Source organism: Mustela nivalis (genome assembly GCF_964662115.1).
Source record: "Mustela nivalis genome assembly, chromosome: 2".
Lineage (NCBI taxonomy): Eukaryota > Metazoa > Chordata > Mammalia > Carnivora > Mustelidae > Mustela > Mustela nivalis.
This window is the reverse complement of record NC_139021.1, coordinates 29,598-85,934: the sequence shown is the minus strand read 5'-3', so window position 1 is coordinate 85,934 and position 56,337 is coordinate 29,598. Positions and strand designations below refer to the sequence as shown.

The window sequence follows — 56,337 nt, the reverse complement described above, 5'->3', positions numbered from 1 at the left end:
ATAAACATGCAAGAAAAAAAGATCAGAGAAACTACCCTGGAAATGCAGGGAGGGCTTTGGGTGCAGTGCCCTAGGCAGACCTTTCTGCTGGAGAACTGGACAGCATCATGGATGTTTCAGTGTGGCAGGGAATCACCATCCCCAGGAAAAGGATTCTTACCACAGCTAGGGGTCTCAATCTCTCTCTCTCTCTCTCTTTTTTAAAAAATATTTTAATTTATTTTTTATTTGAGAGAGAGAGATCACAAGCAGGCAGAGAGGCAGGCAGAGAGAGAGGAGGAAGCAGGCTCCCCGCTGGGCAGATAGCCCGACACGGGACTCAATCCCAGGACCCTGGGATCATGACCTGAGCCGAAGACAGAGGCTTTAACCCACTGAGCCACCCAGGCGCCCCTAGCTAGGGGTCTCTTAAGGCCCCTTTTGTTCTAGGTTTCTGGAAAAATGGGATTGTGACTAATACAGAGAACTTCCTGATCTCATTCCACAGTCAGAATGACAACCTTGAAGCCCAGGTAGGTGAGAAGAGGAAGTGGACTCAGGAGGAGCAAATGGGATAAATGAGCATCTGAAAGGGTGAGAATGGGAACTCCATGAGGCTCTCTGTTGTTTCCTGGGTCTTGGGGCTACTACAGCCAGGTTCTCTCTGGTTTGGCCCATCATGGATGCCCATAATGAGGACCAGCCAGCCTGCTGTGTTGGTGAGGAAGTCAGGGCAGGTGGTCTCTGAGCAGCTTGCATGACCTCCTGTTGTTTTATCCTCTTTCAGCTGCTGGGACCCAGGTAAGTTGTCAGTCCTTGGAGCCTGGTGCTGTGGCCTGAAACCTGATTCCTAACCTCTTTGCAAGGGCATGGGCTGGGTGTAAGGGGTGAGAAATGAGTGACTTGAGATGTTTCCATGGTTAGTGTTTGCAACATGCAGTGACCACTGTTCTACTTGGACTTCTTAGGATACAGAAGCAGATAGCTCAGTCCCCACCCTCAAGCAGGCCCCATCGCTTTGAGGGGAAAACAGTTGCTTCCATATAGGCATTCCATATAGGCTTGGGGACCCAGGCCCTGCAGCTATTTGTCAAATTCTTCTGAGATAAGAGCTCTAGGTATTTTTCTTTGGCCACAGGATGGAAAGGACACCTTACTTCTGTTCCATAACAAGCTACTGTATTTCATTTTTCCTCAGAGCATTCACCAGCCCAAATGACTTCTCTGCTTATCATCTCTCTGTGCTAGGATATATGCTCCATGAGGCCAGGAATTTCGTTTTTATTTACTTCTCTGTTCCTAGCATCTAGAACCATTCCCAGAATACATTTGTTGATTAAATGAATCCGTGAATCAACTGTACTAGATCTCTTTAAGAAAGGAGAGAGTGCTGGGGCGCCTGGGTGGCTCAGTGGGTTAAAGCCTCTGCCTTCGGCTCAGGTCATGATCCCAGGGTCCTGGGATCGAGCCCCACATCGGGCTCTCTTCTCAGCAGGGAGCCTGCTTCCTTCTCTCTCTCTGTCTGCCTCTCTGCCTACTTGTGATCTGTCTGTCAAATAAATAAATAATCTTTAAAAAAACCCCAAACTTCCGTTTAAAAAAAAAAAAAAAGAAAGGAGAGAGTGCTATTTGGGAAAACATTATGTCACATTATACAGGTTATTAAATGTTGGGGTTCTGGGGCCGGTAGTCACAGTGTAGTTTTTAAATTTTTTATTTATTTTATTATGTTTTTAATTTTTTATTTATTTTAATTAGTGCCCATGGCCTTGGCCAATGTCTGTGAGACTGAACTCACAAATGCAGGGTCGTTGTCTGACCTGATCATGAGAGGCAATCCAAACCTAGGAATTATTTCTTTTAGTAGTTTTTTGGCTACCATTTCATGTTTGATGGAAAAAGCCTTTACCCAGCCTGAGAAGGTATCCACAAAAATTAACATATACTTGTGTCTAATGGGTTCTGTTATTATTTCTACAGAATATTAGGCAAGATCATTTAAATGAGCTATTGTGTAACTTTTCTGAAGTTTACCTCAAGTTGTCTAGCTTAGGTAAACAAACATTTAAAGACAACAAAATCTAGAACTTAATATCCACAAAGGTGGGTTACTGAAACATAATTAAAAAATATAACCATCATTTTCAGAGATGGTCAAATCAGGACTAATTTATTTGAAAAACAAGTCCAGTTTTAACAAACTTGAACTAATTATTTACATAAGCTTAGCAAGAACAGTGAATGATTATACAGATCTTTTAGAATCTGCTTTGCTGGAACTTTTTATAAAGATTCTCTAGGTTGGACTTTTTAGTAGCCTCTCCAGGCCAGAAGCCAAGGCACATACTTGCCATCAGACGTGCCTGCAATACCTGTTGATTTGGGCGAATTTCTCTTCCTGAGTTCCCCAATATATCCTGAGGTACCAGCACCTGCCAGGAAGTGACATTCTTTACTTACCTGGTGAGGCTGTTAGGAGCTCTGTAAACAAGGTATCAGGCCAACAGTTTCAACGGGCTTTATGGCTCTAGGTTTTATAAAGTCAACCTTAGTTCCTAATTCTGGTTTAGTTTGAATGCAGTTTTTATTTCTGGAAATTCTTACCCATTTCAGTTTTAGGATTTTTAACATATCAAGTACCTGTATTTGTCCTGAAAGTTTTCTATATGAATTTTCTTTAAGATAAAATTCATTTTCTTTTTTTTTTAAAAGATTTTATTTATTTATTTGACAGAGAGAAATCACAAGTAGATGGAGAGTCAGGCAGAGAGAGAGAGAGGGAAGCAGGCTCCCCGCTGAGCAGAGAGCCCGATGCGGGACTCGATCCCAGGACTCTGAGATCATGACCTGAGCTGAAGGCAGCGGCTTAACCCACTGAGCCACCCAGGCGCCCGATAAAATTCATTTTCTTTAAGATAAAATTCATTTTAAAAGAGAATTAATTAAATATCAAGTGATGATCCTATCAAAACATTAAAACTTTAGGAAGTGTATAGAACCTCTAGAGTAGTTACAGCCGTTAGGGCCAATTTAATGTTAAAGCCTGTTTAACTATTAGGGCCTGCTTAGCCATAGTGGTGTTTACATCCACGGACTTCATTCCAGGAATAAACGCCCTCATGGTTCCTGGTATGGTTCCAGGTATCGATTCCAGGAGTAAACGCCTTCCCAATAGAAGCCACGTACCTTGGGTCTGCGGTTATGCCCTATAAAACCAGCCTGTGAGTTTGGGAGGGGGTTGCTCTCTTTGGAGGCAGCCCTGGCCGGTCAGTCTGACTTCTAATGCTTGGCATAGAATAAAGCTTCACATAACTTTGTCTTTGTCTCAGTCTCATTCCTTTGATAACGGATCCCGACAACAGCATTTACCCAATTGTAACCCAAGGTTTATAATTGATTTAGCAGTACTTTCTGAGTAACTTAGCATACCAAGGAAAAGCCTTATGAGTCAAAGAGATCTCATTTACAATTTAAATCTTGTCGACAATTGCCAAGATCTTAGAAAGTTTTAAAGTTCATGCCTAAATATAATTACAGATGTTTAAGATCACATAAAACAAAACATAGAAACTGTTTTTTCTGGGCAGGCAAAGAGAAAACCATTTACATTTTTTAAAAACAGCGATCAATTAATTTAAGAAAACTCTGCCCTTTTTTCAACTGAGAGAAAGGAGGCTTTTTATACCAGTGTCTTTTTAGTTTACCTAATAGTTAACATTTACTTAAGCGGATCACCAATATAGATTTGCCATGACATAGGGCTTTAGTCTTTTTTCCTTAAATTCTATGCCTCATTTGAACAGAAACATTTTACAGGAAAAGATTTATTAGTCTTTTTCCCCTCTTGTGAATAAATCCACCAAAACTGATCTAATATGGTCAAATTTTTAAACATATTTTATTGTTTTCTTTTAAACGTATAAACCAAGGCAAATAAAAGTCACTTCCCCCAAGCCTTTTATGACTTACTACATACCCTCAAGTTTAGCTTTTACTATCTCCTTTTATGTTTTGGTGCAACCAGACATTTTTACTTTAAGACAAAACTACTCACTCTCTTAGGCCCTCTTTTTTTTGTGAGTACAGTTAATCTTAATCTGTCCTGACCATACCTAAAATTTCTTTTCTGAAGATTTCCCTTCACAAACCTTTTACAACTTTCTTTTGCATTCAGGTTTTGTCCCAAGCCATTTTCTTCCAAACAACAACCTTATTTAGGAAAAAATTACCTTTTATCTTTTACCTTCAATAAAATACATTTTCATTCTTTAAATCTTTTTTATATATCTTCTACTTTCCTACATACAGGGTTGTTTTTCTTACTTCCATCAGCCTTAGTTACAGTTAGCAGAATTTTGTACTCTTAGAAACATCTCAGTCTTTAGTGATGGCTAAATATAAACCAATTGTGAACTGTTACAACAATTTTTTAGATGGCAAATCTATGAATCAGTTAAGCACAAAACATGTTTACCAACAGAGTTAAATATTTTTAGTTTCTTTGCAGTAGGAAATCAAAGGCACAAGCCTACATCAAGTACTCAGTGCTTTAGCATTTTATCCAATTTGGTTATGACCTCGATGTTCAAAAAATTTAATTTCATTTGTCATCCAACCAAAACTTTAAACTTTCAGGTTACCAAAGACTTTGAAAGCTACTTTAACAATTACCCATTAAACTTTGAGACAGACAATTAACTATCAGTTCAGTCATCTCTTTGCTAACAGATTTTAACAAATAACGTGAGTTTATTTGACCTTCAGTAAACTTTGATTGAAGTTTCATGTTTAATGCTATAACTTAAAAGACATGTCTATCTTGATTAAACTAACAAACATAGCTTAGATCAAATACTGAGTTACGTTCTATCTGGACCCCCTCCATTTTGAATGTTTACCTGAGATACGGATGGGAAGATCTGGAGTGTGGGGGGGTGTTAGGTCCAGGGGGTGCTCTTCTTGTTCCTTTACAGTGAAGAGAGAAGGAGCCGTGGTGCAGGAAGCACCGAGCATGGTCTAGAGGCCAGTTATGCAGGCTGCACCCAAGTTGGTGCAGAAACAAAAGGGGGAGACAGAAGAACAAAGTGCTGCCAGAAGGCAGAGAAAGAGCTCCCAGTTTTAGAGAGTTTTCCTGGGTAAACCTTGTCACCTGACTGGGTGGTTTTACCTTGAAAATCCTTGAAATGCTGGAGAACAAGACTTAGGGGTGTCACAGGTCCTTTACTCCCTGCTTGTCCCATTTCTTCAAACACAACAAACAACAGACAACAAAAGACATGACAAAGACAACCACAGACCCAGAAGCCCTTCCTTGACCAGATATCAAGTCTAAGGGTGTGCAAGATATTATCCCAAATCAAAAACACAATCTGCCGCTGGTGGGGATTTTCTCAGTCTCCTGACCACCTAGGGGGACTTGAACCCCCTGGCCATTTGTCAGTGGAGGGGTGGGGCATCCCCACATCTACTCCAGCCCTGGGGAGCAATACTGTGCCCAGTTTCTCCCTGGTGGGCCAAATCCCTGGAGCTCCGCAAACATACAGACAGAACAGGATCTCTTAGAATGTGATCTCGAGATCTTACCTCCTGAGGCTTTCCCCAGAAATTCTGATGATGGCTCAGTTCTCATCGTTTGATCCCGGACAAGCCCCCAAAATGTTGAGGCCCATTATCAAAGGAATGAGACTGAGACAAAGTGAAAGTTATGCAAAGCTTTATTTCATGCCAAGCATCAGAATTCAGGCTGACCTGCCAGGGCTGCCTCTGAAGAGAGCAATGACTCCCAATTTTACAGGCTTAAGAATTGACTGACCAGTCAGGGTCACCTCTAAAGAGAGCGACCACTCCCAGCCTCACAGACTAACTTTTATAGAGCAAAGGCCATATGGTTAAGCCTGGCCACATACAGGTGGCCAATGAGATTGTAACATACACAGAAAGTTGCATAGTCATGTTAGGCCACACGCAGGTGACTAATTGAATTACAGTTTACCCTATAGTAGCTGTTTGAACTAGCCTATCACTCTGGTAAGAATTGGCGCCTAAGTTTGGCCCCCAAAAGGCAAGGTTTACATTCTTTGGTGGTTAGCGAGATAATATGTGTGCTTTTTACTGATTGGATGTCTTCATCTGGCCTGACTTGTCCTTGTATTCTGGGTTCTGTTATCAGGAACTGGCTGACTATATTTTACTGGTTTCCTGGACTTGCTTCTTAGTAAGGTTTTCTAGGGGGAGGGTTGGTTTAACTTTACTGCACAAACAACAAAATGGCTGTTTAGCTGAGATGGAGTCACTCTGGCTAAGTAGGCCCTTACATTCCACATAAATCTCTGAGCAGTAGGAGTTCTATTATGCCCTCTTTTACATTGAAAACCAGACCAGTGAGAAGAAACCCAGATTGTAACTCAATCCATCCCTCTCCAAAGGCAATGTGCTCTTTCTGTTCTTGTTACCCTAACCAGAATGGGTCTGCAGTGTGCCCACTGCGTCCTGAGTAGCACACTGGTCATTCTGCATACTTGGTTCTAACTAATCCCCAAATAGCCCCACATGGATTGGTATTTCTTTTCCCAGTTTGAATATATGCAAACTCACTTAGAGAAGTTAGTCTGCCCAGAGTAATGTACCTACAGGTAGGGAGGTGGGGTCATCTCTGGGCCTCTTTAGTCCAAGGATTCCTATCATAGCACCCTGAGAACTCATATGGGGATTCTGTCAAGAATTCTTGACAGAAGAATTCTTGATGGGGTGGATTCTGGGTCCCAGTGATCTAACTGTGATGGTACTGAGTTAAAAATACATTTGCCACTTGACTCCATAAGCTCCTACTCTGGTAAACAACAGCAATATCTTGAACCAATGTCAATTCAGAGTCAGAACCCAGTAACCCCTACCCTAGGCTAATCAGCCTCAGACTACCGGGACAAGCCTATACTCCAACTAAGTCAGGGTCACAGATCCATTACCAAGAGAATGGCAAACATGAGATCTGTGGGGTGTCCCAATAAACAACGGAAAATGGAGTTGTTATAGGACTTCAGGGAAGGGTGGATTTGGGGTGAAATCCATGTGGAGCAGTGCTTGGATGGGTGGGCAGCAAAGCTGGGCTGTGAGTGGTGGGTCAGCCTTAGGTCTGGACTGTGAAGTCGACCTGGGTTCCTATTTCCTTGAAAACCACAAAATTTAGGTGTGGAACAGTGTTTAAAACACCTTATCTGGTTCTAGTTGTAAATCGATGTTGCATCTCTGTATCAAGGTGACTTATATCTGCCAGGAAAGAGCGCCTATTTCATTTTTGATAATTTATAACACATTTCTGTTAGTCTGTGATGTTGGGGAGCGAAGTTTCTCAGTAAGAAAACAGAATACATCTTTCGGAAGGTATTTTCTCCTCTAACCTTTGAAGCTGGTTTTATCCGTGATTCCGGCCCAGTGAATAGTTTAATAGATTTTTTCCCTGTGCTGGTTTAAGCTAATTTCACTTTCTCTTCTCTGTAAGTGTGGGTATTTCCCGTTTTTCAACGTGGTTACCCCATAATTGGCCATATTCCCTTTGGGGAAGGAAACAAGATCCAGTATAAAATTGGGGGAGAGCTTCAGGGTCTTTCTTTCCTCAAGGGAATCTAGCCTTTTCTCCTTTCATGAGGCTCGGGTCTTTTCACCAAATTTGTGGTGTGTGTGTGTGTTTGTGTGTGTGTGTGTTTGTTTTTTTTACATACAGACTTTAGTAGGCTATTTCAGTCTCAGAGACACCATTATTCAGTTAAGTGCTGTGATTACTGCTCTGGCCCTGGGCCTGCTAAGGTGACACACTTCCATGTCTTTGTAAGGGTCATGAGCTACTGTCTGGTATCCATCCAACCCCAGTGAGTTGTGGAACCCATTTACATGACAGCCCTCCCACTGCCATTCCTAGTCTATAGGAAGTAGCCCTGCAGTATCTCCCAGGGATGTTGGTGCACCCTTGCCAATGCATTTCTCAAGCTTGGGTGACCCTCTTGGGGTGAGGGAAAGTAGCCTGGTGTAGATGAACAGGGCATACGTCAGCACTGCCAGTCACTACAGAATGAATCTCTCTTGCATAAAGCTTTTTTCCACCTACTGAAGAAACCGAAATGTCCTTCTCTTCTCAATTGTAGCTAATTTACTTGGTATAAAAAGCTGGGGGTCCCAAGTGGACGACCGCTCTGTGCTAACCCACAAGTGTAGCAAAGAGAGGGTCTGCACCATCAGGGGACAGTGTGGCTCCCAACCAGTATTAATGTCATCCCCAAGCTAAAGAAGAAATTGGGTAACAGAGAAACTTATGACTGGAATCGAGAACATTAAGAACTATGTAAATAAAATGGAATATAATTTGGATGAAGCACTTAATTGAAAACTAAAACAGTGAAAAACTCATCACGGGAATTAGAATGATGTTTTAGCCATACAAGCTGAAATAGAGGATTAGGATAAATGTTGGGATTCTTAGTTAAGTAAACACCTCCACTGTATGTAAAGATGAAATTAAAAAGAAAAAAACCCAGGACACCTGGGTGACTCAGTTGGTTAAGTGACTGCTTTCGTTTGGCTCAGGTCATGATCCCAGAGTCCTGGGATCGAGTCCTGCATTGGGCACCCAGATCCACAGGGAGTCTGCTTCTCCCTCTGACCTTCTCCCCTCTCATGCTCTCACTCTCTCAAATAAATAAATATATCTTAAAAAAAGAAACCCAAATATTTTTCCTGATTTGGCATTCTAAGATCACATGCGGTCCTGAGGAGGACACTGCCACAGTTTCCTAGTCCTTCTGTCTCTTAAAAGGATACCAGAGATCCTTGGAGCAAACACAGTTTAATTTTCTTTTCTTGTGTCTTAAAGGTCCCTTTTCTAGGGGCGCCTGGGGCGCTCAGTGGGTTAAGGCCTCTGCCTTCAGCTCAGGTCGTGTTCCCAGAGTCCTGGGATCAAGCCCCACATCAGGCTATCTGCTCAGCGGGGAGCCTGCTTACTCCTCTTTCTCTGCCTGCCTCTCTGCTACTTGTGATCTCTGTCAAATAAATAAAATAAAAAAAAACATTTTTTTTAAATAAAGGTCCCTTTTCTAGAAGTTGTAATGTCCCTGAGAGGCCTGAAGAACCAGGAAAGGAGGAGCTTCTGACAAAACTAAAACTAAAGTTTTGGTCACCTCAGGAAAAGATGGACATTCCCTTTCATGTGGGACATGCTGTTGAGTGATGATTGGCGAAGTCATAAGGCAGAGGCTCCTACCTTTGGACTGTTTTCTCATTTTCCTCCCCTGATAAAACACCCCAAAAACCCCACATGCCAAACCATGTTTAAGTAAAGTGTACTATTTTCCATTTGGAATCAGTCAGCTGGGCCAGCCTTGGGTTGCAGGCTCCCTCCTAGCACTGCCTTCAGTCTTGCATGCAGTAGGACTCAGGAGGTAGAGAACCTGGGTGGTAGAGCCGCACAGAGCCAGCACTGTCACCGAGCAGCTTCTCTGTGTCCCAGCCCCACTGTGAAACAGGGTAAGTAAAAGTACCTACTTCACTGAAATTCTGTGAAGCTTAAATGAGAAAACCCATGCAAAGCCTCAATCACAATACCTGGTATGTGCTAAGGTACAAAAGGAAGAAAAAAAAGTCAAGATTTCTGTTTGGCCAATAACCCTTATTATTAAATTCACTCCAGTTTTTATATTATTTAAGTCAAAGCTATCTGTGGTGAAATGTGCTTAGGAGGGTTATCACTAAGATGCAGATTTCCTAATCAGCTTTTCAACATTCTAAGCCCAGACCACTACTACTATATGGACAACCTGGAAAGTAAGGCCTGAAATAGAGGGCATGTCAACATAAGGAGAAAAGATCAGTCAAATTCTAAGAAAGTACCTTTGATAAACAGGAAAACTGGAATAACTTTATTAGAGAAAAGGACACTATAAAGGAATAAAATGGCCAATTATTAAGTAATTCATTGCTCTTACCTTTTCTTCTTTCTTACCCTGATTCTTATATACAAAGCATCACTCCATTATAGCTTATCCCAAATATTAATCAGCCAATCCCTTTGAGATGTTTGTACATGTGGCATTCAGCTTGTTCATCAGAATTAAGCTACTTTCAGCTGCCAGATTTTTAGCTTCTAGAACTGTCTCTCACAGACTGCTGTTGCCGAATTTCTCGTATGTACAACCTATTTCAGCTCATTTTGATGCTAGTTCTTCCATCAAAATGTAGGAGAAAGTGCTAAAGACGTTTCTGGAGAATGTGGTTCTGAGGATCCTGAAGTGAGCCACCCATCAGGGTGAATCGGGGCAGAAGAACCACAGGCAAGGATGGCAACTCTGAAAACTGGATTTAGGAAGACAGTACTCCCAGGATATACTTCATCTCGAACATCAAGAACTAAAGGACACTGAGACACTGGTGACCAACATCATTCCAGGGGACAAAAGGTACCTCGCAGACAACCTACACAATTATCTATCTACTAAAAGCTGCTCAGTGGCTCTGCCTTACCTCAAGTCCTGCCCTCTGGCAGCAGAAGGACCTGCCACTCCTCACCAGGGTCTATTCAGCGCCAGGCTGCCCAGTGAAAGGGAATAGCTGTGACCACTCCCCTTCTCTCCTCAAAAAAATGATATGGAATATACCAAACTTGGTTTTGAGAACAAAACCTGTAAGTCATATCCCATGCTCTGGTGTGTCTACTTTATGCTTATTTTCCTCCCATTTCACAGCAGTTTGACTTTCCAAATTACCTTGTAGGAAAACCCATTTTCCATGTGTCATTTGATTTCCTAGCAGGATCTCAAAGTCTGAATCTACACACATGCCTCACCTCCTTAACAAATTTTGTTCATGCTCCTAGTTTCTTCCTGTTTGGATTACCTGATGCTGAAAAGGGGTAACACTTTTGAAGTTAAAGGGACATCCCTCACAATAACCCAAAAACTTTTTGAAGAGGTCCAAACCAACAAGGAAATCCCAACCTGGTTCTTCCCAGATTTAAAGTGTAATGGTGGGGCGCCTGGGTGGCTCAGTGGGTTAAAGCCTCTGCCTTCAGCTCAGGTCATGACCCCAGGGTCCTGGGATTGAGCCCCATTATCGGGCTCTCTGCTCAGCAGGGAACCTGCTTCCTCCTCTCTCTCTGCCTGCCTCTCTGCCTACTTGTGATCTCTGTCAAATAAATAAAATATTAAAAAAAAAAAAACAAAACCAAAGTGTAATGGTTCCAGTTACTCTCCTTGAACTTGAAATAGATGAAGAGGAGGAAGGAAAAGCAAGTGACCACATAAAATACCTCACTGCACCCTAACGTCTGGAGCTATGAAAACACAATCTTAAGTAAGTGTACGCAGACGGGGCTCATTTCAAGTACTCAGGCACAGGGCACCCTCTGTGGGAGGAAAGGCATCTGACCTTGGAATTTCTACCACATAATCCGGCAGCCTGTCTTCAGTTAGCACTGCACTGGGACATTGTTAAATCACTCAAGAGATGAATCTCTAAAACAGAAGCTTTCGCATCAGTATACTGCTCCTGACGTACAACAGTGAAAACTTTATTGAATAAAGCAGTTATTCTCCACTGTGAACTTTGTGGTGCTGAATGAAAGCTGCCTGTGCACTAAAGAGATCCACACATTTAATACACTCATAGGCCTGCTCTCCAGTGTGAATTTTCTCATGACTAGTAAGAGTTATTCTCTGACTAAAAGTTTTCCCACATTCATTACACACGTAAGAGTGCTCTCCACTGTGAACTCTCTGATGTCGAATAAGGTGAGAGCTTTGTCGGAAGGACTTTCCACATTCAGTGCATTTGTAAGGTTTCTCTCCTGTGTGAATTCTCTTGTGCTGGATAAGGGATAAGCGTGCACTGAAGGCTTTCTCACATTCATTGCACATGTAGGGCTTCTCTCCAGTGTGAATCCTCTGATGATGAATAAACTGTGACTGCTGACTGAAGGCCTTCCCACACTTCTCACATTCATAAGGCTTCTCCCCAGTATGAATTCTGTGATGCTGCACGAGAGAGGAGCGGACGTTGAAGGCCTTTCCACAGTCACTGCACTTGTAGGGATTCTCTCCAGTGTGAATCCTTCGATGGCGGACAAGGTGTGCACTCTGGCTGAAGGCTTTCCCACAATCACCACACTCATAGGGTTTCTCTCCATTGTGTGTTCTCTCATGCTTAATTAGGGTGGATATCTGCCCAAAGGTTTTCCCACACTTGTTACATTCGTAGGGTTTCTCCCCGGTGTGGCTCCTCTCGTGCTGAATGAGGTGTGAGCCCTGGCTAAAGGCTTTCCCACATTTGTGACACTCATAGGGCTTCTCACCATTATGGACTCTCTGATGTTGAACAAGGGAAGAGAGCACACTGAAGGCTTTATCACACTCATTACATTCATAGGGCTTCTCACCATTGTGTGTCCTTTGATGATGAATAAGATTAAAACTCTGACTGAAAGCTTTTCCACACTCATTACACTCATAGGGTTTCTCTCCAGTGTGAATTCGCTGATGCTGAATAAGATGTCCCTTTTGACTGAAGGTTTTCCCACACTCACTGCATCCATAAGGTTTTTCTCCAGTGTGAATTCTCTGATGCTGGATGAGGGACAGGCGAGCACTGAATGATTTTCCACACTCATTGCAGACATAAGGCTTCTCTCCAGTATGAATTCTCTTGTGCTGAATGACTTGGGACCGCTGACTGAAGGATTTTCCACATTCGTTACACTTATAAGGTTTCTCTCCAGTGTGAATTCTCTGATGAACAGTAAGGGTTCGGTTCAAGCTAAAGGATTTCCCACATTCAATGCATTCATAGGGTTTTTCTCCTGTGTGAGTTCTCTGATGCTGAATGAGAGATAATCGTGCACTGAAGGCTTTGCCACATTCAGTACAGTTATAAGGTTTCTCTCCAGAATGAGTTCGTTCATGCTGAAGGAGGTGAGAGTGTCTACTGAAAGCCTTCCCACATTCCTTACACTTGTACGGTTTCTCTCCACTATGAATTCTCTGATGATGAATCAGGTTAGAGCTATGTCTAAAGGCTTTTCCACATTGATGACACTCATGAGGTTTCTGCCCAGTATGAATTTTAAGATGTTGACTGTAAGATGAATGTACACTGAAAGCTTTCCCACATTCACTGCACTCATAAGGTCTTTCTCCAATGTGAGTGTTATGGTGCTGAATGAAATAGGAATGATCCCTAGAAGATTTGCCACACTCAGCACAGGTATGGCGCTTCTCTCTACAGTGAACTCTCTGATGTTGGCTTAGGACAGAGCAGTGGTGAGAATTTTTTCCACACCCATCACACTCACAGGGCTTCTCTCCAGTATGACTTCCCTGATGCTGAGAAAGAGTTCTACTCAGGCTGAAAGGTTTTCCATACTCATTATACTCAAAGGATTCTTCTGGATTGTTAACCCTCTGATTCTCACTAAGAACTGAACTCTGCCTGGGCATTTTCACACACACATCTGTTTGACAGGCTCTTTCTTCTGGGGAGAAACACTGGCGATTAGTGAGGTCCTGGCTTTGCTGATAGTCATCCATACATGGCACATTCTGGTGGAGATTCTTCCCTCTAGATGCTCTATGAAATCCAAACGGGTTTGGATCTGCAGTGCAGTTTACCTCCACAGAACTGGATTTCTGGCCTTCCCTTCTAATTGGGGTTTTCATATGTGTCAATGTCACTGGCCCAGAACTGTTCTTCTGGGAGAAGGATTTCTTAAACCCTTCCTCTGCAGATTTTCTCCAGCAGTTCTTTAATTTTCCCTCAGTTTTACTCATCTCTTCAAAATCAGGTTCCTTGGAAATATTCTTTACAGATTCTTCTGATTTTGCTCTCTGGGACCCCACTGCTTTGGAAATTTTCTGTCTTGGAGTCAATCCCCTCTTTCCTGTCCAAGACTCAAAACCTGAAAGAACAGGACAAATGAGTTGCTCATATTTTACCGTGGGAGAAAGAATTAGGGAATAAATAGAAATAGTAACACAAAACAACTATCTCCTAGGAGCATACTGCATTTCCTGAATGCAGATCCAAAAAACCATCTCACTGGGATTGAGAAGAGGAAAGAGGGGAAGAGAAGTATGTTATCAAAGCAAGGAAGGCTGGTGTGGGACGGAAGGAAGGAAAGAGAGAAGTCCAAGGTCAAAGGCTTACATCTGGGCTAACTAGGGACAGATGGAGCAGGAACAGTGAGGGATGACCTGAGGAAAAGAGCTTTTAGAAAGGCGACTAGAGTGTTAAGAAGACGACTGCTCATGTCACTGTTCCTACTTTGCAAACAAGGTGTCTTCTTCTAGCCTACTTATAATACCTATTCAAATATCTGTTTAAAAACAAATGAACGAGGGGTGCCTGGGTGGCTCAGTTGGTGAAGTGTCTGATTCTTGATTTTGACTCATGTCATGATCTTGGGGTCATGAGATCAAGCCCTGTGTTGGGCTCTAGGCTCAGCACAGAGTCTGCCTTTTTCCCTCGGCCCCTCCCCCTGAAATAAATGAATACATCCTTTTTTTTCTTTTAAAAGATTTTTTATTTATTAATATGACAGAGAAAGATGCACAGAGAGAGGAAACACAAGCAGGGGGTGTGGGAGAGGAAGAAGCAGGCTTCCTGCTGAGCAGAGAGCCCAATGCAGGGCTCAGTCCCAGGACCCCGGGATCATGACCTGAGCTGAAGGCAGAGGCTTAATGACTGAGCCCCCCAGATGCCCCTAAATGAGTATCTTTAAAAAAATAAATGAATGAGGGACACCTGGGTGGCTCAGTTGGTTGGGTGGCGGCCTTCAGCTCGGGTCATAATCCCAGCGACCTGGGATCGAGTCCCACATCGGGCTCCTTGCTCGGCAGGGAGCCTGCTTCCCCCTCTGTCTCTTCCTGCCTCTCTGCCTGTGCTCGCTCTCTCTCTCTCTCTCTCTCTCTCTGACAAATAAATAAATAAAATCTTAAAAAAAAAGAATGATAAATGGCTTATAATGAACAAAAGGTATACAGATTAATGGATATTGAGAAAAAAGTTATGGACAATTAGGCTTCACAGAAGCAAATCAGGGTAAACAGAGAAAACAGATACGAAGAGGTAAGCTACTCATCCAAACAGCAGGTGCAGCACGAGCAGAGCAGCTAATAACCCACAGCACACATTCCCAGTGAGTAAATTACCTGAATATTTACAAAAACTGTGATACAGATGAATTCTGAAATCCAATTAAAGGAAATTTACTAAAAACAAAACAAAAAAACCCAAACAAAACCACTGAATCAAGTGAACACAAGGACTGTTGAAAGGATAAGCAGGTCAGAACAGTGAGGGGAGCCCTGCTGTGAGATGCCACGGGAGCACCGTGGAGCCTCTCTTCTGTCGACTGCTTATGATTAAAGCTGTAACAGGCTGTGACTCTCAGACCATTCAGCCGACAAGGAAACGGAGCTGAAAATGTTGAATAGATGGATGTAAAATTGGGCTATGTCATTTGAACAGACTTCAGTGACCAACTCACAGTACTTCCAAGGGATTTAGTTTATTATTTTTTACTATTTTTGATAAAGGCACAAAAGCAATACTAGTGGTGAAGGGATGGTTTTTTGCAACAAATGTTGCTGGAACTGGACATCATTTTTAAAAATTTAACTGGATTCCATAACTCATACCAGACACAAAAACCAACTCAATATGAATCACAGACCCAAATACCTAAAATTTCTAAGTTATAAAATTTTCTTCTATAAGAAGAAAACCTCTTGAATTAAGCCGTTTTCTCAGATGTGACCCCGAAGGCACAACCCACAAAAGAGCGAAATGACAAGATGCTGTTCATCAGAATTTAGTAAAATGTCTCCTCTTCCAAGACACGGGAAGAGAGTAGAGATGAAGCCCCCAGAGAAAACCTATGCACAGCATCTATCTGATAAAGGGCTTGTGTCTGGAAGAGCTCTATATCCAGAAAGCAACTCTGTAAAACTTCAGACAAGAACAAAAACTGAGTTAAAAAATAAGCAAAGATATGAACAGACACTTTGCCACTGAAAATACACAGAAGGAAAACAAGACACTCTGAATCTTTAACTATCAGAGAAATTAAAAGTGAAACCACAATGTGACACCAGTACACATTCATCAGAGCAGCTAAAATTTAAAAAGGGACTGAGCACACCAAGTGATCAGCATGCAGGGGAAATGGAACTCGCATCCATTGCTGGGGGAATGTCAAATGGTACAACCAGTTTGGAAAACATTCTGGCAGTTTCCTAGAAGTTAAGTATACACCAGCACGTAATCTGGCCATGCTATTACTAGGTATTTATCCAAGAGAAAAGGAACGTATGGTCCTACAAGGATATGTACGCAAATGTTCACAGCAGCTTTATCTGTACTAAGCCCAAATTAGAAACAACCCAAATGCCTGTTAAGGACTTGATAAATTGTGGCATAGCCATACAAAGAAAATAATAACCAAAATAAATAAATGAGTTATTGATACAAACACAGATGAATATCAAAAGAATTACGTGGAGTCAAAAGATGCCAGACAAAAAAAAGGGTACATGTTCTATGATTCCAATTACATAAAACTCTAGGAAATGTAATTCATATTGGCAGCAAGCAGACTAGTAACTGCTTCATGACAGGGATGGGAAGGGGTAAGAGGGAGGAATTGCCGAGACAGCAGAAAACGTTGGGGGGTAATGGGCATGTTTGCTATCTTGACTATAGTGAAGGTTTCACACATACAGTACAGAGCACGGAAATGTTACCAAACTGCACATCTTAGATATGCATAGCATATTATACACTTAATATACCTTAATAAAACTGTTTCTAAGAGGGGAAAAAGAACACATGGGGTGTGGAGCCAGTATGCCAGAGTCTAACTGAGCTCTGTTCCTGACCAGTTGTGTGATCTCTGGCCAGCAACCACATCTCTCTGTGCCTCAGTTTCTTGGGTACCAACTTTGTGAGGATACTGGAGGACTGCTAAGTTCGTTGTGTCAGCAAAGCACTGGGCATGCCCTGAGCACAGACTCCCGGCATCGTTAGTGGCTGTGGTAGCTGAAGATGGTGCTCCGCTTACTAGTTACATGCCCATACCCTTTGCTGCACAGGAAGAAACCCTAGCTCATGTTTTTCTCCAAGGCCCCGAATCAGCCTGGGAACTCTGAGCAATAGCAGGAGTAAGTCTGGGCAGAGGGCATGTCTCTGGATGGCCTTCGTAAGCAGCCAAGGCAGAGCTGGCCAGCAAGGCCTGAGAACGACTGGGTGACACAGAAGCAATTGAGGCAGTCAGCTGCCAGAGACACACCTGAGCTCTTTTCTGGGATTGAAAGAACATTTTGTAGGATTAGGGAAACATGAACTCATTTATGGGTATAGATCAGAAAGAAAAGAGAGGTGGGAACGGAGCAGAGGGAGAGCAAAGCTCTGGCGTGACAAAAGATGTGGTCCAGAGCTCACAGAGAAGCTCAGCAGGGGCAGGAGAGCACAGCGGCATTCCTGGAGACTCACTTTCACTCCCATGACTCCAGATCCAGCCTTCCTCAATTCTCGGTGAGTATGGGGCCCATGGCTCTTCCCCCTTCTCCAGCCTGGAGATGACATCAGGTTTGGAACCTTGAAGTCCTGCTCCAGAGAAAGGAAGCAAGGCTGACAATTCACCCAAGTCCAGGGTAAGGTGGCCCCATAGGCAGCACCTGTGTCCTGTTCATGACCTCCCTTGCCACTTGTCTATAAAAGGAAAGAGATGCAGGCCTCTTCCCCTGCTGAAGAAAAGTAAACGCAGCTCTTCTGGGGGCCAAGGATAAGGGGCCTGAACACATCATGCTAGAAGACCCTAATAGTAGAGTCTTGGTGTTGACTTCCATGAGGACTAAAGGGAAGCAGCACGTTTGGTGTAAGGGAGGGCTTGAAAACCAAACGGATTCAAATCCTAGATCTGCCCCTGACTACCTGTGTGAACTTAAAGTTATGATATGAGGCACCTGGGTGGCTCAGTGGGTTAAGTATCTGCCTTCAACTCAGGTCATGATACCGGGGTTCTGGATTAAGCCCTGCATTGGGCTCTCTGCTCAGTGTAGAGTCTGTTTCTCCCTCTGTGCCTACCGTCTCTCTCTCAAATACACAAATAAACCCTCTTTTTTTTTTTTAATAAACCCTCTTTAAAAAAAAATTTCCTTTTAAAAGATTTTATTTATTTATTTGACAGAGAGAGATCACAAGTAGGCAGAGAGGCAGGCAGAGAGAGAGGAGGAAGCAGGCTCCCTGCCGAGCAGAGAACCTGATGTGGGGCTTGATCCCAGGACCCTGAGATCATAAATAAATCTCTTTAAAAAAAAAGTTATGATATGTTAGCCTCAGAGTGCACTAGAAACCATTTAACCCAACACCAACCATGAAGATGCATTATGATTGACTCTGGATGTGAAAATACTTAGGGTTTAATGAATGATATTCTCCTTCCATATTTCCTACAAGGAAACTGGGGGAGTCTGTGGTACAGACTCTGTGCAGACCAGGCTTACCTGAAACCATGATCAGAAATGCCTTGTGTTTGGGCCTGGAGGAAAGATGTCTCTGAGCCTTGAGTCTAACCCTAGTGCTGTTCATGAGCACGGAACCCAGAGCTGAACTTCAGAAGGAGCCTTACCCAGTGAGATCAAGTTTCTGTAGGTCTCCAGCATCACATCACTGTAGAGGCCCCTCTGAGCAGGGCCCAGACAGCCCCACTCCTCCCGGGAAAGGAACACAGCCACTTCCTCAAAAGAAACCAAAACCTGGAACGATAATATCTTGTTGCAACTCCAGGGTCAGGCCCAGGGTGGCTCATGATCGGCAAAACCCCTTTGAATGCATGAACCAGACTGTTGTCCTCACAAGACTGGGCTCTTTGAGACCAGCACCATTTTGACTTATCTCTGTCTGCCCAACCCCTGCCCTCTACTATGCCTAGTGCAGGGACTGGGAAGATAGTGTGCAGCACATTTAAGGGCCTGGAACTCAGGGGCTGAGAACACTGGTGAAGACAGCTCCTCACTGAGAGAACCATGGAGAGACTTTAGCCAAGAAAGGGCTCAGGTATCTCAAGAGGACCACTCACCTGAGGCCCAGGAGGAAGGAGATCTTTGACGGCCATCGCTGCATCTCTTAGCTTGTCCCAAGGAGGTGGGCAAAACTGCAGGGAGAGGGAAGGCTGGAATGGAGTGTGACCAGTCTGCTTTTCACCGCAGCACTGAGACTTCGGTGCCTAGATCTCAAGAGGTCTATGTCAGCAGAGACCAAGTCTGCGGCTGCCAGAAAGCCCTGGGAAGGGCAGAGGAACTAAACACCCAGTGGTCTCTGAGACGATATTCCCTTCTCCACCACAAGGCTTCCCCAGCAGCCCCTGGGACAACAGCATCCTCAGGCCACTATATGATGGCCCCAGCAATGCACCTGGCCAGGGCAGACAATAGGCTGCATCTCAGGACCACCTTGAGGGTCTTGGAAAGTGGGCAAACAGCTGAGAACAAGCAGACCAGGCACCTACCTAAGGCGGTGTGCAAGCAAATAGGGCCGCTGACAAACAAAAGCCTGTGTCAGGTGACGACAAGGGATAGAAAGAATGAACGGCATGAGGGCAGCAGCTGGTGGTAGGAGATGGCCAGGGAAGGCAACTTTGGTAAAGCAACACCAAAGCAGAGGTCTGGACGGAGTGAGGGCAGGCACCGTGTGGACCTTAGGGCAGATCAATTCCAGGAAGGGGAATGCACAAGGGCAACGGGTGTGAGGCGATGGCCCACTTGATGTGTTCAAGGAAGGGCAAGGAGACCAGAGGGGCTGAAGTGGATGAGGGGAGGGCAAGAGAGAGGAGGGAGGGGTGCCTCACAGGCTACAGGACATGGGCTTTTACTCTGAATGAGCAGGGAAGTATCCCGAAGATCTGGGCAGTGCTCTGACCTGCCGGGCGGCCTCTCCGGCTGCTGCTCGGAGAAGAGACTGCGGTGGAGCTGGGGAGTGTGAGGATGTCAACAGAACACCGGCCGCAAGGCTCCAGCAGCAATCCACTAGAGCCGGCAGTCTCTTGGACCAGAGTGGTGGGCGCCGGCGGCAAGGGACCAGACCCTAGGTGCGCTTCAGAGGCGTCGTCACCAGCATCTGCTGACGAATCAGGTCTGGGATGAGAAACCAAGGTTGGCCCCGCTACTGCGATGACACGGCATCCACTCTGAGGGATCAAACCTCCATGTAAGGGTAAAACCTAAAAGCCGTTTTGGTACATGTTGAATTTCAATGTACAAGGGAAGAATCAGAGCTTTTGGAGTTACAGGTCCAAAGCTCAAGAGAAAGGCTGGCGCGGGCCGGTGTACCGGGAGCTGGCGGCGCGCGCCATCGGGAGGAGCCTCGGCCACAGAGCCGACTCCCACCTCCAAGGCCCGCGCCCGGCCGAGGAAGCGCGTACCGCGAGCGCGCCTGCACGCGGACCCGGAGGCCGGTAGCACCGCGGCTGCAGGCGCGGGCTCCCCCCATCCCGGACACACCACCCGCGGGTGCAAACTCGGGGACGCGGCCTGCGTCTCCGCACGGACTTAAAGTGAGACTCAGCCCGAGGGGCTTTTCCAGAACTTAATGAAGAAAACGCACAGGGCGCTCCGCGCGGTGTCGGCGAACCGTGAGGGCCCGCAGTCACCACCCCTGCGGCACTGCTTCCCGAGCACCCGCCGCGCGGCACCTCCCGCCGGTCCCCAGCCGCCTCGGCCCCTTCCCCGCCGCGCTCACAACCGCAGCCTCGGCCCCCCTCGCCTCTGCCGCGTGCACCGCACGGGCCTGACTCCGACGCGGCCCCTGAGCACAACCAGCTTCGCCCCTCGCTGAGGCCCTCCCCGTCCGCGCCGCCGCCCCGCCTCGGCGGCCTGGGGAGCCCGGACCCCCGGCCGCGAGCTCTGCGCGGGGGCGTCCGCCGCTCCCCTGCTGGCCTCTCACCGCACACTCCACGCCGCCTCCGCGCCCCCCCCGCACCGGCGCCGACTCACGCCGGGCGGTTCCGCGGCTGGGGCGGAGGTGCGGCTCGCAGACTGCCGACCGCCGGAGCCCGCGCGGCCGGACGGGAAGCGCCCGCACTGCACTTCCGCCGCGCTCCAGCTCGCCACCAATCGGATGCCCGCTTCCGGCGGCCGCTCTAGCCGCTTCCGGCGGCCGCTCTAGCCGCCCGGAAGAGTCTATGCTCCCGGCCAGTTCCGGGTCGTGGTCCCGACCGCTGTGAGGAACGGCCGGAGTTCCTCAGGGAGGCGGCACCGGCGCTCAGTCGGAGACGCCAAAGAAAGAAGGGGTGAATGGAGGCGAGACAAAGCCTTCTGTCGTAACGAAAAGATCCGTGTTTGACAGAGTAAGAGTAGCAGGAGTGCGTCGGGTCACCGGAGCGCTCGCACGGGTAACGCGGGCGGCGGCGGCGGGGTGAGGCGCGGGCGTCGGAGCCGGCGGGACTCGGTCGCGGGCCCCTGTGGCGCCGGTGAGGCGGGGCGGCGCCGCTTGGCCGCGGGCTCCGGTCGGCGGTGCGCGTCGCGGCACGAGGGGGTTTTCAGAGTGTGAGGAAGACGCGAGGTAGCGAGCGCCGGGGGCAAAGCGAACGCTCTGTGGAACCGGAGAAGGCGGAGGCGGGGACGGTCTTCTCTCCGCGCCCGTTCGTTCGAGTTCGTTCGCCGCGGGGCTGGAACGCAGCGCGCCGACTCCGGAGCCGGCCGGGCGCCCGCCGAAAGCCTTCTTGTTGGAGACGCAGACGCAGGGACTAAAGAACCGTCGCGAGGCGGCGGCTGCCGGTCGGCGCTCTCCTCAGCCCGCGCGGAGCCTGGGACGCGGCTGCGCAGGTGGAAAACGACGGAGCCGCGGGGACGGGAAGCGCGCCCGGCGGAGAGACGTAGCCGGGGCCCCGGGCTCTGTGGCCGAGGCCCGTGGTCGGGAGAACGTCGAAGGACACGTCGAGAACTTCTAAAGTAGAGGTTAAAAGCCGGTTTTCCCGAATCGGCGGGTGTCCACAGACCTGAGAGTGGGTAAGGGACGGCGGCGGACGCAGAGCAGCGGGGCGGGCCTGCAGAGCCGCGAGTCCGGTCGGCGCGGGTTCTACCAAGTGACCCTGCGGTGAAGCTGCGGTGAAGCTGCGCGAGTCGAGTCCAGACGAGGAGACGTAGGTGAGCGGAACCGAGGGCAGAGCCCGAAGCGGCGCCTGAGCTGCGGCCCGCCGGTCTGTGGCGCCGGCGAAGAGGCTGTTCAGGGAGAAAAGGTCTTTTCCACGCGCCGGAGCGATGGGACGCCCACGACAAAGGACACGTTCAGACGCGGGTGGTAGCCCCAGCCGAAACCCGCGCGGAGCGGACCTTAGAGCCGGTGTTCGGGTTGTGTTCGGTGCACCTGGGAAGACGCAGAGTTGGAGTTCGAGTGACCGGAAATAAACGTCAGAGGGGCTGGCCGAGAAACGGTCGCCATGGAGGCGGGAGCCGGAGCTCGTCCCCAGGCGGCTCCTGGAGGTTCCCTGTTCTGCCGCAGCGAGGGTCGTCTGTCGTGGAGCTCGGGTGACTTTGGCTGCAGGGCCGTGTTAGATCCGGCCCCGGTGGAACGTCGCTGCTTCTAGGTCCTGTCATGACACGGCAGGGAGCTGCGCGTGTGCACTGATCCACTGTGTACTCACGTGTCCGTATTTCTGTACACATCTGCCTGTCTGTATTAAGCTAAACCTGACATTTCCAGATCTAAGCCAGTGCAGCATGGATCATTCTAGTCTTTGTCCCTCGCTTGTCCGTGATCTCCCAGGTCAACAGTAAGAAATCTGGCTCTTCTCTTCTGTCACCCATGTATTTAATTGTTCAATTCCAGGATCTTTGTGCAGTGGACTCTCACTTTCTATGGATCCCATTCTGTTTTTCTGGATTTCTGTCTTGTCTTACTATAGTACTTCCTCCTACAAAAGAATCAGTGATTTCAGAAAAGGCTTACTGTGCTTGAGAATACATTTATTGCACCATCACTTTTTTTTTTTTTTTTTTTTTTTTTTTTTAAATACGAGCTTGAGCTCATGACCCTGAGATCAAGACCTGAGCTGAGAACAAGAGTCTCATGCTGGGGCGCCTGGGTGGCTCAGTAGGTTAAAGCCTCTGCCTTCGGCTCAGGTCATGATCCCAGGGTCCTGGGATCAAGCCCTGCATCGGGCTCTCTGCTCGGCAGGGAGCCTGCTTTCTCCTCTCCCTCTGCCTGTCTCTCCGCCTACTTGTGATCTCTGTCCAAAAAAAAAAGTCAGATGCTTAACCAACTGAACCACCCAGGTGTCCCCTCCATCACTTTTTTTGAAGTAGACTTTTTAGGGGTGCCTGGGTGGCTTTGTGGGTTAAGTGACTGCCTTCAGTCTAGGTCATGATCCCGGGGTCCTGGGATTGAGCCCTGCATAAGACTCCCTGCTCAGTGTCGTTCTGTTTCTCCCTCTCTCTTCCTCTCCCTGCTTGTTTTCTCTCTCTCTCTCTCTCTCTCTCTCTCTGCCCTCAAATAAATAAAACAAACCCCTCCCTGCTGTTTCATTTTAAGTTTACATCAAAATTAAGCAAAAGGTAGGGGGATTTCCCATGCATCCCCTGCTCCTACACATGAACAGCCTCCTCTATTATCAAATTCCCACACTTGTCAAATATTTTCATGTATTTATTTATTTATTATTTTTATAATTTTAAAAAGATTTTATTTATTTGACAGAGATGACAAGTAGGCAGAGAGGCAGACAGAGAGAAGGTGGGGGGGAAGCAGGCTCCCCACTGAGCAGAGAGCCCGATGTGGGGCTCAATCTCCAGACCCTGGGATCATGACCTAAGCTGAAGGCAGACGCTTAACTGACTGAGCCACTCAGGCACCCCTGAGGCTTGGTTTCTATTAAGAGAATAATTCCTTTCTTACAGAATTGTTTAAGTTAAATGAGACAAGTATATTAAGTTTGTAGTAAAAATTCCATTGTAGTGAAATAAAGTTCAGTTTCCTCTTCTCCCTTATTAAGGAGAGTTTGACATGGGCTGTCTTCTTTTGGGATCCCTGATTTTATACTTTCTTCCTCTTTGAGCTTCTTTGATAACCAGCCTAAACACTCCAATTCCAGGACTCCTTCAAAGGTCCAGCATGAAATCCATACCCAATGTCAGCTGCTTTGTAGCATCACCACTGTTTTATCTGGGATTCTTGGTTGAGTGGAAATACTGAAGTTGGGAGACTTGCAGAATCAAGGGAGATAGTGTAGGAAACAAGGATGCTTTGGAGGAATGGGGAAGCAGGCCCCACATAGCCAGAATTGTCTGCTCTGCCAAGTGAAATTTCTACCAGTGTTCACTCTGTCTTTCTCTGATTCACATACATAGGTCACATATGTTCTCCCTGACTGGACTGTGGCAGGGAGACAAGCAGCTTCCTAAAAGGAAACCTTGAATTAATGTCCCTCCAAAAATACACACAGTGGGGCAGAGGCCTAACCCCAAAAGAAACTGGGTGCTCCTAAGAAGGGGGCAGGTGTCAGAGAGCCAAAAAACCCAGTAAATGCCAACCATAAGAGGCACCTTTATCCAAGCACTTTGCCAAGTTCTTCACATAATCTTTTGCAACAAACCCATGAAGGCAGGTGCAACTACTCCCCCCATTTTACGGATAAAGAACTTGAAGATAGGAGAGGTTAATTACCCTCTTTAAAATTACACAGTAAATATTGGAGCTGAAATTTGAATGCAGACATTCCTGCCTTCACAGTAGTGCTCTTGACCACTGCACTGCACTCCTTTCCTGCTTTCCCACTGAGGAGAAGAGACACAAGTTGGTTATTTCTTTGTAACTAAATATTACTCTTAACACTCAGTGTGAGCTTGTCCCCTAAACTGTTAAAATCATGGTTTCTCTAGAAGTCTCTGTCTCTAACAACATGCCTTTGTAAACCTAGAGACTGGTACTCGTGCAGGGTGTTCTGTGTGTTCAAGATACATCATTTACTTTCCCATGAGCAGGAATCCCATGTTCTGACCTGGTCATCTCAGCTTACTAACAAAAACATGGACTGTAGGGCGCCTGGGTGGCTCAGTGGGTTAAGCCGCTGCCTTCGGCTCAGGTCATGATCTCAGGGTCCTGGGATCGAGTCCTGCATCGGGCTCTCTGCTCAGCAGGGAGCCTGCTTCCTCCTCTCTCTCTCTCTGCCTGCCTCTCTGCCTACTTGTGATCTCTCTCTGTCAAATAAATAATAAAATCTTTAAAAAAAAACATGGACTGTAAATAAAAATCATGTCTGATTTGGGAGGTTTAAAAACAAATAGAAATAAAGTTGGGATAAGAATAGCAGGTGAGGGACACCTGAGTGGCTTAGTTGGTTAAGAGACTGCCTTTGGCTCAGGTCATGATCCTGAGGTCCTGGGATCGAGTCCCACATCAGGCTCCCAGCTCCACGGGGAGTCTGCTTCTCCCTCTGACCTTCCCCTTGTTCATGCTCTCTCTCACTGTCTTTCTCTCAAATAAATAAAATATTAAAAAAAAAAGAATAGCAGATGAGTCAGGAATGGGTGAATAGAACTGGAGTATTCAAAGGTCTTTGTGTCATTCAGGAGGAATATTGATATACCTCAGACTTTTATACATTTAGAAAGCGTGTTAAAATTTCAAGATTTCAAGATTAACCATAAAAGAATAAAAATAGTGTAGTTTCCAAGCTTGTAGAGAGGGGGACATTGAAAGAAAGAAATCCTAATCAATTCAAAGATGAGAAATGTCTTCTCCAACACCAGCTAGAGTCCTATAATTCACCTAAATTTTGACACTAACTACCAGAGGTAGAGTTGACACACAGGCTAAGAGCTCACCCACAAGACGGCCCACACTTCGAATGCCAGTCACGAGCTTCAAGTGCCAGAGAATACTCATAATTCTGTGCAGCTGAGATATCCAGTCAGGGGTTCCCACAACCCCTGTCCCAAATTCAACAACTTGCTAGAAGGACTTTACAGAACCCAGGGTAATACTAATTAAGGGTTGCAATTTATTGTAAAAGATACCAATCAGCAGCCAGATGAGGAGGTAAGTAGGGTAAGTCTGATAGGGTCCCAAGCCTAGAAGCCTCTGTCTCTCTGGAGTTGGGGTGCCCCACCTACCGGCACATGGGTATATTCACTAACCCGAAAGCTCCACAAACCCCCTCCTTTAGGCGTTTTCATGGAGGTTTCACTATGTAGGCATGGTTGTGTTCATTGATGATTAGCTCAATCTCTAGCCCCTCTCCCCTTCCTGGAGGTTGGGAGATGGGGCTGCAAGATAGAAGCTCTGGTGAAGGCGTAGTGTTTCTGCTGACCAGGCTTCATCTTGAAGCTATGCAGGGAGCCACGATGCTCCTATTATTCTTATCACTGAGGACATTTCAAGGGTTTTAGGAGCTCTGTGCCATGAACCAGGAACAAAAATCTAATACTTTTCTTACTATATCATATTTTTTAGATGATTGTGTTCCACTTTGAATCCTAATAGCAATTAAGCAATAACATATGCAAAATTAATTACAAAAATTCTGAAAGGTATTTAGAGACAAAGGTTTGAAACCTTATTGAGAAATATAGAGAATACCTAAATAAATGAGAGGTATATCAGGTTGATGTTAGAGTCATGATTATTTAATATGGAGAGTCAATTCTAACCAAAATCCTCTATAGAATTAATTCTAACAAAATCCAAAGGAGTTTTTAATGGAAACTGATAAGCCAATTTGAAAATTTATCTGGAAAAACAAAGGTCCAAGAATAGTTGAGGTACCCTTGAAGTAAAGAACAGGGTGAGGGGATGTATGCTATCTGTATTAGACTTATTGTATACTTATTATTTTATATTTATGTTTTAATTTTAAAATTTAAATTCAACTTAACATATAGTGTATTATTAGTTTCAGAGGTAGAATTTCGTGATTTATCATTTGCATACAACAACTGGTGCTCTTTCCATCACATGCCCTTCTTTTTTTTTTTTTTAAAAGATTTTATTTTTATTATACATTTGAAAGACAGAGATCACAAGTAGACAGAGAGGTAGGCAGAGAGAGAGGAGGAAGCAGGCCCACCGCCGAGCAGAGAGCCCGATGTAGGGCTTGATCCCAGGACCCTGGGATCATGACCTGAGCTGAAGGCAGAGGCCTTAACCCACTGAGCCACACAGGCGCCCCCCATCACATGCCTTTCTTAATGCCCACCACCCAGTTACTCCATCCCCCCACCCACCTTCCCTCCTGTAACCTTGTTTGTTTCTGATAGTTAAGAGTCTCTTATGGTTTGTCTCCCTCTGTTTTTGTCTTATTTTCCTTTCCCTTCCCCTGTGTTCATCTGTTTTGTTTCTTAAATTCCACATACACATGAAATCATATATTTGTCTTTCTCTGTCTTATTTTACTTAGCATCATACCCTCTAGTTCCATACATGTTGTTGCAAATGTCAAGATTTCATTCTTTTTGATGGCTGAATAGTATCCCATTGTGTGTATATACCACATCTTCTTTATCCATTTATCTGTCAGTGGACATCTGGGTTCTTTCCATAGTTTGGCTCTTGTGGACATGATTGTTATAAACACGGGTGCATGTGCCCTATGAATCACTGTTTGTATCCTTTTTAAAAAAATACTTTATTTGATAGAGACAGATAGTGACAGAGATAGCAAGAGAGAGCATAAGTAGGGAGAGTGGCAGGCAGAGGGAGAGGGGGGAAGCAGGATCACTGCTGAGCAGAGAGCTCAATGCGGGACTCAATCGCAGGACCCTGGGATCATGACTAGAGCTGAAGGCGGACTCTTAAAGGACTGAGCCACCCAGGTGCCCCATGTTTGTATCCTTTGGATAAATACCTAATAGTTCAATTGCTGGTTGTAGGATAGCTCTATTTTAAACTTTTTGAGGAACCTCCATACAGTCTTCTTGAGTGGCTGCACCAGTTTGTATTCCCGTCAGTGCTAAGAAGGTTCCCCTTTCTTCACATCCTTGCCAACATCTGTTGTTTCCTGAGTTGTTAATTTTAGCCATTCTGACCCATGTGAGGTGGTATATCATTGTGGTTTTGATTTGTAGTTCCCCGATGCCAAGTGATACTGAGCATTTTTCCATGTGTCTGTTGGTCATTTGTATGTCTTTTTTTGGAGAAATGTCTTTTCATGTCTTCTGCCCTTTTCTTGACTGGATTATTTGGTTTTTGGTTGTTGAGTTTGATAAGTTTTTTTTTTTTTAAAGATTTTATTTATTCATTTGTCATAGAGAGAGAAGCGAGAGCAAGCACAGGCAGACAGAGTGGCAGGCAGAGGCAGAGGGAGAAGCAGGCTCCCCGCCAAGCAAGGAGCCCGATGTGGGACTCGATCCCAGGATGCCGGGATCATGACCTGAGCCGAAGGCAGCTGCTTAACCAACTGAGCCACCCAGGCGTCCCGTTTTTTTTTTTTTTTTTTTTTAATAGATTTTGGATACTAACCCTTTATCTGATAAGACACTTGTAAATATCTTCTCCCATTCCATAGGTTGTCTTTCAGTTTTGTTGACTGTTTCCTTTCTTGTGCAAAAGTTTTTATCCTGATGAAGTCCCAGTAGTTCAGTTTTGCCTTTCTTTTCCTTGCCTTTGAAGACATGTCTAGCAAGAAGTTGCTTCAGCTGAGGTCAAAGAGATTCTACTTGTGTTCTCCTCTAGGATTTTGATGGGTTCCTGCTTCACATTTAGGTTTTCATCCATTTTGAATTTATTTTGGGGTATGGAGTAAGTAAGTGGCTCAGTTTCATTCTTCTGCATGTGGCTGTCCAATTTTCCCAGCACCATTTGTTGAAGAGACTGTCTTTTTTCCATTGGACAGTCTTTTCTGCTTTGTTGAAGATTAGATGACCATAGAGTTGAGGGTCCCTTCCTGGGTTCTCTATTCCGTTCCATCGATCTATGTGTCTGTGTTTGTTTGTTTGTTTTTGCCAGTACTATTCTGTTTTGATGATTACAGTTTTGCGATACAGTTTGAAGTCCAGAATTGTGATGCCTCCCACTTCAGTTTTTCTTTTTCAATGTTCCTTTGGCTATTCAGGATATTTTCTGGTTCCATACAAATTTTAGTGTTGTTTTTTCCAGCTCCATGAAAAATGTTGATGGCATTTTGATAAGGATAAATGTGTATTGCTCTCGGTAGCATAGACATTTTAGCAATATTTGTTATCCCAATCCATGAGCTTGGAATGTTTTCCCATTTCTTTGTGTCTACCTCAATTTCTTTCATAAATGTTCTATAGTTTTCAGAGTACAGATCCTTCACCTCGTTGGTTAATTTTATTCCTAGGACCTTGTGGGTTTTGGTACAATTGTAAATGGGATTGGTTGTTGGATTTCTCTTTCTTCTGCCTTGTTATTAATGTATAGAAATATGACTTACTTCTGTGCATTGATTTTATATCTTGCATCTTTGCTGAATTCCTGTACAAGTCCTATTAATTTTTTGGTAGAGTCTTTTGGGTTTTCTACATAGAGAATCATGTCATCTGTGAAGAGTGGGAGTTTGACTTCTTCTCTGTTGATTTGCATGCCTTTTGTTTCTTTTTGTTGTCTGACTGCTGAGGCTGGGACTTCCAATACTCTGTTGAACAGTGGTGAGAGTGGCAGTCCCTGTATATCAGACTTACTGTAAAGACTGTCATTTAAGCAGAGTGGACTTAGTGTGGGGATATTCAAAATGCCTAATGGAACACACTGTAGAGTTCTGAAGTTCATCCATGCACATGTAGAAATGAACTTCAAACAAAGGTGCATGGCAGACTTGATTTTCACAAATGGGGTTAGGAAAATTGATTATCCGTATTTTAAAAAACAAAACTGACTCTTACTTTATAAAAGACAGAAAAATAACTTCCAGCAAAAAATTTGAATGATCTTGGGTTAACAAAAGGTTCTTTTTTTTTTAAAAAATATTTATTTATTTATTTATTTGACAGAGACAGATCACAAGTAGGCAGAAGGCAGGCAGAGAGAGAGAGGGGGAAGCAGACTCCCTGCTGAGCAGAAGCCCGATGCGGGGCTCGATCCCAGGACCCTGAGATCATGACCTGAGCTGAAGGCAGAGGCTTAACCACCGAGCCACCCAGGCGCCCCTAACAAAAGGTTCTTAAGACACAAAAAGGGAAAATAAAAAGATTGATACATTTAACAATGTTCAAAATAAGAATTTCTTTTCATTGAAGTATACTATAATGAAAGTGAAAAAACCATACAACTCAGCTTTTTCATCCCTAGATATATATATCTTAGAGAAATACCTGAACATAGGTGACATACAAGAATATGCCCAGTGCATTGTTTATAATAGCAAAATAAAGTGGAAGAAAAAAATGTTTATTGTTAGGTTTCCTTATACGGTAGAATATTATCACCAGTGAAGACCGTGAACTACAATGACACACAGTAACATGTGTAACCCTCACTAACTTACTGAGAAAAAGAAGCTTAAGAACACATATAGGGTGATTTAATGTATGTAAAGTTCAAAACATGCAAAACTAAACAGTATTGTTTAGAGATACATATTTATGTTATTTTTTAGAAAGGTTTTATTTATTTATTTGTCAGAGAGAGCACAAGCAGGGTGAGTGGTAGGCAGAGGGAGAAGTGGGTTCCCTGCTGAGCAAGAAGCCTGATGAGGGACTCAATCCCACGACCCTGGGATCATGACCTGAGCCAAAGGCAGCGGCTTAACTGACTAAGCCACCCAGGTATCCCCATATTTATGTTAATGTACACACATGGAAGTCCTGAATTACATTGGTAATGTTCTCTTTCTTCAACTAGGTCCTAATGACATCCATTTTTGATTTTTACCTTCAAATATGTTTATTTATACAGTTAATCTTTTTTTTTTAAGATTTTATTTATTTATTTGATAGCGAGAGATCACAAGTAGGTGGAGAGGCAGGCAGAGAGAGAGAGAGAGAGAGATGGAAGCAGGCTCCCTGCTGAGCAGAGAGCCCGACTCGGGACTCGATCCCAGGACCCTGAGATCATGACCCGAGCTGAAGGCAGCGGATTAACCCACTGAGCCACCCAGGCGCCCTACAGTTAATCTTCATTACTGTGGATTCCATATTTGCAAATTCACCTGGTTGCTAAAATTTACTTGTAACCCCCAAAACCTCCTCTTATACTTTCATAGTCATTCATGGAGATGTGCAGAGTAATGAAAATTCTGGGTGATTTCACTGCCATGTTCCCAGCTAAGGCTGAACCGGCAACACTGCTCTCATACTCGAAATCAGTGTCCTTTTTATAGTGCATTCAATGTTACACTTTTTTTTGCATTCTTTTGCTTTTTGTGGTGGTTTTGCTGTTTAAAATGGCTCTCAAGCATAGTGCTAGGGTGCTGTCTAGTGTTCCTAAGGTGTGCTGTGCCTTACGGAGAAAATACATGTGCTACATAAGCTTCAGTCAGGTACTAGTCATCATGTTGTTGGCCATGATGTCAATGTTAATAAATCAACAATGTATATTAGATGTGCATGTCAATATATATTAAATAGAGAAACACAGCAAGGTGATGTATCAAGTGGTTGATGAAAATATTGTGACTGGAGGCTCCCAAGAACCCAACTGTACTTCCCCTAGGAGCAATGGTTCAGTATTCACAAATTCACTGTTCTCAGTTACTTTATATAGAACTATCTGGAATGATAAGAAGTAACTGCATATGAATATTGATATTTACAGGTATGAAATTTGTAACATATTTCCTAGAGATGCTAGGGGAGTAGGCAGAGGAAAGATGGTTTTAGTGGAGACTAGTGGAGAATTATCTATTTAAGAATAGGGAGTAGCGGGGCGGCTGGGTGGCTCAGTGGGTTAAGCCTCTGCCTTCGGCTCAGGTCATGATCCCAGGGGCCTGGGATCGAGTCCTGCATTGGGCTCTCTGCTCAGCAGGGAGCCTGATTCTCCTCATCTCTCTCTCTGTCTGTGTCTCTGCCTATTTGTGATCTCTCTCTCTGTCAAATAAATAAATAAAATCTTTAGGGCGCCTGGGTGGCTCAGTGGTTAAGCCACTGCCTTCGGCTCAGGTCATGATCTCAGGGTCCTGGGATCGAGTCCCGCATCGGGCTCTCTGCTCAGCAGGGAGCCTGCTTCCTCCTCTCTCTCTGCCTGCCTCTCTGCTTACTTGTGATTTCTCTCTGTCAAATAAATAAATAAAATCTTTAAAAAAAAAATAAAAAAAAAATAAAAAGAATAGGGAGTAGCCATGGTGATGGAGAGTGCCACGTTAGAAGTGGTTTCTGGGGTGGTTGTGGAGGTAAGAAGCCAGGGAGGGGAAGCTGAGGACTTGTACTTACTTTTATGAGTCCTTTTTACATGCCAGGGTGAGAGGCAGTGGAGAGATGTGAAGATTTACTGAAATGGAAGGCTGGGTCCTCTATGCCTTCCTCTCTCAAGTTCTTCAGGGACCTGCTGTCTGGGCCTGGGGGTTTGAATAGGTGCTAGTACTGCCAGGGAAGGAAAATAAGGTGTCTGTAGGGCAGAGGGTAGTGGGGTTGCAGGGGCCTATAAGGAGAAACTCAGAAGGCTGGGAGCTCAGTGGGACCAGAGCAGAGTGAGGTCTGGAAATTGTTGCCTCTGTGTGATTTGTCAGGCTTGTGCTGGCCGGAAGATCAGGCAAACAGCTGTCCATGTCAGCTAAGAAGTCTGGTCTTCATGATGGAGGAAACAGAAGATTCCTAGGCAAGAGAGTAACACAGTTTTTGTTTTACAAAGCTCACTCCCACCACAAGATGGACAGGGAGAGGAAGTGCAGAAATCAGCAAGGCCTGCATTAAGGTTGCTCAGGGCAGAGATGGTGTGCATGGCAAGGGGCAGAGACCAGTTAGGAGATAAACTGATAGGACTGCATGGCTGATTGCGCATAGGGCTGTGGAAGACGGCAGTCTGGTGTGAGGCCTGTGCTCAGACACGGATGTTTGGGCTAAGAAGGCTTTCTTGTAGAAGCAGTTCTGGGCCAAGTCTCACAGGTTGATTCCAGCCAAACAAGGCAGGAAAAAGTCCTTTTGGATCTGGAACCCACTCACCACCAAAACCTCCATCTGCCGGGACTAAAACACATCCTAACTGTGGTAGTTTAAAAATACTATTCCTCCCTTCAAGAGGGGTCACCAGAGACCCTAACTTAGAAACAAACAGCTGTCCTGTTGCTAGATTCCTGATCCTCAGAAACTGTACCAGATGTTTACTGTTGTCGATCTGCTAAGTTTTGTGACAACTTGCTATGCTGCAATAAACAGCACACCAGCTATCTGTGATGACCAACCTTCTCCCCTTTGAGACCTCCCAGCACAGGCAGGCAACATTTCCCATCCATGGTCTCAGGAAACAACACTTTCTATCCCGGTTTCTGAATCATCAGACAGCGCTCAGACTCCCGTCCTCCTGGAGCCCCTCATTCTTGCGGAGGTCTGCTGATGCCTGTGACCCGGGGCAGGGAGGAGGCACTCTGGTCTGTAGTGCAATATGGCAGGAGGACTGTCCTGGGCAGATTGTGGGATGGGGCTCCCTCTGTCCTCTCCCCTGCGGCGCTCACATCAAGCCACCAGCAAGTGTGCAGGCTCTTCCCCTCTGCTTCTGACCCCCTCCCCCAATATTCCCAGCCTCACCTGCCCCCAGCCTCTAGCCTTAACCCTAAACCCAAGACAGCAGAGGGATCTTTCAAAAACATCTGAGTGGGACCACAGTGATAGGTCCCCCAATAATGGGTCCGTGATCAAAGGAGTGAGACTGATATAAAGCAAAGGTCAAGCAAAGCTTTATTTCACGCCAAACATCAAGAATCAAACCCACCAGTCGGCGGGGCTGGGGGGGTGGTGTCTCTTACAAAGAGGCGACCCCTCCCAGCCTCACAGACGAACTTTTATAGAGCAAAGGCCATGTGGTTGAGCCGGGCCACACACAGGCGGCCAATGAGATTGTAACACACAGAGAAAGCTGCACAGTCATGCTAGGTCACACGCGGGTAGCCAATTGAATTACAACTTACCCTATAGTAGATATTTGACCTAGCCTATCACCTTGGTCAGAACTGGTGCCCAAAAGGCAGGGTCCACTCTCCTTGGTAGCTAGGGAGACAGTATGCGCCCCCACTGATGTCTCCACCTGGCCTGACCCGCCCTTGTATCTGGGCTTTGCAACCTGGGGCTGGTTTCCTGGACTTGCTTTTAAGTCAGTTCCCCTGGGAGGGGCAGGGTCAGTCTCAGTTTCCTGCATAAACAACAAAACGGCTCCCTCTGGCTAAGCAGGCCCTTGCGCACATCACTCTTTGGACTAACGTCTCTTCCCTGGCAGTCACCATCACAGCGGACAGCGGGCTACCCCACGGCGCCCGCAGGACCGCATCTCGCCCAAGTCTCCGACCTCGCCTTGCACCGCGGCCCCTGCCCCAGCCCCCTCCCCGCGGCCTTCCCGCCGCCCGACCCGTTCCGCCCGCCTGGCACCAGAGGTCTTTGCTGACCACTCGCCGGCCGGGTTCGGCTGCTATTCTCGGCGCTTCTGTGACGGCTTTTCTCTCCCCACTAGGGGAGCTTCCAGAGCGTTCCCTTGTTTAGGGGGTCGTCCTCCCGTCCAGAGCGGTGCCTGCGACCCGGTAACGACAGACCTCCCCAACGGGTCTCAGCGGCCAGGGCCTCGGCCCCGCCCCCCGCAGCATAGGCCCCGCCCACCGCAGCATCGGCCCGCCCACCGAAGCCTGGTCCCTCCGCCCCCGCCCCCCGCGCGGCCGGCCCCGCGGAATTGGGCGCCGCAGACGCGTTTCCGGAGGAGGGAATTCGGCGTCGGACCTCCGGCCCTACGTAATCTCCGGCGGCGACGGCGGCGCATGGCGGTGAGATGTGCGGAGAGACCGCGGGGGCGCCAGGGTCCTGGGCCTTCGGCGGCCCCCCACGACCCTTGTGCTGTCCCCCTTTGTCCAGGCCCTAGGACAGCCGGCTCGGGAGGAGTCAGCGGCCGAGAGCCCACGCACCGCCTGCGCGCCCCGCAGCCCCCGGCCGCCTGGGTCGCTCCCCGACGCCCCGCGTCCTTCCGCCGTCAGGTCCCAGCCGGCCGGCCTCCGCCTAGGGCGCTCCGCCCGCAGCGACGCCGCCCCCGGGGCGCACCCCGAACGCCGTGGAGGCGCCGCAGCCTCCAAGAAGCAGACGAAGAAGAAGAGTCGGAATGGGGCGTCGGTGGCGAACGGAGGCGGGCAGGTCTCTGAGGAGCCGGTCTCCGAGGAGGCGCCCGTCAGCGCCGAGGCTCAGGCAAGGGCGGCGAGCCCCGTGCGTCCGGCGCGCGCTCGGAGACCGGGACGGGGACCGCAGGGCGGCGGGGGTGGGGCTGGCGGCCGCGGGGTCCTGCTGCCGCGTCATGGCGCGTCCCCACTTACCGCAGGCGGAGCAGCTGGCCCGGGAGCTGGCGTGGTGCGTGGACCAGCTGGAGTTGGGCCTCAAGATGCAGAGACCGAGCCCGAGGCAGAGTGAGGGGCCTTTCCGTAGAGCGGGGGGCGGGAGCCGTGGTCGTGCCGCTGCGGGCGCCGCCGCGGGACCGCGGGAGGTGAGGGTGGAGGTTCCTGGTCATTTGTGGTTTTGATCCTCAGAGGAGCAGGCCGCTGGGGCCATCCGGACGCTGCGCAGCGAAAGAACCCCCCTGCCCCGCAAGAGGCAGCTGATGCGCTCCTTGTTTGGGGACTACAGGGCTCAGATGGAAGCCGAGCGGCGAGAGGCCCTTCGGGTTCTCAGAACCGGTGAGGAGCGGGCACGTGCGCACCGTCAGAGCAATGACGCCTTTAAGAAACGTGCAGGGGGTAGGGAGGGCGAGCCCAGGGAGGGACCGAGGAGACCCAGAGGAACAGGGCTGGCGCGGGTGGGCAGGGGGAGGACACGGGCTCCCGGAGGCCTGGGAGAGTGGGCACAGCGAAGGCGAGGGTTAGGGTTAGGGCGCTCGGTGCGGAGGGCAGGGGGAGAGCGTCTCAGCGGCGCTGAGCCCTGAGCTGATGGGAGGCTGGATCTCCTGACCCTCAGATCGTGACCGGAGCTGGAGTCAGCTCAGCCGACTGACGGAGCCACCCGGTGCCCCTGTGTCTAAGTGGAGTTTGAGAGAACACCGTCCCCACGGTTTTGAGGAATGAATAGTTTTCTATCGCAGGGGGTTAGAGTCGAAGGGACACAGGTGAGGTTAGCTGTTAGGACCGTTCTGAGACTGTCTGTCTGCTCCCCCACAGCAGCCCGTGCAGCGCAGGTGCAGCCTGTTGGTGAGGCCGCCAGAAAGAAGAACGGAAGGGTCTGCAGGCCTCGCCAGGCAGGGGTAGCCAAGGCCACCCTGGACACGCCTGATGAAGAGTTTAGGTTCAATTTTTTTTAGCCGGTGTTCCATCCCAGAACAGTTCCCCTGCCCACGTAGTGTGGGCAGTTTGTCTGGAGTACAGAGCCTTTCCAGGAATGCTCTATCGGTCGTGGGGTTGGTCTGTCCATGGCTGGTCAGTGGGATCTGGTGCCCTGGCTGTGGGACAGAGGTGAGGCCAGCCTGTCGGGTACTGTCAGGTAAGCACAACAGCCATTTGTAGGTTTTCAGAGGAAATGTCCTTCCTGCCAGAGGAAGGAGGTCTGTTTAGAAAAGCTTCTACAGTAACCTGAAGTGAGTGTTCAGCACGTTGTAGAATGTTTTCTCAGTGTGTAGGTTGAGATTAAGCAGCTGTTTGTAGTGAGGAGTGTGGGGGAAGCTATGTAACTGTATCGTGGTGCTTACTTCAAATGGTGTAGTGCTTTATGTCATAGTGTCACGTTGCACCAATAAAACTATTTTTTGTAAAAGTGGATTAGTGAATTCATGGGCTAACTACCTGTGTTACATGAGTACAGACGAGGTGTCTGGCGTGGCTGGGTTCCGGGCTCACCGTAGTGCTTGTCCTTTGTATCATTCCTGAGCAGGTTCATGCTCAGGGAGCCAGTGTGGCTCCCAGAAGGCTTTGTTCTCAGGAGCAGAGAGCTTCTTGTCCTCAATCCTGGCTGAAGACCAGGGTTGAGCATCAGTACATGACCTCTCCAGACCGTGGCTGCTCCAAGTCATTGTCCCAGGACCTCTGTTGCATTGAATTGGGTGGCTTAGTCCTCCTCAGTGGTTGTGATGCCACCTTTGCTGGTGTCTCCCAAGCTTGCATCCCAGACTAGATAAGATGCCTGGAGCCCAGCTGCCTACCCATCATTTCTACTTTGATGTTTCACGGGTACTTCCGACTTGACAAGTCTAAACATTTGATCTCCCTTCGTCTTCTGCTTTTGAGTGAATGGTCCTGCTGCCCACCTAGTTGATGAAGCCAAAAACCTGTGTCATCCTTTCTTGCTTTCCTTCTACACAAGTGTCCAATACTTTAGCTGGAAGGTGAGTTCTGTCTTCAGACTAAATCTCTAATCTTTTGTGCTTTCTCTTCATTGTTTGGCATTCTAATCCTGGCCCTGGCTCTTGCCCTGACTGCCGTGTGAGCCTCCGGGTGTTCGTGTCAGTATGTGGCTCTTGCCTCTTGTGTGTTCAGTGCAGCCAGTGCTCCTCCATGTATATGGGGTCCTATTTTTCTGACGTAGTGACTTTATTGTACCCATGATACAATGTGAAGGCTGGTGGACAAGGTGCCACTAGGGCCTCTGCACATTTTAGCCTCCTGACCACCACTCTGAAGTGGTCCCCCTTTCTTGTTCCCACTGTGCTGGCTTCTTGCCTGCTCCTGAGATAACCAACTCCATTCTGCCTCAAGGCTTCAATCCTGATATGATGTTCACTAAAAGTCCACTTGTAGCAGGTCTGGGACTCTGGGGTAACATGGTGCATGGAGACTGGGAAACCGCATCATCTGAAGAGGGGAGGGCACTATTTAGCCTCTGGGCCATCAACTCTGCTTTCCCTCTTAGGTCATTTTTCTACTAAGGATCCTCCTTCAGCGTGTACCCAGCTGTGTTCCTGGTGGTGGTTCATCCATGGCTTGCATGTTAGGCGACCACAGCTAAGTCAGACCCCTGACTATGGCCACAGTTCACCCGTGTATAAATAGGGTGGGTGTAGGTGGTGCTAGGTGAGGTTAACTGGAGGCCCTGACCTACCTGCACCCTCTCAGGCCTCGGTGTTCTGGTCTGTGTCGCAGGCCTGCTGTGTGGGGTCTCAACACCAGCTCCCTGGCTCTGCAGCTCATGTTTGGTTCTTCCTAGTGGCCTTCTTGTGGCTACAGTCGTATGTCTGGGTGATGATCATTTGTTCTACATACTTTTTTTCTTCTTATCCCTAAAGATTTTATTTCTTTATTTGACAGAGACACAGAGGGAGAGGGAACACAAGCCCGGTGAGTGGGAGAGGGAGAAGCAGGCTCCCTGCTGAGCAGGGAGCTTGACGTGGGGCTCCATCCCAGGACGCTGGGATCATGACCTGAGCCGAAGGCAGAGGCTTAATGATTGAGCCACCCAGGTACCCCTATGCACTTTTTAAAAAAGGCTTTATTTATTTGACAGGGCACAAGCAAGGGGAGGGGCAGAGGGAGAGGGAGAAGCAGATCTCCTGCTGAGCAGGGAGTCCTACTCGACTGGGACTCAGGACCCTGGGATCATGCTCAAGCCAAACACAGATGCTCAACTGACGGAGCCACCCAGGCGCTCCTGTTCTACAAACTTTTATCAGCGCTTGCTTGGTTCCCCGTGGCGTGTTCTAAGGACTGTGTTTTCAGCAGCTGGGGGTCCCCCCTAATGCGAGTCCCACTGCCTCCTGAAGAGTGGAGGTGTATCACCTACCTTCTGGGGGCTTGGACAGGGTACACCCACATCCCCCAAGGTTTTGGAAGCCCCTTTAATGCCCACATGCAACTGCACACGCCACAGGTATCGGCTCCCAGGAAGCTCCCAGCCGTTTGCCTATTTACTGTGCCTCTGTGGGACTCACCAAAAGCTGGGCCCCCTGGCCTGAAACTGGTCCTGCCCTTCCGGTCCTTGGCTCAGCTGTTCCCCCCCACCTCTGGTCAGTGGGCACCCCACATGGGGAGCTTCAGAAACAGGTGACACTCAGCCAGTTCCCTGTTGTTTTACTTAGAAAGGGAGGCAAACCATGAGAGACTCTTGGCTCTGGGAAACAAACTGAGGATTATGAAAAGGGAGGTGGTGGGGGCATGGGGTAACCAGGTGATGGACATTAAGGAGGACACATGTGGTCATGAGTACTAGGTGTTGTATGCAACTGACGAATCACTGAACATTACATCCAAAACTAATGATGTATGATATGTTTGGTAATTAAATAAAAAAGAGAGGAATGCTAGTTTCTTACAGTTCCGGATAATGAATCCCAGAGGAGTAGAAGATACAAAGCTGTAAACTAACCTTTAGGAATGCTGGGAAAAAACTAGAAAACCCAGTTAGATCCATGCCAGTGAGAAAAACTTGTAATTGAGGAAAACAGGAAAGTGAAATAAAGCCTGGTGACAGTAGTGGTTCACGAAATGGATTGTAAAATGAGATCACTGCATATCTGGTAAGGGGAGATTTGCAGAATTTTGTAAAAGATTGTATATCTTGACTCAAGAGTGTATATCTGTGTTGGTGAAGCCCGGAGACCTTCCTAGCCAGATGAGATCTACTTGCCTCAGGGAATGCCAGGATTAGAGGCTTTGTGACACTGATCCATACCTCACTTTGCTTCCAGGTGTGTTGAACCTGAAAGCCATGACCACAGTGATGGTTTTGGTCAAAATAATGGAAAGATCTATGGTAAACACACACGAAATGTGGATTGCCAGAGGATGCTGGTGGCTCTGTTGGGGGCCAGTGAAGAGTAAGGAGCAGAGGAGGCACTGGGTGCGGGAGATGAGGAGGATGGAGCTGAGGGGTTGGTTGTTGACCTCCACTCAGAGCTTCACCACCCCCGCCCCCCCACCCAGTCAAAAACCAGAAAGATCACAGCTTTTGTTGAGGGGGGTTGTTGGCAGTCTCTCTTCCTGTTTGCATAGTGATCGTCTGCACACTTTACGCAGTGGTCTGTCTGCACAGATGAGAAAGCAGAGATGTCGTGTGTCAGGTTTGGTGATTTACACATTCCCACTAACAAGACACAGTCACGTTGGAACATGGACATATTTCTCCACACAGCTTAGGGAAGGTCCTTCCTGCATAATTTTGGGTTTACGTTGCCCGTTCCCTGATAATTTTATGGGAAAAAATATTTCCTTTATTCCTCTTCAGTGTACAAGGGAGCTATTTTGTCTTTCCTGGGGAAATTATAGTAGATTCTTACGACTTGCAAATATAATTTCTCCTGGTTGTGTCTTCGGTATGCCTTCTGACATTAATTGGGTTTTGGAAAATCCCTCATAACTGAACACTGATGATCTGTGCGAATTGTTGATTTTATTAGGTTCAGTAATGGTATTGTGGTTCTGTGGAAAATTGTGCTAGTATTTGTAGAAGTGCATACTGAAATATTTAGGTGTGCAGTGTTGTTTGTAATTTATTATATTTTACAATACAAAAATGTCAAGCAAATATGGCTGATTACTAAATCTGATGTGTATGTGGCATTTGTCACACCATTCTTTCCACTATGTTTGAAAAATTTCCATTTATGTCAAAAAAAGAAGAAAAGCCAAATCACCAGTGGCAGATCCTCCTAAGTTAAAAATATGTTTACCTTTACTTTCACTGGGTCAGTATTCATTAATTTCTCATTCCCCAAGTGAATTTCTACTGTAAGTTTAAACAATGTAAGTCCTAATAAGAAAACTATTTTGTCAACTTTAGCTAGTAAATTCTGCCATAAGATGGCAGTTTCCCCTCAGTTTATTCCCAACAGCAGTGTGGTATTGTCCTTGTCCCATTGTTGTCTCTGAACAATGCCACTGATAGGGATTTTGGGGTGGCACCAACTTCCCATACATTTTGGAGGCCAATTCTGAAGTGTGATTTGGACATTGTCCTGGAAGCTTACTTAGCCTTAAACCTGTTTATCTAACCCTCTTGATGGTTCTCTGAGCTTCCAATCACTTGATATACAAAACAGACATGTTTGAAAACTGTAATTTAAAGAATCCACAGCTTCTCTTAGGTCTCGGCATATTTTTCAGTAGCTAGACAGCTCCTAGGTCTCGTCCGCCTGTTGCGTCTTCCCATTTCTGAGACCTCAGTGCCCTGCAAAACAGTTTTGGTAGCCTCATTGGCTTTGTTAAATCAGCAAGGCAAATTTTGTTCAAGTGCAATAACATTTTCAAGATGGGAAGTGAATGAGTAGGAATTAACCAGGCAAGGTCGGTGATGAGATTCCAAGGCAAATGGGTAATTTACTGATTACATAGTGGAATTACTAAGTTTCAGCAATGGAATTAATAAATGAATTAACTAAATGTATGAATAAATGATGGCTGAATAATGAAACCCTACCTGTAGTACATGACTCTCCCCTGTGAGCCTGGGAGGGAGAAGGTATAGGAGAGAGATGCCGCTGCAGGTGCCTGACTCTGGTTGGACACCTGCCCCTGTGAACTAGCAGAGCTTTCGTTAAAGGCAGGCTTCAGAGAGATTTTCTTGAGTCCTGGGACCCAGTTCTGTCTGCATACAGAGTAGGGAGTCCGAGCAATAATAAGAGATATTTTGCTGTAGATTTGAGGGATATTCACAGTAGTTACAATATCTAATAGTGAACAGATTTAATGTTTTTTCGACTAAAGATTTGTAGCTTTTTATAGTACCTGCAAGAGTCACCCTCACTTTATATTTTGAGAGAGTAGTGAATGAAATCAGATCCTGTGTTTGGGAAGATTAGTAAAAAAGAAAAATCTTGGGGTCCCTGGGTGGCTCACTGGATTAAGCATCTGATTGCAGTTCAGGTCATGATGTTGGGGTCCTAGGATCAAGCCCTGGATCGGACTCCATGCTCAGTTGGGGGTCTGCCCCTGCTCCCTGGTGTGCACGCTCTCTCTCTCTCAAATAATAAAAAGTCTTTAAAAAAAAGAAAAGCAGGGGCTCCTGGGTGGCTCAGTGGGTTAAGTCTCTGCCTTTGGCTCAGGTCATGATCTCAGGGTCCTGGGATCGAGCCCCACATCGGGCTCTCTACTCAGTGGGGAGCCTGCTTCCCCTTCTCTCTCTGCCTGACTCTTGCCTGCTGTGATCTCTGTCTGTCAAATAAATAAATAAAATGAAAACAAAACAAAACTCAATGCCGAGCAATAGGTAAATGTCATAATTAACACTTGAAATGTCATACGAAGGTCATGAACTCGGTATTACCTTGCTAAATTCCCTAGGCTCATGCTACCACTACAGAGTATTTCAGGTTTCAGTACTTACGTTTAAGTAATTGATAAAAAGTCCTAGTCTATTAGGACATGATCTGTAATATATGTATTTGAATACAGCTTCTTTGAGATCGTGTTTAATTATTAATGAATAATTATACAGATAACTTATTATGTTGGTATTTCAGAATATTCAAGCAAGGGAGCATGATTATTTTTATGTCAGAGCTCTGTTCTGAGATTTGTGCAAAAATACATCCAACAGTAGATTTGTAATTAACCTCAGTGACCCAGTGGCCCACTCTGTCTTCTCCTGGGCGGCTCCATGATTCTGTGGGGACGGAGGACAAAGTGTTCCTCTTCCACTGAAAATTCTAACCCAACAGGAAAGTTCCCATAGTTTAGAATGACATATTATGCCCTGGATTTTCCGTTATTATTCCAGAAAACGTCCTCCCCAGCACTATTAATTTGGATGTTCCTCAAGTGCAGGTGTGCTGAAGAGAGGTGTGGTGGTGTAAGGAAGGTTAGGTTTGATTGAAAAATATAAAACAATTACAGTCAGAACCATAGTGAACTATTTTTGATGCAAACTACATTCAAGAACACTTCAATCCCTAATCCTCAATTTTAAAAAGACGGGAATATTTATACTGTGCACACAAAATTCTGTTAAGGATCATTCATGATATGCAACAGTTGGAAAAATAAACTATGTATCTAAAAACAGTCATGCCTGTGTTCACATCCAGATATTTGTGATAAGCAATGGCAATACCACTTACCCCTTGAGCTTGAAGCCCAGAGGCCTTGATCATTCTCCATATGATGAGAATTGAGGAGGATCTTAATTCACATTTTGTACTCACTCTGTGATCATGGGTCCCAGACTCAACCTCCTAGTGTTAGATTATTCTCTAATACGGGATGCAGTAAAAATTACAAAGTGTTTGAGAACTTACTGATACAAATTATCAGCTCCATCAATAGTGGCTTGGAGAAATGAGAGACCCAGATATAATTTCCTCTCCTTTCCACTTAGTCAGAGATAATGTCGATGTGATTGGAAAATAAAACATGCTAGAGGGCAGGTCAGGGTCCAGTTTAGGGTTTAGGGTAAAGTCAGGGTCGGGGGCAGGGGAAGGGTCAGGGCCATGGTTGGTTTTGGGGATCAAGGTCTAGGGTCAGGGTCATGGGTTGGGTCCAGGGGCAGGCTTGGGACCAGGTTCAGGGTCTGGCTCAGAGTCCGTGTCACTGTCAGGGCCTGGGTCAGGGTCTGGGTCAGGGTTTGGTTGTAGTGTAAGTGGCCCTATTGCCTATCATCTATCTCATCTCTGACTCTCTGGGCCCCTAGGATGGACAGGAAACACCCATGATCACATACACATTAGGGATTGAGCTGGGCTGTAGGTTTTTGCCCCTCAGTGTTGGACTGTAATAGACGAGTGAAATATCTGCCCGGTCACTGTTTCAAATTCAACTCAACCCCAGTTGAGGGTTTTGGAAGGCCTCAAGATTGTGCTTCCATCCTCCCATCTGGGAGGGGTTCTGCCTGGGCAGCCTAAGTTTCCAGCAAAGGCCTGACCCTTGGGGGCATACAGTAGATTCGTGTGACTTTTCTTTCTTTCTTTTTTTAAAAATATTTTATTTATTTATTTATTTGACACAGAGAGATCACAAGTAGGCAGAGAGGCAGGCAGATGAGCCTGATGCAGGCCTCCATCCTAGGACCCTGAGATCATGACCTGAGCCAAAGGCAGAGGCATAACCCACTGAGCCACCCAGGTGCCCCAGATGCATGTGACTTTATACAGGACTGGTGCAGTGACTTACCAGCTACCAGAAAGCCTACCATGGGCAGACTTCTCGTGGGCTGGTGGTGCTCTCCTGGCACCATCTGGATCCTTTGTCCTTGCTGAGTGATCAGAAATAGATAGTCAAGTCTCAGATCGGAGAGCCCTTGGCCTTCAACCATCCAGGCAGGCATCTGTAGTCCTGCTCAGGCCAGCCTGGGTCTTGACAACCCTTGTGGCCAATTACTGGGCAGTTTAACGGTTCATGGGCCACATAGACAGCCTCTTTGGATGTCTCCCTTCATTCTCATTCAGCCTCTGGTGGAGACAAACACCTGCTCCCTCACAGCCTCTTACTCTCCAAACATTGAATGTGGCCCTGGCCACAGCAGCCATACAGCAGACTGGCTCTGCAAGCCTTTGGCCTCCCAGTTATAGTGTAAGCTTTGACATACACACTCATTAAGAATCAGGAATACAGGAACAACTGTGTTCCCAGCAGGCAGTTTCTCACTGAGACTGCATGTTCTTGGAGAGCCATGTGCATGATCCAAGGACTGTGACCTTTAGAAAGCATGCCAAGTGTGGATTTTGGGCTGTGGAATAATCCTTGAGCCTTCCACTGATTCACTGAGCAATAATACCATCTACCTCCCATCCAAAGAGTTCCAGAGTTTAGACCCCACATTCCCCCACCTTGAAGGTGGGTGTATGATCCAAGTCCAGCCAACACCATGCTCCATCTTCTAGGTGCTCAGATGGCTTCAAGGATAAGAATGTGTCCCAAGACCAAAGACTTAAAGCTGCGACTTTCCTTGGGACTCAAGGGAAGAAGAAATGCTTCCCAGTAGACTAGATGATGAGTGGGTATCAGCCCAGAGTTGCTAGAGGCCCCAGATGCAGTGAGAGAGACTGTGCCTGCGAATGTCCAGAACACTTAGCAGGATGGTGGGTTGGAGAGGGTCCAGGTCACACTGTGAGAGTGTGAGCCTCTGGCACTTCTAGGTCCAAACCCACTCTTAACTTGCCTCCTGCAAGTAATAATTTATTTCTACCATTTAAAAATATTGATTTCTTTTACTTCAGTAAGCATGTCCCGTCCCTTGCCATCCAAAAAGTGCTAGGTGACACATCAAGATCAACAATCCCTGAGACTGCCTGTGCATGGTGTCCTCACTGGGTTGTGTGCGGCTGGGGAGGGGAAGACAGTGGTGGGGGTGGGCAAGTCTCAGGGCAGCTCCAGAGCAGTGAGGGGAGAGCCAGCAGGAGAAAGAGTCCCTGGGTGGCTAATTGGTCTGCTTGTTGTTTTTTCCTTATTTTAGGGTCCATTTTGTTAATGTTATTTTACTGAGAAATCATTTATTTCCTCTAAGCTTCCAGTCTGATGGAATAGACTGGAATTTCTACTCTCTATTTTTCTTCAGAATTGTCATAATTAATGAACAAACGTTGATCTATTATTTACCACAGTCCTTCCTTTTCAGGTTCCCTCTGTTCCACCTTTCCTGGCTTCAGCATTCTGGGCAGGACACCACATGACATGTGGTCATCACATCTCTTTAGGCTCTCCTTGGCAGGGATAGTCCCTCAGACTTGTCTTGTTTCAATGACCTTGACCATGTTGAGGAGGACTGGTCAGGGATTTTGTACATAGATGTGCATTGGGATTTAGTTATTTTTCTCATGGTTAGACTGGGGTTGTAGGTTTCAAGGAAGCAGATCACAGAGTTAAAGTGCTCTGTCATCACTGTACAAGAGACACTTGTCACTGTCCATGTTAACGTTGGTCACCTGGTTGGTCAGTCTTCTCCACCACAATGTTACCCTTTCCTGTGTGGTATGGTGTGTCTTCATGAGCAGGAAGACACTGTGGAGCCCACACGCTTCAGAAGCCACCTCTTTGATGGGTGGCTAAGTGTCTATATCTATTATTTGGAATTCTGTTAGGACAGGTCTATTCAATCCCAATTGTAAAAACCTATTTAATCTGTTAATAAAGAATGCAACTGAGTAATTTAAAAGATCACCTTGGTTTTATTGAACCGTTCTTGAATTGTGCAGCATCCCATCTAGCAAATAGAAAGGACCTTCTTTGAGCTGCATGGAAGGAAATGCTTTTAAAAGCAGATGGGGGGGGGTGCCTGGGGGGCTCAGTGGGGTAATCCCTCTGCCTTCAGCTCGGGTCATGATCTTGGGGTCCTGGGATCCAGCCCCGCATCCGGCTCTCTGCTCAGCGGGGAGCCTGCTTCCTCCTCTCACTGCCTGCCTCTCTGCCTCCTTGTGATTTCTGTCTGTCAAATAAATAAGTCTTAAAAAGCAGACGGAATTGTATGACAGTGTTATATACTTCTCCTTTTATACCCCTAGCCTATCTAAATTATAAATGTGCTTCTAGGCCTAGCACATGTACTACCTCTCCATACAGTTGTCTTTAATCATTCCAGCAATGGTGAATGCTCTTTTCTTTAAAACATTTGTAATCTTGTATTTTTTCACAATAGGTAATACAATGTGAAGTACCAGAGTAGCAGTGTGAAAGAATAGATGGAGACTGCTTCGGTTTATTTATAAGAATTATAGAGACTATTCAAATAGGAGAGTAGGAGAAGGGTAGTTGCTTCCTGAGTTGAGAGGGACTTGGGGACCATCGTGATAAATAAATGGTTCTCCAAGATGTTTATTTCGCTAGTCCTCAGTTTCTTCCTATGCATAACAAGGGAGTTAAAATGTACAATCTATAAAATAATTTGTTACTTTTTCATCTTATAAAGGTGTGACTAAGTTATAGGGAAATTCTGTATTACATGGAGGAAGTCAAGGATTGGTACTGTGCCGGAGTATTTTGGGGGATTGTGAGCGCTAAATCATTTCAGGTTTAAAAGAACAGGATGGGAAATCTCTCTGTCTTGAAGACATGGCCTTAAAAATCATTTTTATTCACAAGCTGAAAATAGATACTACAGTGCATACTTTTCCCCTTTATCTTGCCTTGGGGGGCGGATTTCTGATAATGTTTCTAGTTAACAAGTCAAATAAAACACAATGACTAATTCTTAAAAAATAAAAGCACACAAGGAATTGAAAAAAGAAAATCATTAGTAAAGAATGCATTGTTTTAGGCCAGGTTGGCCTCTTAAGGGGAACAGAAGGGGCCATTCAGTACATTTTCCAGGTTGACTGCTTAAAGTTTACGTGGAGATGGGGTTATGTGAAACAGCAGTTGGGTTAGGTAGTAAGTCGTCCTTTGCTGACCTGGGTCTCTTAACATAAGTGACTCCATTTTGTGCCTGTGATTTCTTTTTTTTTACAAATCATTCATTTTTCCAGTGCTTTCCATTGGCTCCTGTTTTCTGTTGACATCATTTCATCTTTGTGGGTTTTTTCTTGGTACTTCCTTAGTTTCTGATACTTCAAGGGTAACCTTGCTTCTACATTTACTGTCTCAGTCCTAGTGTCAGCAATTTCTTCAAAGAGCTCTGGCTCCTTCTGTTAGAGAGTGATATTAAAATCTTATCAGTGGGGGTGCCTGGGCGGCTCAGTGGGTTAAAGCCTCTGCCTTTGGCTCAGCTCATGATCCCAGGGTCCTGGGTTCGAGTCCCACATCAGGCTTTCTGCTCTGCAGGGAGCCTGCTTCCTCCTCTCTCTCTGCCTGCCTCTCTGCCTACTTGTGATCTCTGTCAAATAAATAAATAAAATCTTAAAAAAAAGTTTTATCTGTGGAAATTGAATGGGCTCAGTGAACAATGCAAGACAATATATGCATGTATTCGAGCCTATGTAAACACACCTAATTAAAGATTTCTGTGTGGTACTGTCTGTATCCATATTAAGCCAAAGATGAGTTCATGCTGATGTCTCCAACCTTGTCATAATGTGATCTTCTCCCTTTGCTGGTCTGTAACTTTCTACTCCACCAGTGACAAACTGGCTTTCACCACCTGCCATGTATTTAATTCATAGCTCCATTCCAGATTACAGATACGGTTTTTTAAGATCTGTTCGATCTGTTCACTACCACCGTAATGGGAGACTTTGTGAAATAGGGTCCACTGTGTACATACAGCACATTTTTCCATTAGTCTGTGTTAGGTCCGTGATCAAAGGAGCGAGACTGATACAAAGCGAAGGTGAAGCAAAGCTTTATTTCGCGCCAAATCGAGAATCAAGCTGACTGGCCGGGGTCGCCTCCTACAGAGAGGGCAACCCCTCCCTGCCTTGCCAACTAACTTTTAAAGGGCAAAGGCCATGTGGTTGAGCCTGGCCACACACAGGTGGCCAATGAGATTGTAACACACAGAGAAAGTTGCAATCATGCTAGGTCACACACAGGTGGTCAATTGAGTTACAATTTACCCTATAGTAGCCTATTGCCTTGGTCAGAACTGGTGCCCAAAAGGCACCCAAAAGGTGCGGCCCACACTCCTTGGTAGCTACAGAGACAGTATGTGTGCTCCACTGATTGGATGTCTCCACCTGGCCTGACTTGCCCTTGTATTTGGGCTTTGTTACCTGGGACTGGTTTCCCAGACTTGCTTTATTTATTTATTTATTTATTTATTTATGTATTTATTTATTTATTTGACAGAGAGAGATCACAAGTAGGCAGAGAGGCAGGCAGAGAGAGAGGAGGAAGCAGGCTCCCTGCTGAGGAGAGAGCCCGATGCGGGACTCGATCCCAGGACCCTGAGATCATGACCTGAGCCGAAGGCAGCGGCTTAACCCACTGAGCCACCCAGGCGCCCTCCCAGACTTGCTTTTAAGTGAGTCCCCTGGGAGAGGGCAGGGTCGGTTTAAGTTTTACTGCATAAACAACAAAATCCTGTTTAATCCAAGATGGACTGTTTAATCCAAGATGGAATGAATCGCTCTGGCTAAATAGGCCATTACATTTACAGACTCCACTCATTTCTGGGGTTAATTTGGGTCAGCATCTTTTGCCATAGAACCTGCAGTGAGTGTTTTTTCAGACATTTCCAGTACAGTTAGATCACTTGTCATATTCTGTATCCCACTAAAATGGCCGAAGAAATTTTGCTCATGTCAAGGTTCTACCAGCTGGACTAGGAATTACATTGACCCCACAAAGTTTAATCATGTACACATGATTAAATGACTAAGGCAGGCAGGTTTTATACTTTGTGGACAAAGAGAAAATTCCTGTGAGGAATTCAGAGAAGACAGAAAACCTTAGGAGCTTCAGTTTGTAAGGAGTTCTAAACAATTTGAACTGGGGTGGTAAATTAGTCAAAAATAACAAGGGTTGTTTATGCAGCCTTCTGGGCTGTAAATTTGCCATCTGATGATTAGGTGGGCTTTTCACCTCCTCGTACAGGGAGATCTGCATGCGGAGATGGATATCCTGCTGCTAAGGGGACAGAGGAGGGTCTGAGTGTCCCCCTTACAAGGCTGTCTCTTAAGTAACTTTTATTTAAAGTGATTGGTATGCTGAAGTGGCACATTTGGGGCAGCCTTTGGTCCAAACACCCCACATCCTACATATGATATTCCCACATTCTAATAACTTGAGTAGATTATGATTTACTCTTTGGGATGTGAAGATGTTTGGGTTTTGACAAATGCACAGTGGCAGGTATCCAGCACTAAAATATCATGGCATACTTCAAGCTTCCCATACCATGGTCCTTTTGTCACCCTACAGTTTTTTCTTTTCCAGACTGTCCTATAAATGGGGTCATGCAGTGTGTAGCCTTTTCAGACTCGATTCTTTCACTTAGGGTGATACATGTAAGATTCATCCATGTCTTTGTATGGGGTGATGGTTGATTCCTTTTTTGCTGAATAGATAAACAGGAGAAAAATAAACAGAAGTTTAATACCACACATACATTCTGTATTCATGGGAGATAACCAATAAAGCAGAGTATCTCCCTGAAATGGCCCAGCCATCATCCTAAATGCCATTTTCAGCTAAAGACACAAAGATTTTGGGTGGTGGAAAGGCCAGTTAAAGGACAGTACCAAGCCAAGCACAGGAAAGAAAGTTATGGTCGTTATGCAGATTTATGTTTGTGCCTTCTCCTTTGGTACAAATGTGTTGAGTTTTAGTCATTCTTCTGTTCCTGGTGCAGAGGTGGAGATACCTTATAAATGGAGCTTTCCTTTATCTGTGTACATTTCACTCACCAAATGACAACCTCTGCTCAGTTTTCAGAGATGCTCCTGTTTCTTCTGGTTCTTAAAATTGATCAGCCCCAAATAATCCTTGTGCCAAAGAGGCATATTTGGGGTGGCATGTTCTGCTTCCTTCACGTGGATGCACTCTGATTCGCTTATGGATTCATCTATTGAAGTATCTCTTGATTTTTGTCAGATTTTAACCACTAGATATAGAGTTGCTGTGTATAACTGCATGCGAGTTTTTGGTTGGAAATAGTTTTTCAGTGCAGTTGTCTAAATACCAGAAGCACGATTGTTGGATCCTAAAGGTGAGGATTTAGATTTGGGAAAAAAACCTGCCAAACTGTCTTCCGAAGCAGTGGTAGGTGCATCCCCCAGAGTGAAGGACAGTGGCTGTCCTTTCTCACATTCCAGCCATTGGTACCCTTGTTTATTGTAGGTGAGCATTTCTAATAGGTGTGCAGTGCTGGCTCACCATTTGTGGGGCATGTTTCATATGCTCACTTATTATCTACATGTCTTCTTTGTCCAGGCATCTTTCAGATACTCATCCATGATCAATTGTGTTATTTCCTTTGTGTTGAATTCTGAGAGCTTTTTGGTATATTTTGAATACAAATCCCTTATCAGGTATGTGTTTTGCAAATATTTTCCCCCAGTAGTTTTCTGAGCAAGATCTTTTTCAGAGTTAGATGTTTTAATTTTAAGAAATTCATGTTATCAATTTTTTTCTTTTGTGGATTAGCCTCCGGAATTGTGCGTTAAAACTCCTCACCAAACCCAAGGTCATGTAGATTTTCCTTTATGTTTTCTTTTTTGATATTTTGATAGTTTTGTATTTTAAATGTATTTTCAATTTCGAATGGATTTTGGTATAAGTTGTTAAGTTTATATCTGCATTTAATTTAATTCCATATAGTTTCCAGATAATTGTTCCTATTTCTGGAGGTGTCAGGGGATATTGGGCTTGATATCAGTGTGAATTTCCAAAATTTAATGGATTCAGCTGGGCCCCCGGAGGGGACAGGTGTCTCCACTGAACAGAGCACCGCATCCTGCACTGCCCCCACCGCCCTCAGGGGGCGCCAGAGCCCGGCTCCTACACGCCCGGGGGAGCCTGACCTCCTCAGGACCCGAGGCGGTGGGGCCGCGCACGCAGACGGGAGTGCGGCCTCCTCAGGACCCCCGGTGGCAGGAGGCGGAGAGCGGCAGCTGCCGGACCGGGACTGCGGAGGGGGGACTGCCCCGCGGGGGGAGGGTGCGCTGTGTAGACCCGCTTCCCTGGCTTCGTGTGGGCTGACGTGGGGTCCCCGGTGCTGCGGTGCGTGGGGCTGTCGGGTCGCCCCTTTCCGGGCTCCCTCCCGGAGCCCGACGTCGGCTCTGCTCCTGCGACCTGGTGCCGCGGGGGTCGGGAAGCGCCGCGTCCTCTGCGGTGACCTCGGATCTGCGGGTCTCACAGAGACGCTCGTCCCGCACGCAGACCCCCCGCCGTCGCTTCCGAACCGTCCGTCGTGTGACACCGGCTGCGTCGGGCGTTTGACCCTGAACAGCGACACCGTCCCACGGAACCCAGGTGAGGAAACCCTGACGGCGCCCGCAGTGGCCCCCGGACCGCAGGCCCACGTCGCCAGTCACCGCCCGCCGCCCCGTCCGCGGCGCCTTCTCCGGTCCCGACCGGTTTTCTCCCTCCAGAGCCGCTCCCGAGAGTCCCCCGTGTGCACGACCCGGACGGGCTTACGGAGCGCGGAGGGTCCCGTCTGAGGGGCATTTCCACAGGGCTGTGTCCCTGGGGCCGTTCCCGGGGTCCACGCGCGTGGTGACAGGCGTCATCCTTCGCGTCCTCACGGCGACTAAACACGACGACACGGCCCGCTTCAGACTCCGCGGGTGGCAGTTCGCCGCCCCGGCCGAGGCCACGTGCTGCACGTCGTTCTCCGGAACGTTCTCGCTGTCCCCGAGGGGACTGTGTGCGCGACCCACACGCTCCCCGGTCCCCTCCCTCGGTCCCGCAGCCGCGTCCGACCGTGAGTCCCGGACGCCGCCCCTGAGTGCGGTCCTGGGGTCTGTCCCTCCGTGGGCACCAGCGTCCGCCCTCGTTCCGGACTCCGAGGGGAGCCGGCGGCCTTCAGACGTGCGCGCGGTGTTCGCCGGAGATTTACGGGAAAATGACCCCTTCTTCCTGCGTTCGTGAGAGTTTGTCTCAGCAGCAGACGTGGATTTGGGTCAGAACCTTTTCCGCGCCACTGAGACGACCGCGTGGTTTTACTCCCGCACTCATTGCGCCGCGCAACATTGTTTCACTCTGTTGCACAGCGGGAGACGCCTGGGAACAGACACTGGCTTACGGCGCCCGGCGCGTCCGCGAGCTCTCGGTTTCGCAATGTTCCTGGTCAGGATCCTCACATTCGCTTAAAGAAACGTATAGGACTGCATTTCGCTGATTTTGTGATGATTTCATTGGGGTTGGTATTCGTGGTTAGGATGGGGGTTAGGGTTAGGGGTTAGGGTTAGGGTGGCCTTAGGGTTAGGGTGGCCTTAGGGTTAGGGTCTCCCTGTCCTCGCCGGCACAGAGCCCGTTCTCCTCCAGCAACCACAGTGATCTTTCTGGGACATAATCTTCAGGCCTCTCTGTGGTTTGCTCCCCTCCTGCCCCCCTCCCAGCCTCACCTCTCCCACAGGGACCCTCCCTTCCGTGGGCACCCTGGAGTGTGGTTTCCCACAGGTGCCTCAGGCTGGAACCCAAGCCTTTGCCTATGCTGTGCCTCTGCCAGGAGCACTTTCCCTCCTCCTGCTTCCCGTCCAGCTTGTTTCCCCATTGGCTGAGCCGCGATTTGCCCCCTGATGACCTGCCTCATGCCTGCTGGGTGTGTGTGAGCTTCCCCCCCCCCCCACTTAAATGTAGGGCTGCATGGGTTTCCAACCTTCTAAGCCTTAGGGTCCCCTTTGTAAGATGGGGTGATGGCCCCCATCTCTGGGAGCAGGAGGCAGGGAGGCCCCAGGGGCAGACTCACTCAGGACAGGCTGGGAGAGTGACTGTGGCTTAAACAGCCCAGAGCCTGCCCCCTTGAAGAAGGTGTACATGTTCACGGCCCCCAGCTCTGGGGTCCTGCTGCCAGCCTCTGGCAGTGAACCTTCTCACGCCCTGTCCCCTGTCCCTATAGCTTCCTGGACCTGTTCTTGCAGACAGTGGAGAAGCCCTCCATCGTGGGACACAGGGTCACCTACTACATCTTCACAGACCTGCTGGCTGCTGGGTCCATGTGCCCCTCCAGGAGGGCTGAAAGATAGTGGTCTTCATGGTGAGACACAGTGTCACCTGCTACATCTTCACTGACTGGCTCGCTGCCGGGTCCTTGTGTACCCACCAGGAGGGCTGGAGGGTGGTGGTCCTCCAGGTCTGTGGTGCTCCACACTGGCAGGATGTGTCCATGGAGCACATGGTGATGGTCAGTTGCTTCTGCGAGCAGCACTTCCTCTGCGAGGTGGACAACTTGGTGTGCAGGTGTAGACCTGAAGTTCTGTGACCACATGGGTGTGGAGATCCTGTCCCCCATCTTTGGCACCCTGTACCCCAGTTCCTACTGGGCAGCCTGCAAGGACTTCAGCTATGGATGCCAGCTAGAGTCCGAGGCCCATATCCCCAGGGATCAGGGCAACATTTACTACCTGGGGGCCTTTTATAGGGTATTGGTGGTGGAGGTTCACTGACTGACCTTGGCCTGTCACCATGCAATGGGGGTCAACCTGCCCAATGGGATGGAGGCCATATGGCATGACAAGAGCCACCTGAGCAGGTACCTGCTCAACCACAAGCTCACCAAGACGCTATCCCTGGAAGACCTGTGGGACCTGCAGTGGCTGCGTTGTGCCCTGGAGGACCTGTGGGACCTGTGGCTGCCACGCTGTCCCCTGGAGGACCTGTGGCACCTTCAGATGCTGGGCTGTCCCTGGAGGATCTGTGGGATATGAAGCTGCTGGGCTACCCTCCCCCCCAATCATGGAGAAACTGAGAGACATGGCTGTGCCCAAGAATCACCTGGACACCAGGAACACATGAGGGGCTGCCCCCCCTTTCCATCAGGAGATGCTGCCAGTGGAGCCATCAGAGCAGGTTCCTTTTTCTGTCCCCTTGAGGGAGACTGTGAGGCCCAGATGTCCAGGACCTCTGAACATCTGGGGCTGCACCTGCATATGAGATGTCAGCCTGGGGACACAAGTTTATCTCTTTGGGGTCACTGCATTTTGATAACTTCTGGGTCCCTGGCAGCTGTGAGTGGCTCCAGTTTTATGTCAGATGTTTTTCTGTGTCAATGCTGAGCAATCATCTTTAAAAAGAAGAGTCGAGAGAAAAGATTTCCTGCCTGGTTCTAAACAGACACATCTTGGTGGGGCTGGGAGTGGCCCTGCAGCCGCTGTGGAGTCAGAATGGGCCCTGGCTGGGTCTTCCCTCCCAGTCCCATGGGGCTTCAGGGTCGAGGGTGTGCCGAGCCACCTGCCAGACCCCCAGTCCCCTGACTGCCAGAGGCCTTGGCTGTGGCTGCTAGCTCATCCTCCAGGAGAATGGAACCCTCTGGGTTATATGTGGTTCCTGCCTTGGTTTTAAATGGCTATTTCTGTGCTGGTGTTTGTAAAATGTGGGCACTGGCTCCGTCTGGATGCAGGTCCTGTTGGGACTCCTCAGTGCCCACCAGTGGGTTTGCACTTGTGCCCCCATCTGCCTGCGCTGTGTCTTAGCAAGCATTCACTGAGTGCCTGCTGTGAGCTCAGTCACCAACAAGGGACAGAGCATGAGAGTGAGAACTAAGATACAGGATCCCTGCTCCAGGGCCTTCCTGGGACTCATGATGACCCAGACCTCCTGACTCACTTCTTTCCTACTGTGGTGTAACAGACATGTAACCGACTCTGTTAAGCACATTTCAGGGTCAGCTCAGTGACATTCGCTCTTCTGGACCTGCCACCGCCATCCACTGCCATAACTTTGTCCTCGCCCCAAACTGAACTCTACTCACCCTCACCCTAACCCTCCATCTCCCCTCCCCCGCCCTGGCACCCACTAGCTCCTTCCACCTCTATGAACCGGTGCTCTCCGTCCCTCACAAGTGGGGTCCTTCAGAATCAGTCCTTTGGGGACTGGCTTATTTCATGTAGCATAATGGCCTCAAGATCTGTCCCCATGAGCCTGGAGCTGACCCACTTTTCCCCCAAAGGCATGGCTCAGCCCTTTCCTGTCTACGCCGAGCCTCCTCAGTCCCCTCTGTCCCCCTCATCTTCTTTCTCAGCCTGAAAATGATCCCAACCGATCTGCAGCTTTGAAGACGTGTTCAGTTCAGATGCCAGGAACATCCCCCAGGGGTCTCAGGCCTCACCTACCCCATCTGCCCATGTCAGGCACCTGCACTCCCCACCAGCTGGCCACCTGCTCCTCCCACAGGTGTCCCCATCTTGGGTTAGGGAAACACCAAGTCCAGACCTTTGGAGTCCTCTGTGACTTCTTGATGGCCACCAACTCTCCCAGTAGTGAGGTAGCTACCTTCAGATGCTCCTCAGTTACTCCTGTGCCTCTGGGGTCTTCCTGGAACCCTGACCTGGCTGTTCTCAGACAGTTCGTCCAGCGGTACCTGCACTTTCTGGGCGGGGGATTTGCTGGAATCCGCAGTGTGTCCTGCTGCACCACCTTTTTGAAGGCACATTGTCTGGGCTGTCCGAGGACCCAAGACTGTGGGTCTGTGGCCTGGAGAGATTTAAGCAGAGCTGGTGGGATGCGAGGGCTGCAGGGCACAGAGGCATGTTTCAGAAAGCTTTCCATGGTCCCAGGCATCCTACCATTTTTGCATCAAAGCCCTGAGATCTTTAAAATGCCAGCAGTGTTACAGTGTGGGCCAGAAAATCACATGTCTCTGCACCCAACACCACCTAAACTATTGGCCCTTTCTTGTCACTTGAGCTGAATACAAAAGATTGGGAGTGGGAGCTTGAGGGCAGGTCCTGAGTCAGACTTTGTGTTTGGGGCACAAAGGCCATCCAGACAAGCTTGTGCCAAGCCTGAGGAAGGGGTCTGTGTGGAGACCCCAGCTGCAGACACTGCTGTCTCCTGATGCCTCCTCAGCCCACCCCAGTGCACCTGCTGCTGGGAGAGCCCCT

The 56,337-nt window shown here is 47.4% G+C and overlaps 2 protein-coding genes across 4 annotated transcripts; one reads left to right on the top strand and one right to left on the bottom strand.

The window, feature by feature from the left end:
• Window positions 1-9,852: 9,852 nt before the first annotated feature.
• Window positions 9,853-34,854, bottom strand: LOC309858765 (uncharacterized protein; the record flags this gene model as incomplete). Its single annotated transcript, XM_082719067.1, has 7 exons — window positions 9,853-13,909; window positions 17,503-17,616; window positions 18,641-18,767; window positions 19,091-19,165; window positions 21,003-21,170; window positions 21,399-22,209; window positions 34,718-34,854. The coding sequence occupies 7 exons, from the start codon at window positions 34,852-34,854 to the stop codon at window positions 11,547-11,549; spliced, it is 3,795 nt and encodes a 1,264-aa protein (XP_082575193.1). The 3' UTR covers window positions 9,853-11,546.
• LOC309859577 (UPF0488 protein C8orf33 homolog) lies at window positions 21,204-36,818 on the top strand. 3 transcript variants are annotated; one of them, XM_082720382.1, is made up of 6 exons: window positions 21,214-21,355; window positions 34,555-34,858; window positions 34,947-35,270; window positions 35,401-35,485; window positions 35,606-35,752; window positions 36,230-36,818. In XM_082720382.1, exons 2-6 carry the CDS (start codon window positions 34,853-34,855, stop codon window positions 36,367-36,369), a joined length of 702 nt encoding a protein of 233 aa, XP_082576508.1. In that variant the 5' UTR covers window positions 21,214-21,355; window positions 34,555-34,852; the 3' UTR covers window positions 36,370-36,818. The 3 variants fall into 3 exon arrangements, with proteins under 3 accessions (XP_082576507.1, XP_082576508.1, XP_082576506.1); XM_082720381.1 differs by having other exon boundaries at window positions 21,204-21,298; window positions 34,947-35,485; XM_082720380.1 differs by having other exon boundaries at window positions 34,947-35,485.
• The last annotated feature ends 19,519 nt before the right edge of the window (window positions 36,819-56,337 follow it).

Bases quoted from the DNA above. Each gene is read 5' to 3' on its own strand.
- LOC309859577 (XM_082720381.1), top strand. The intron at 35,486-35,605 runs GTGAGGGGCCTT...TTTGATCCTCAG, and splicing joins GAGACCGAGCCCGAGGCAGA to AGGAGCAGGCCGCTGGGGCC. The intron at 35,753-36,229 runs GTGAGGAGCGGG...GCTCCCCCACAG, and splicing joins CCTTCGGGTTCTCAGAACCG to CAGCCCGTGCAGCGCAGGTG.